The sequence below is a fragment of the Rutilus rutilus genome (genome assembly GCF_951802725.1).
Source record: "Rutilus rutilus genome assembly, chromosome: 21".
NCBI lineage: Eukaryota > Metazoa > Chordata > Actinopteri > Cypriniformes > Leuciscidae > Rutilus > Rutilus rutilus.
The window spans coordinates 1,150,022-1,222,110 of NC_140226.1; the positions used below are offsets into that span (position 1 = coordinate 1,150,022).

Genomic DNA, 72,089 nt, shown 5'->3' on the forward strand with positions numbered 1-72,089 from the left:
CATCATAATAGTTGCAGAACAAACTACATCCTCAAAAATGATCATATTACTGAATCACCTCAATACAATTTCATCAAAAACAACATTGTAACCTTCATTGCAGGATGAATTAAAAGTATACTGCATTAGTGTCCTCAAACTGAAAAGTGTCTGTTTACAGTCCTATTAAGAAGCTTCTCACCTAGTCCAAGTTTTCCCACTCAAACTCCATTAGGTGGCGAAGGAAGGATGACACTCTGTTATTGATTACTGTGGTCTTCCTCTTCACAGCTTCCCCTGTCTTCCGACTCACTCCGGTTTTGGCGGTGCATTTTGTTCCCTCCTCCAGGTTTATCCTCACAAAAAACCTTTAAGCAAGAGCAAATTAATGTAAGAAAAAAAACCCCATCACAATATATTTAAATATAATACAATTCTTAATTAATATAAATAAAATTTAAAGAAAAGGGAATTTTACTATACAATTGAAATACAAAAGAATCTTAAAACCAGGCGTGAATATGTTTAGAGTCTGTGTGCTGTATTTCTTTAGCCATGAGTGGAAAAGGGCATTTTAGATTTCTTTGCTTTAAATGTTTTTGGCAACACTTTAGGATAATAGTCCCTACTTAAAAGGATAGTTCTCCCAAAATGTTTTATTTCTGTCATCATTTATTTCGTTTTGGGGCACAATTCACTTCCATAGTTTTTCCCTCTACTATCGAAGTGAATGGTGCCTCAAAACTGTTTGGTTAAAAACATTATTAAAAATATATTATTTTGCATTCAGCAGAACAAAGAAATTGATACAGGTTTAGAACAACTTGAGGGCTAGTAAATGCTGACAGAATTGTCATTTTTATTGAGTGAACTGTGCCTTTTCTAGGTAACTATGCAGGAAGTACAGCAGGACTAATGAGTAGTTCTACACTACAGCTACTACCTATAACTACCATGGAAAGAATAACTAATCAGTATGTAATCGTAAATGTAGGACTGAGATATTTTTTATTAGATGATCAATAATTACTGACTGAGATTGGCCTCATTAAGAACTAATAATTCTGATAATTTTATGAAATACTTTTCTACTAAATGAATTACTAATCACAAAATTAACCTGTGTCTTACAATATGTGGAGAATCAAAGAGGTACTTACCGTTGTATGAGTTCCAGTGTTGCGCAGGCATTCTCCTGGTATTCGATGTTGAAAACGTAGAAGCAGCTGAAGAATACAGATAAGACATCTGCAAATCCCAGGTGCTCATCCAAAACATAGGCCATCTTTTCCTCAATGCTTACCATCCACTTTGTGGAAGAGAGAAATGTGTTCCCTAAAAAAAAAAAAAAAAAAAAAATAATTATATATATATATATATATATATATATATATATATTACAAGCTTTAAAAGGCAAACACCAAATGAAGTACACTACCATTCCTCAAAATCTTCTCTTACCGAGTCTTGGTGTGGCTGGAATGCTCAAGTCTTTCTCGATGGATGCCTTTGTTGCAGCTGTCTTTAAAACACAAAAATACCTATTATTACTACGTGTTTAAAATGCAGCTTAAAATAACATTTCATGTAATTCACAATACTATTATCCACTTACATCAGCCAAAATGAAGATGGAATCCTCTTTTTCAAGAAGTGCTTCATCAAAAGAAGCACTGTTGCTATGCTGGTCCGGCTATATGCTGCATGGTCACTGTGTTGCTCTCAATGTCCCGGAGAAGACACTGAATGTCTCTGTTCTGAGTCTGTCTTTGGAAGAAATCTATGATCCTCTTCCCCTTGGTTTGAAGAGCCTGTCCTACTCGATCACAGATATCAATATCTGTGAGAGTTTTGAAATGGGCACAGAGTCCTCTTTTTGTAAAGAGGAAAGGCCACTGTTCTTCAATCTCATGGGGGGGAGGGCAGCTGTTTATTTTATTTTATTTTATTTTTTTTAACCTTTATTTAACTAGGAAAGTCACATTGAGGTTAAAACCTCTTTTACAAGTGAGACCTAGTCAAGACAGGGTCAGATAGCAGGATTAAACAGATAACAAACCACAGACAAAACCAACATCATCAATAAATACAACCAAGAATACAGCAGCATAAACATTTAGGTATTACCTTATACCCTAAATAATACTGTTCACAGAAACAGCATTAATAAAATCATATTAATGATGAATTTAAGTGGAAGTAGAATTATCAAAACATCTGCACTTAGCAATGACCAATTTTTTTATTCTATGTTTAAAATCATTTAAAGAGATGAGGGATTGTAGTTTAAGTTTAGTCTGCACGTCATTCCAGGACCAGGGGCCATAATAGAACAGGCTTAGCTTTCCAGCCTCTGTTCTAATAGTCGGCACTTTAAACTGCAACCAGTTATGTGACCTGAGATTGTAGGAGCTTTGAAATGATAAAAATTTCCTATATAAATATTTTGGAAGTTTTCCTAAAATAACTTTATAAATTAAAATATACCAATGTTCAAGCCTGCGCATATGCAGAGATGACCATCCTACCAAACTGTAAAGTAAACAATGATGTGTCCTAAAACTAGAATTGGTAATATATCTGAGAGCAGAGTGATAAAGGGGGTCAAGTTTGGACAAGGTAGACAGAGAGGCAAATCTGTAAATAGTATCCCCATAATCAATCTGTGACAGAAAAAGGCTAACAACTAAACGTTTTCTTGAAACCAAGGAAAAACAGGACTTTAATCTATACAGAAAACCCAATGTGAATTTTAATTTCTTTGCAAGAAAATCAACATGATATTTAAAGTTTAGGTTTTTGTCCATCCAAAATCCCAGATATTTGTAATTATCTACAGACTGGATACAAATTCCATCTAGTGACTTGATGGAAAAGGATGGTAGCTTTGTTCGCCCAGTTTGAAAAACCATAACTTTAGTTTTATGTGGGTTTGACAACAGCTTTAAATCTAGTAGGGCATGTTGCAGGATATTGAAATCTGCCTGTAGATTTGAAAAAGCTAATTTCACTGTGGGGGCACATGAATACAGAATTGTATCATCTGCATAGAGGTGATATTTACAAAAATTTAAATTATCACAAATATTATTAATATAAACTAGGAAAAGCAAGGGACCCAAAACAGAACCCTGTGGAACACCCTTAGTTACAAGGACTGGATTTGACAGATCATTGCCATATTTGACCATTTGTGAACGATTGGTCAAATAGCTATGGAACCATTTGACCGTGTTACATCCAATGCCAGCTCTCCGCAGGGTATTAACCAATGATGGATGGTCCACAGTATCAAACGCCTTTGTGAGGTCTATGAACAGAGAAACACAGCTAAGTTTACTGTCCATAGCCTCTTTGATGTCATCCATGACTTTTAAAGTGGCGGATATTGTACTGTGCCCCGACCGGAACCCGGATTGCATTTCATTTAGGATATTATGTGAGTGCAAATATGATTTAAGTTGAGTAGCAACTAAAGATTCCAATATTTTAGAAAGAACAGAAAGATTAGAGATGGGTCTAAAATTATTCATGTCAAATCGATCACCAGATTTGAATAGGGGAGTAATGTAAGCTTGCTTCCAGATTGCTGGGATCTGATTAAAACTTAATGACATATTAAAAATATGAGTAATAGGCTCAGCTATAACCGGTGCAGCCACCTTTAACAAAAAGGGATCCAGACCATCAGGTCCAGGCGCCTTTTTAGGGTCAATAGAATTTAGTGATTTCATAACATCTTGGACTTGTAGGGCTTCAAAATCAAATGACAAATCAGAGATAGAAGATGTACTAGGTGGCAAAAAATGTGTTGAAGCATCCCTTGAAATTGATGGAAACTGCTGATCAAATAGATGACCTGCCCTCTCAAAGTGTACATTAAAGGCATTTAAAATGTCACTTTTATCTGTGATGTTTACATTTCCAATGATCAATTTCTGGGGAAAGTCTGAAACCTTTTTGTTCTGCAATACTTTAATTGTTTTCCAGAATTTAGAAGGATTGTTAAAGTTATCAGTAGTTGCATTAAGATAATAATTTGATTTAGAGGCCCGAATGGCTGAGGTACATTTATTTCTCAAAGTTCTAAAACGTTGCCAATCTACATTACTGCTGGACCTCCTTGCAAGGGACCACTGTTTATTTCTTAATTGAATTAACTGGGCTAGTTCTTGAGAAAACCAAGGATTATCCCTATTTTTTATTCTATGCTTTTTAAAAGGAGCATGTTTATTGGCAATCAATAGAAACTGTTGCTGAAAAAAATCAACAGCTTCATCAACAGTAGGAATCAATGCAACATGATTCCAGTTCAGTCTTGCCAAATCAGATAAAAATGCCTGCTCTGAAAAGTGTTTAAAATAGCGTCTAGAAACAGTGAGACCCTTAAGTTTAGGTATTTTGGTGTTTCTAACACATCCTATTGCACAATGGTCGCTTAGGTCGTTTACAAACACACCTATTGCTGTATACTTATGAGCCCTGTTAGTGAGAATGACATCTAACAGAGTGTCACTATTAGGCTTTGATGGGTTAAATCTGGTGGGGCTATCAATGAGTTGTACTAAATTTAGAGAATTACAAGCCAATTTAAAATTCTCTGATTTGTCGCTGAGCCAATCCCAATTTAAATCACCAAATAAAATTATTTCAGAATTATTTAACTTGGATAACACTTCAGTTAAAGTCGATAGGGTCTCGTTAACAGCAGAGGGGGGCCTATAGCACCCAATAAGAGTAAATGGAGCATTTGCAACCCCAATATTTAAAGCAATAAGTTCAAACTGTCTTGGGATTGACTGGGAAAGTAAAACAGACACAGGAATTTTTTTAGATACATAAATAGCTACGCCGCCTGCACGCCCTTTTCGATCTATTCTGTAAACATTATAACCACCAACACAAATAACATCATCAGGGACAGACGGTTTAAGCCAAGTTTCAGAGATCACAACAATATCTGGATTAGCAGACATAAACCACGTTTTCAATAAATCCAGTTTGGGTAGTAAACTTCTAGCATTGATATGTAGAAAACCAATTCCATGCCTATTAGCAAATTCAGTAGGCGTGGAGAGATGATGTAAATTTACTGAATTAGGCAGGGGACCCGGGTTTACATTAACATTACCAGAGACAAATAAAAGCAATAAAATCAATGTTCGTGAAAGAGACTTTTTAACATTAAAAGAAGATTTGTGATGGGAGAAAGTCCTTGGACAGCCATGAGAAATAACTGATTCAAACACCAGCAAGGCGTGTGGGAAGACAGTCCTTATATGATCAATTATTAGTACATTGAGAAATTGATCAGTGGTAAAGTTTGTCGCGAATTGCCGACTTGATGGAAGATCATAGAATTCCATAGAGAATGAACGTTGTATACAACCAAACTTGCATGACAGCGGCGTACACGCGAGACAAACAAATAAGATCAGCACACTCGTGAATTTTAAAGTCATTTTTAAGTGTCACATCCAGCGTCCAAAGAGACTAAAGAAAGAAATACCGGCAGCAGAAGGGGAGAAGGAGGCTAAACAGTCACCTGAGATTTAAATCCGAAGATAGGCATCCACCGCCTCGCGCCCGGCGTAAAAATTATTTGGCGCACAATTGCACAGCAACCTCGGATCAGAAGGCGTAGATGCTCTGACAGATCCTTTGAAACCCGAGATCGAAATCCAACGATGGGCCAGCTCGAATGCAAGGTAAAGCAGTCGGATGAAGGAATCCACCAACTCTTTTGCTGATCGCGTTCGCACCACCGGAGACGAGCCTCTGCGGTCACTGACAAAGAACCAGCATCAGAGCCGTTATACACGCAATTGCGCAGCCGGCTGACCCAGTCAGCACACGTTATCGCCCTGGCTGATCCTTCAGCTGGTGAAATTACTCCGTAAAGCGGCCCAACTGCTTGACATCAATAAAAACTATAATTCGCCATCTCTGTAGAAAACTCTCAGAACTTAGGAACATTTAAAAGCTGCTTAGCACTTGAGATAAAACCCAAGACAGGACTCCCAAAAAACAGAGACACACATGGAACTGCTATCGTGCCGCCATCTTGAAAAAGTGTTTATCATGTGACGCTGATAGATGTATGTCAGTCTCATTGAATTGTCAACATCTGGAGTGTCCACAACTCTGGGGCCAGCAGACTGAAATATGGTGACCATATTTTTCCTTCGTCTTCTAAGGAGTCAACTGACTCTCCTTCTGGGAGACATTTTGGCTGCTGATTTGTGCAGCCATAGCTGTCTACTTTGCACCGTACTGTTTTGGTGGTAGTGCCAAGTTCTGTCGTTGTTCTTGTTCTCCGTATTCTCTCAGTTACATTGTTGCGGATAACATGCTCAACTCTTGTTTTAAGTTGATTAACAAGAGAATAGTAACCTATCCCCAACTTTTCACCTTCCTCATTTCTGTCTGCAAAGGTCAAAGGATATTTTGACACAATCAGTTTCGCTATCTCCACGCAGGCAGCCCTATAGGCCCCTTTTGCGCCGACGTCACAATTACGTCACAGCGTTAGCTGGAGGCAAAACAAACGGACAACTGGAGGAGGCTAATACAAACCAGCACAGGGTCGGCTACACAAGGAGATTAAAATGTCATCTTGTTGTGTTGTTGGTTGCCAGAATCTACGGAGTACAGGCCATTTGAAATTTTATCGTATACCTGCTGCCACTGCCAGACAAAGAAAACGACGACAGCTGTGGTTAAACGCGATAAAACGAGCGGACTGGACAGAAACGATCATCAAAAATGCTCGCGTATGCAGCGCACACTTCATATCAGGTAAGTTAATGTAAATAAACTATTGTCTTTTCTTTGGTACGTTATGGATTATGGTTTGGTTAAGTAACGTTATCTACAGATTTCTCATAATGCTACATGACTTTTTTAGGTCATAGTTAGCGAACTTTGTTCGTAGCACAACTAGCAGTTAGCTAACTGCTAATGTTAGGTAACATAAACATACACTGTTGGTGTCGTCTCCCTTTCAAACGTTGCAGTGGATACAGTGAGAAGGCCCGTGTCATGTACAGATGTGTGTTCAAGTAGTTTTTAGCAACGATTTGCTAACGTTCATCACTGTTAGTAGCCAACCAAAAGGGTAACGTTAGCTAGCTAACTAACTACATTGTAAGGTAGGCTGACATTAGCTTTAATTACTTCTTATTATTTTGTAGGAGAGGCTTCTATGGATGAAGACAGCCCTGACTTCATCCCCTCTGTGTTTTCCTATAAACGGCAGAATGACAGACCTGTGGAAAAGCTGGAGAGGTAAGTGAAATTGAGTTTTCTAAATGTGGCTAGGTGAGTGTTACCTAGGCTGTACCTCGTGTGTGCAGTCTTCCTCACTGAAATCTCTGTTTCTGCTTTTCTAAGGCTGGAAAGGAAGAGGAAAAGGGAATGTTCGACAGTGGAGCAAGAGGCTCCTTGCCATGGTAAGAACATTCAAAATGTTTTATGCACAGTACAATGTTTTTGTCATACATACATTTATCAAACTGCTTTGTCACTTGTCTTTCACAAATGTCTTCCAGCTAATGATGATCCAATGACACCAGAGGAACTAGTGGAAGAAGCTGAGGCTATGGTCCCTGAAGCAGCATACAACAGTCTCGGTGAGAAGTATGATCAACTCAACACTGAATATGTCAACTTAAGAAAAGACTTCTACAAACTTAAAGAGGAGAATGAAAGACTGAAAGAGGAGCTTCAGAAATCACGCTTCTCATTCCAACACAATCTCATGAAAGTGTGTATCTATAGCACGAATTATATTTCTCGTATCATTTATACGCCAAAACGAGTTTTTGCGTTCAAATGATACGCACTGCAAACCCCTTGGGTAGGATTAGGGGTGAGGAGGGCGTGCGTATTACACGCCATAAAGTGCGTATCATATGCACGCGAAAACTGCGTACCATATTTACGCTAAAACTCGTTTTGGCGTATAAATGATACGAGATATTATCATTCGTGCTATAGATACGCACATTCTCCACGATCAAAAACAGTGCTGCCCACTTTCTGTTTCTCACTGGGCTAACGTCAGTCATCTTCAGATGGTTAAAGTCAAAAATTAAAGACAGTGTGCAGAAGCGAACTGAAAGTCTCATGCTGGAAGATCATCTATTAGTCGTCCTTATGAAACTGAGATTGGGGCTCAGTAACAGAGATATTGCATATAGGTTCAAAGTATCTGAAAGCACAGTGTCAAACATTCTAAGGTCCTGGTTGCCTGTAATGGCAGACATATTGAAATCTATTATTAAATGGCCAAGTAAAGGTGCTGTCCTTAAAAATATGCCCAAAAGTTTCAGGCGACATTTCAAGAGATGCAGGTGTATAATTGACGGTACAGAGATATTCATAGAGAGACCGACTAACTTGACTGCCAGAGCTCAAACCTGGTCCAATTACAAGCATCACAACACTGTTAAGTCCCTGGTGGGAATAACACCTGCTGGGGCAGTTTCATTTCTGTCCACGGGCTGGGGTGGGAGAGTGTCCGATAAGCAGATAACACTTGAATCAGGATTTTTGCACTTGTTAGAGCCAAAAGATGAAATCTTAGCAGACAGGGGGTTTTGATCAGGGATGAACTTGCTGCTTATGATGCCACTTTGCGTATACCAAATTTCACCAAAGGAAAGAGTCAGTTACCTGCTTGTGAAGTAGATTTATCCAGACAACTGTCGCGTGTGTGAATACATGTAGAGAGAGTTATAAGCAGATGGAAGAGTTTCAAAATTTTGCATTCTGTTATTCCAATTTCCCAAGTTAGCCTTTTGGTTGACATGGTGATTGGTGTGTGGTGCTCTATGAAATGTCTGTGTTGTTGTTGTGTGTCTGTGTGTACAACGATGTACTGACAATTTATATGCTTTTCACTCTACTGTGTGTTACTTTGAGAATTGAATAGTTTTTTCTAAACTATTGATTAACTGTGAATCATCTGTGATTGTTGTGATTAATTGTGACTGGATTTTTTAAGAACCTGGTAAGAAAGAATAATTAAATACAGAAAGTTTATAATTAATTTGCAGTGTTCAGAATTTGCATTGCTAACATTTAAAGGGGGGGTGAAATGCTATTTCATGCATACTGAGTTTTTTACACTGTTAAAGAGTTGGATTCCCATGCTAAACATGGACAAAGTTTCACAAATTAAGTTGTACATTTGATGGAGTATTTTTGTGCCAAAAATACTCCTTCCGGTTTGTCACAAGTTTCGGAAAGTTTTTTTCGAGTATGGGCCTGTGTGACGTCAGATGGGGCGGAATTAGCTTATACGGTCCTAAGGGCACTTCCCCCGGAAGGGCGCGCGCGCACCCGTAGACCAGAGCGAGAGAGCGAAAGCAGTACGCCCAGCAAAGCGCTGTGCTCGGCTTTAGGGAAGTCATCAACGGAGTTGTGCAAGTGTTCTTGGTTGTTCCCTGCATTTCGACGATAATTGTTTGATAAACAAGGCCCAGTTCGACGCCGGATTTGCTGATCGTCTAATGCGTAAGGATGGAGCAGACGGTGAATAAAACTGCTTCAAATGTCTGCGTGTTATTAGCTATCAGCGCGTAAGCACAGCAAGTAAACAACATGATCACGTATAGTTAATGTATCTATGAAGCATGCGATGTATGGTGTGTGTGTGTGTGTGTGATTCGCGCTCGTGATTCTTTAGCTCCACCCACACGGCACGCCTCCAGACACGGTCTTTTCCGGAAAGACTCGGTACAGCCTATCTTTCTTTTATAAATATAATAAAACTAAAGACTTTTTGGAGATATGAAGGATGCAATACTACTCTATAGGTACTCAAGATTAACATGAGATTGACTGAAACAGAGTGTTTCACCCCCCCTTTAACAATTTAACATGCTGTTTCATCTGTGCTCCAAAAATTCACCAGAATGAGGTCACATATCTGAAAGTTTTGCTCGAGGAATATGTATATTTACGGGAAAAGGGAATGTCAAAACCAAATGAAATGATCAACAATAAATACACCTGTATCAGTAATCTTGATTTAAAACAGTTACCAAAGACACAATACAGTCAGTCATTTAAATACTGCCACCTGCTGGTAGAAAGGGGGAACAGTTTGGTCCATTACGGTGGAAACCACATTAAATATTAATTTAATTATATAATATAGCGCTAACAGTAACAACTCTGCACACACAGTAAGTTCTTAGGTTAACCTATATTACCAACTGTATTGAACCAAACAATGCGCTCATTAAACGTGACTGGTGATGTGTACGTGGATAGGCACGATATTAAATCACTGTAATAAACTACTGTTGCTAACATATTTCTTTCGGCCCAGGTTTATATAAGCCTATTTATTGATTGTTTTTTTTTCTTCTAACGTTACTGTGGTATAACGTTAGTGCTGCAGATTATGACCGTTCTAAAAGCTTGGCTTTTATTTTTATAGGCTATATTATTTACTATTACTTCCGGGTCACATGGCCAACCTGTCTTTCTTTTAACCCTTGTGTTATGTTGCGGGTCAATTTGACCCGTTTAGATTTTCTAGTTGTTGGAAATACTGGTTAACCTATGTTTTTTTTCTTGATATTTTGTGACTTTTTCTCATTTATCATCATGAACATGCATGCAAAGTTTCAACATGCTGGTGTTTTTTGACATATACAAACAAAATTACTGTTCCTTTCGTGGTGTTCGCGGGTCAATTTGACCCGCATATTTTAATGCTCTAAGGCAACTGTACGGACCCAAAATAATAACATTTCTTGGTTATATTTTGTTATTTTATTTTTTTACTACCTTATGAAGCTAAAAAAAAAATAGTTTTACACACTTATTTCAATACAGAAAAATATTTTGTCAGCCACAGATGGTAAAAATTACCTATCATTTATTTTTTCAAGCTACCTGAAATAACATTAAACCTTTTTTTTTTTTCTTAATATTTTGTGACTTTTTCTCATTTATCATCATGAACATGCATGCAAAGTTTCAACATGCTGGTGTTTTTTGACATATACAAACAAAATAAATGTTCCTTTCGTGATGTTCGCGGGTCAATTTGACCCGCATATTTTAACACTCTAAGGCAACTGTATGGAACCAAAATAATAACATTTCTTGGTTATATTTTGTTATTTTATTTTTGATCATGAACATGCATGCAAAGTTTCAACATACTGGTGTTTTTTTTTTTGACAAATACAAACAAAATTACTATTACGTCTGTGATGTCCATCATAGGCAGCTATTCAAAAGCAACTGTACAGACACAAAATAAAAACATTTATTTTATGTATGGCAGGGCATCAACTCCAGTTCTAAAGTGTAAGTGTATCTAAAACTGCTCTAACCCAAACCATACACACTTGAAAAAGCTAAATCATGGTGTTCAGAATTAATTGCAAATTACAAATGAACATCTTTGACAGACACAGATAGTAAAATAAGCTCTCATTATATATTCAAGATATCTGAAATATCTTGAGACTTCGACATAGACAGCAGGAAAAATTTGCTCAGATTAATTGATTAATTGTTCAGTTATGATGTTCTAAGCAAAAAAAAAAAAAAAAAAAAGTTTAAAAAATGTATATGCAAATATATATAAATATAACGTATATTCAAATTTTAAATAGTTTTAAAAAATGGTTAAAAAACATTTTCATTAAATCATATCTTCAGATATGTATTTTTTGGAATATTTGACAAATGCTGATATTAAAAGTTTACAGTTTGAACCTGAATCTTTGTTGTTTTTCATAGTGTGATTTTTGAGGAATTGTATTGAATCCAATGCGGGTCAATTTGACCCGGACCATAAGGGGAGTGCACAGAATTCCAACATAACACGAGGGTTAATGTAGATCTTCAAACGGAGAAATGATTTTCAAAAATTTCAAATTTCAAAAAAACTAAATCGGACCGTTATTTTAATTTGGTTTAGTCGTTTTTCGTTTTTTTGGATTCAGAAACCAAAGAACGGCTCTTTTTTTTAACCGTTTCTTTGTTTTTGGTTTGAAATGACAAACAAAAAAAAGGTGTTTTCTGGTTATTTTGTTTTGTGGTTCAAACGAAAAAACAAACTATCAAAACGTACACGGACTAACAGTCGTGTGGAGTGATTCACTAAGCATATAAGCTGCAGCTTTTACGCAATTGGGGGGTGGACTTATTTAAAGTAATGTAATCGTCTGGTTTTAGCCAGGTTTCCGTCAAACACAGCATATCCAGTTCATGATCTGTGATCATATCATTTACAATAAGAGCTTCTGAAGAAAGGGGTCTAATTTTTAGCAATCCCAGCTTTATCACTTGTTCAATAAAACTTCTATTGTGAAAGTATTGTGTAAAATGCTATACAAATAGATGTGACTTTATTTTTTATTTTATTTATTTATTTGATAGGGACAATGCACATTAATGAACATCTGCATTGAAACAACAAAAACAGACGTAAACATGCCAGATTATAGCCACAGGGCTAATTTACATCCGTAGTCCCTAGACTACTTCACTTTGAACTTGAATTAACACTACTTGAATGAATGAATTTCAAGCATGGGGCATCTATTGAGGAGTGTAAGTGTATGGAGATGTCTGTGTGTTTGGTGAGCAGGGAGATCTGGGTGTTTATAAGAGCATGGACACAGTTCATGAAAATACAGTTGTTCTGTGACAGTGTCAGAGATTTAACAGTATACAAGCTTGTGTAAAAATTGCAAATGTATTATAGATTCATGGATGTTTATTTATTGATCTTTTTGTCTGTGCATACAAATCATCAGGAAAAAATACATTTTAAGCACCTGTTCATTTCAGAAGCACATGAGAGTCTTTTTTTTTTATGTTAAATAGTTTGCAGGTTAGTAAGAGCTCAAAGTACAATCTAAATCAAATTTGCCAAGTCTTGCTTTAGTCACAATCATTCTACATATTATAAATCAACAGTTCCAACAACAAGCTTTGCAACAGTAATCCCAGTGGCCTTCATAATCTGTGTAGCACCACGGGTAATCTGTACCATCATGGTAGCCACACTCGTGATTAGACCGGCAGGATTTGCCATTCACAGCAGAGAAGCAGTCATCAGAAGTACAGCATTTGTCATAAGTGCCTTCATCATCCGTATAGCACCAATTATATCCCGAACCATATTTGGCACACGCATGGTTGCTGCGGCAGTATCTCCCGTTTGCAGCTCTACTTCTCCACAGCGGAGGGCTACAGTAGCCCCAGCTGCCAGAGACGGTCTTACACCAGTAGTAGTCTTCACCATATGTGCCGCAGGGGTGATCATCCTTGCATCTCTCTCCTTCAGCCGTGATGAGTGAGTACCGGGGTGAGCACTCTATCAGCTTCTGGCCTGAGTAACACCTGTAGCCCTTGAGTTCGTCCTGGTAGAGGCAGGGAGAGGAGCAGCAGTCACTGAAGCTTGTGCAGGGCGATCCATCAGCTGTAGTCTTCTGCTTCTCTGGGACCAACAGGCACTGAACAGCATCGGACCCCTCGGATACCTCCCTTTTACTCCTTTCTAGTGATTTAACATGAGTTATAAGACAAGCACTTCCAGCAAAAATCTTCAGATCCTCTGCCACAGTAGAATAATCACTCATGCTGTCAAAGCCTAATTCTGCTGTCACCTTCCTCACCTTGACATTGGCATTAAATGATATGCCGTCAGTGCCGCTGGTCCTTTTCAGCGCGTCAAGCGTGTTCTGCACATCTGAGGGCATCTGGACTCCTTGGTTCACTGGTATATTAATTAATTTCTTAAACTCTTCCTGAACCATGTTCAATTTATTATTGTCACCAAAACAATCATCAGCAAAAATACGAACTGTTCCTGAGAAGCCACTATAGAGACTGCTGAGCCGATTGTTCAAGTTTGAGACACTCATCAGGCTTATGCCATGCTCTGCTGGCTGGTTTTTGCCCATATAGCCAAAGGAGAAAGACTTTATGTCATCCCAGTTGTGTTTATAACAGACAGCTGTCCAGATGTGAGAGGGCACCGTCACCCTTTCAGGGTCTTCAGAGATTCCCCTTTGTGGTATTCGTAGATTCGCATCAGGTACTGTACCTGTGACAATATAGGCTGTTGCCAAACCCAAATCACTGGCAAGTTTGCTTGATAATAAACTCCTCAGAGTGCTCTCCCAACTCTTCCAGTGGATACGGTTGAAACACGCGTCCATAGGTGCTGCATTGGTCAGTGTATTTGTTGCCGTACGGCCTTCACCGCATTGGAAGCTGTTGGGGTTCAGGTGTCCACGATCATATCCGGTGTCACGGTAGTCGCTGCTCACGGCTTGATTTCCTTTAAAAGTGTTTTGATTATTTTGATTCTCACGGACCATATAGTATTCAGTCGAGGATTGAGGTTGGGAAATCTACAGAAGAAATGATTGTGTAAGAACTTTCACTAAAGTACCATCTATCTAGCATACTTTATATATAGACAAACGATTATACAGAATGTAGACCAATAATTAACCTAACTGAACAGAACTGTGTAATTTATTATGAAATGCTGAGGTTCAACATATATTTACCTGTGGCTCTAAATGCCAGGTGTTTAGACTTCCACTGTCGCTCTTGCATAGAGGATCAATTCTGTAGGCGCTGTAGAGAGGAATCCTGTGATGAACCGAGTACAGCGTAGCGTAAAAGGGGCCTCTGCTTGCCGTATGCTGACAGATTCTCTTGGCATTCTGATCCATTCCGCCTGGTTCTGTGCCTTTGTAAAAAAACTCACTACACTCATCAAAGCTCGTGACCACCTTTGCCTGAGCACTGAATGCTCTCAGCACGATACAGGTGAGCAGACCCAGAGCAAGCATGGTTTGACTCTGGTCTCGTGTTATCGAGCAGAGACACCAGGAGCACAGCGGCTTTAAGTACACAGTCAGAGTCAGAGGTGTTGTTGTGGGTGTGACTGAAATAACAAATGAGAAGAAATGAGGAATATGATGGGACCTTCACTCATCATGATTATGGGATTAATTTTACCTCGGTCAAATGTTGCTCAGTAGTATTTAATGCAATGTCTGCAATTTTGACTTCTGTTTTCTGATACATGCTGTTTCACTTCTGCATCTGGTGAAAAGCCAGCTGAGGAAAGCTGTAAGCCCTGAAATGCTTACATTAGAGAAATCATACTCTGTTCTCAAATATGTGTTTCTTGGTGACACCAAGACCTCAATGATTTGGGATTACTTGTTGACTATATTTGTTGCTAGAAAAGACTTCACCCGAAACCGCATTCTTCCCTACTACACATTTGCAGAATTTGTACCTTCAGGGGTACAACGGCTTGTCACTGGGGCAGTACTCTCAAGGGTACACCCGTTGTACCCTTTCACATGGGTACATATCACTACCCTTGGAGTATGTACCTTTCAAAGACAAATATGTACCTCTGGTGACAAAAGTGTACCTTTTAAGGTGCAAATTTGTCCTTTTAAGGGTACTGCCCCAGTGACGAGCGTTTTGTACCTTATGATGGCAGATTTGTACTCCATACAGCACATTAAAAAGGCCAGAATGCTCTTTATCATATAAAACATTCAAATCTATTACATTCTCACATTTTTCACAGGATGAATATTTTAAGCACTATCACAATGTGTTATAACAGGATGCATATATTGAGCAATTTTACTTCAACTTTTTATACTCTTAAAAAAATAGTAAACAGTAAGAATATAGTAAGCTTAATATTAAGCTTTTTTTTTAAAATCAGTACAATACATTTCATTAGTCTTTTTTTTACCATGCAATAAAACATGTTAACATCAAGAATCACAAAGACATTTTTTTTTTTTTAAATCAGCACTAGATCTCATTTTAAGTACATTTTTCTACTTTTAAAACAGTTTTGAACATCAAGAATGACAAAGCAATCTTTTTCCAACAGTACACATTTCATTCATTGTAACTTTATACCCTTAAAACATTTGATCACGAACACACATTTCACCAAACACAGTACTACTGCACATCTAATTTGAACTTTTTAAACATTCTTGAGGATCACAAACAATTTATCATCAGCAGAGTGTGTGTCAAGGGCCTGAAAGTCCATCTCTTGCCCTGGTTTCATAATACTCCATTCAAAGTCAACTTTGACTGTGTACGCATGGAAGTGTAAATCATACAACACAAATTAACAACTTGCCACACAGAAACCATACAGTATTGACATTTAAAATGTACTTAATTTGGAAAAATAGAGGAATGTCTTCTGCATGGACATAGTCAACTATGAATACATCTTTTAAAGCATACTTCACACTGTCAACAGTCACTTCTGAAACACGCTGAATGTCTTTGCACAAATCTTCATTTCCATGCACATTTGTACGAATTTTCTGTAGGTCTAATGGTAGCGATGACAACGGAGTCTCTATACTCCTACCTACTACCATCTCAAATACATCAAGGATATTGGGAGTGGAAAATTCCCAGCATTGTTTCATCTGGTGCCTTTCGCTTAAAGTTTTGGCAATATTAATGAAACTTCTACAGCTACTTGCAACGGTTTTAAAATACTGATGCTTTGCCTCGAAACGCATGCACCAAAGTAAACGCAAAGGTCCATACATGCTTGTAAGCCTTCAGTAGTGAGTCAAATAATGACACTTGGGTGTTACAACATCCCCAAAAACATCACTTAGCTGTGTCAAAAACTCACAAACAAGTGTATCTAACATTGCTAGGTTTTCCCTTTTCACCTTTGGGGCAATTACAATGTCACAACATAACAGATAAACATTGCAGTGTTTGCTATTGGGATTAATACGGTGTGCCATTAAAAATGGCAAAATCCTAAACAGAAACCACTTTTGTGAAGCCAATCCAACAATTCCAGATCTGTGTAAAGTTCGCTCTGACAACTGTACTGTGTTTTACTTGTCATTTTGACCAATGGAAAGTTGCTGAAGTTCATTGTTTAACTCTTGAATAGTAATATGTTTTTCTTTGTGAGCCCATCTCAGAACTAGCTTCATTATAAGAGGAATGACTCCCTCTAATAAATCATGCATTATATCAGGCGGAAATGCCTTTGTCACATCAAAATAGTTTCAGTTCATTAAATGGTGAAGGATAGTTTACACCATACATTCTTTTATCGTCAGTGTTTTCAATACATGTTAGATGGCACTGCTGTAGGCCTACCTCTGGGGTTCTTAAAACAAAATCACTCTCTCTGAATTTCTCTTATTTCGTTGTGGGGTTGCCATGCAGTAGCGACAAATTCTAGCAGAGTTAAACGACATTGTAAACCCAGCTAGCATATGTGCTGAAAGACTGTCTGCTGAAAATGTTGCTGCGTGAATAGTCTGCTCAATCCCACCTACAGTTACCATGAACCCTTCACTTTCAAGTTTTTTAAGATCGTCTAACATCGGTTTTAAGACGGTCACTAAACCACAGCGTTTTACAAATGTTTGTCGTACTAATAAGGCCAGATGAATGTGCTTCAGTTTTGAGCGATGTTTAAGGTTGCCTACCGTATAATAAAAGGCGCAAAGCTTGTGCTTCGTTTCAAATTCGGCATGCGAATTAACTTTAAAGAATGGATGTTCCTTGAAATATGTACCATCCGAGTAGTCACTTAAATAATCTGGATCTCTGTCTAAATAGTTGTTTGCTTGAATTTCATCAAATATGTCCTCATGTGAGCAATAGTTACTTAAAACCATACGAATATGTGCCTATTTTGTGTCCATTAGGTGACCTCAAAATATGATGTACCGGTTCGACCAGCCCAAGCTTAGATTTACAATGTTCTTTCAACATGTATGGAGAGCTAACAATTTTGGAAGCTTCTTCAATAAAATCCCTGTAGGCTACCATTGCTCTTATTTCAGGACATTATAAAATGTTGAACCCATTTTTTTGAAGATGGTAAGTAATAAAAGAGTCGTAATTCTCTTTAACATAAAAGGAAATGTATGTCATTCACTATTTCCTGCTGGACAGTCTGTGGAATGTGATTTTTTTCTCTACATTTAAGAATGAAGACTTTCTTTAAAGTTTGTCTCATTCCTACACGGTGGATGCAGTTCGTCTGTCCTAGGCTGTAGCTCATTGGTATGCTCCAGATCATTGTGACAGTCCATTTCCTCAAAATCATTGTCATTTTCCATGTATTCAGTACAGCATCCATGTCATCATGAGGTAGAACAAGCTTCCTATGTTTTCGATAGACATGACGCCTGAAAGACTCGTATGTGGTAAAAGATGACTTGCAGTTATTAAGTCCACAAATGATGCTGAAATTGGGTTCATGGTTGTGAACCAGACCAACATGTTGAATTAGTTTCATTAAGGTGAAGGTTTTTCTTCTACACCTTGTGCATCAATATGGTTGTGGCATTTTCAGCACAGGATATTAATTATTCGGATGACAGTTATTGGAAGGGGCTTGCCACCCACCTCAGTAATCTGTGCTATGGCATGCTGCAGGAAGGTCAGTGTATTCTTCATGTAGGGTGGATAAGCCAAGTTGAAAACATAGTAAGCACTGAAGGCTGCAGTTGTCCCTTCTTCAACTCCTATTCCCCTGCACACCTCCACACCATCCACTTTGACAAGGACTTGAAGCCTCTTGGAGAAAGCCATTTTCCAGTCAGTTTCTACCAACTGTATGGTTGGGTATTGAGTGTCAGCATCAAACTGTGAGAAGAAAAGAAAATGTTAAAGGGGTCATATGATGGTTCTAAAAAATAACATTATTTTGTGTATTTGGTTTAATGCAATGTTTACGTGGTTTTAGGTAAAAAAAAGTCATTATTTTACACATACTGTACATTATTGTTGCTCCTCTATGCCCCTCCTTTCTGTTAATAATGTTAATGTATGGTTTACATATATTTCTCAGGTTTCTAGGCCTTACATGTTCAGTCATGTGCAATGTGAGCACTTTATACGCTGAAAAGCTCATTTTATTAATTCATTTATAAATAATAAGGCTGGGACGAAACGCCTATCTCCCGATTCGATACTATAATGATACTTAGGTGCCGATACAATATGTATTGCGATTTTTATTTATTTCTTTTTATTTCTTATAAGAATTGCGATTCTACAAGTATTGCGATTCGATATTGTTTTTTTTATTTTTTATTTTTTAACACTAGACCATGGGGAAAAGTTAAATCCTTCACTTATACAGACTGTACATTATGTATAAGCGGATTCATTTTTACATATGCGCAAAAGCTGATTTACTCTACTTTGATCGCTGACGTAGACATCAATGTGTATTTTGTCAAAGGTTTAATAGAGAGACGAAATGGAAGAAGATCGTGTGTGTGTTTGAATGGAGATCACAGTCTTTTAAAGATGAATCGTGCAGCTCTACTGCCTTCTCTCTCTCTCAGTATATGAGCAGCGCGAGGGCTTTCAGTGCGTTCAGTCTCACGTCTCTTCCACACGCACACTCGGGATATTACGCCACTCAACACTCATAGATAACTTCTGTCAACCCTCCTCTATAAGCAAGAACAAAAATAAAGCAATTTAATTTGATTCTGTAATAAAAAAATCAATTTTAAAATCGTAAAAAACAAAAACAAAAAAAAAACGCGATACCTAGTTGAATTGATTTTTTTCTTCTTCTCCCAGCCCTAATAAATAATATTTTATTATAGTTTTTGTTTATTTTTTTGGTTGCTGATAAATCAATAAATCAATCAATAAATAGAAATCAGGTCGACAGTATTATCACTGTCTGCCATCATGTGCAGTTTGCTAGCTGGCTAGTTCACCCCTACGACCCTAGCCTACTGTATGAATGAATGACTGAAAAAACGATCTAAAATCGTTTAGATATTAAACTCGATGGAGGAAATGTGGGAATTAGGTTAAACTGAAACAAGGAGTGTGGTGTATAATTGAGTGGAATGTATGATGAAAATTGGCTAGCAATTTCGCCAAGCAAATACAAAGAAATAGTTTGCAGCAGTTTGTCTTTCGACTACACTTGCAAAATCCGTGATGGGACTGAGCTCGAATAGCTTCAGCGACTTTTTATTGTACAAAATCGCTGTCAATCAAAATGAGTTGCAGTCTTTCGACAGACCCTCCAATCATCGCGCAGAAACCCGGAGTCCAGGCCAGCCCACCCCTCGTTCACCTCCAGAGACGCTGAGAGTCCGCGGGCGGGACATAATCGCAGCATTTATCCAATGACCGTCTAGTTTCGAAGCACAGAAAAAACTGTTCAAAGCAGCCCCATTGAAGTCAATGGACGCTGGGCTTCAACAGGGAAATAATGCAATAACAATGCAAGAATAAGAAAAAAAATACTTTATTTGAAAACAATGTGCAGGACATTATTTTTTTTTTGAATAAACAGTTGCTGGGGATTATGTGCGACGCTGACACGTTTGCTCCTGTCTCCTCAACTTTCAAATCCGTCAACAAGGCTTTCTGCAACAGTTACTGTATGGAATGGGAGGATGCCAGATGGAAGGGTAGTCTGAGATATATGCCGTAACCACCACAACTGTTAAATACAGACTAATTATTCACAATTTATTTGGTCATCTTTATTTCCTACAAATACAAAAGCAACAGTTATTATTTTTCCTGTTGGATTTTAATATTCTTCCAATACTTGGTATTGTGAGCATCTCCTCTTCATCTCACCATTTTACGAGCCTCTGCCTTCTTGCTGTTGGCTGAGTAGAAGTCAAATGTCAATTTCATTAGCCTAATTAAGAAATTACACAGGTTGGGTAGAGAACGTTTATGTGAAAAAAGCATTAGACTGAAAAAGCTGCTGCACATTGAAATAGACAATGAATGATATTTAATATGTCAAATGTGTCTGAATTCATGTAGCCTACAACAATTAACCTTTTATGCTTAAAGCTTTACCTGATTGAATTATGTTTTTATTATTTTCTGAGTTTTCACCTCAGATATTATAACAGTGATTAAGATTTAAACTTATATATTGAAGTATGCAGATGTCTTTATGTCAGGTGATGTTGCCATGGTGAATCGTAATTTCAGAGCTCCATTGATCGTGGCTTTTCATAGTCGTGGTGCACGCGCTTAACTCAGTCAACCTACTCAGAGTTGATTGAACTAACTCAATTCATCTGTTCTGAAACCGAAAACTCTCAGGGTAAGTCAACTCAAGGTCAAGTTTTAACTCAGAGTCGGTTGAACCCTCTTATTGACCTTAGTGGGCAGCTCCCCAGCCCAGTGACAAAGAACTTCTGTGGAACTCTAAGAAATGGTTAGGAAATATGTTTCACGGTAGTGAGAAACACCCATTTTTGTTTCAGTTCTGCATCTGATCCAAGTTTGATCCTAAAAGGGCAAGAACTACTTGATCTCACAGCATTTCCCAATTTTGTACTTGTTTTAAATGTCTTTTGTTTGCATTTCATTTTAGGGTTGCTAGATATTAACATATTCCCTGAGCTGCAGCTTTGGACAGATGTGTGAGGAAGTGCACTTACCTTAATTATGTACTCGGCAATCCAGTGTAGTGCTTCCCAGCCCCAGTCCGGGAGTCCCTTTAACACTGCCCATTACATATGTGCAGGATGTAATCAAACACACTGATTCTGATTCTACTCATCTGCCTGTTAGTACAGACTATAGAGGCAAGGCAAGTTTATTTATATAGCACATTTAATACACAATGGTAATTCAAAGTGCTTTTCATAGAAGAAATTAAAATAATTAAAAGAAATAAGAATAATTAAAAGTTCAATAGTTCAATAGTCAATTTAACAGTTTAGAATAAAAAATAAAATAAAATAAAACACAGTACAATTAGTTGGACGGACAGCGGCACAGTGCTCATTCAGTAAATGCACAGCTAAACAGAAGTGTTTTGAGTCTGGATGTGAATGTAGGAGCACGTCTGATCCTCCTCTGCTCTCCTCCTATTTCTGATGTGATCCTAATGATCTGAGTGATCTGTTGGGTTTATATTTTCCATGAGCATATCTGCAATGTATTGAGGTCCTAGGCCATTAAATTGATTGATATACCAGTAATAATACTTTAAAATCAATCCTAAATGTGACCAGTCACGGAAAGTAGGGACACAAGTCGGTTCTGGGGCATTTTGAGTTATTCATATATTCTGAAAGTGTAGTATTCAAGCTTTCCAACGATGTGTAACACATGGAAATCTGATAATATTTGGAGAAGTTGTGGCCATTTGAAGGTAGGCACTCAAAAAAACTGAAATGGTAGAAATCTGCTTCTAAAGATTGGCAAGTTCTCACCCTTCTGGGAATGACAATAGGGCTCATTTACATCTCATTTAGATAAGTCATACCCCCTGTAAAGCTCCCCCGTCTCCCCCTCCCCCCTGAATGTACCAATTCTACAAATTCTCTAAATAAAACATCTCCAGTTAACTGGCAGAGCATTCATTTTGTTCGTTTTTTAAATAAGATACTAGCGCTGAAATGTGTTTTTTTTAATCAAGTGATCAAAGTGCTCGTTGCCGCTGCGATCAGTGGCGCAGATACAGTGTTTACTCGTGTGGCTCGCGCACACACTGCATTGTCTTCACTCGACGCGCGCTTCAATCCGTTGCGTTGCGATACTCTCTATTCGTTCTGTTGAAATAACAAAATAATTCAAACGTTTGTGTGTCCCTGCTTGATATACAACCACTGATGAACATCATCGTTTTGATGAGAGAAAAAAAACTATACGAGAAAAAAAAAAAAAACCTATACAAGGGCGGATTCAAACTCTCAACCTCTGACACGGCTGGCCAAAGCTCTACCACTGTACCATTCATATACACATTAATTCCATAGGCAGATCTATGTATTGGCACTGACAACATGTATTAGGCTACATCTCATTAAAAGACAAATTAAACCCCATGTAACCTACTATTTAAATTGATTGCTGGACATCGTAATGTTATTGGCGTCCATCTTCATTCAATTTTGAAATCAGATAGAGCCGGCCAGAGCGCTGCATAATAAGTAGCCACGCCGGCTTATTCAGTATGGAAATACACACCGACAATGACACGCCCCTACTGCGTGCTAGAATCTCCGAAAAACAAGCCGATTTCAACATCAAAATGTACGCTTTTAAATATACCAATACTGCTATCTCAAACATGGAGAGGCTTCTTCGTGATCTCAACTAACAGATTCTGCAAAAAAACGAAAATCACCAATTTTGAAAACAAAACGCTACTTTCTCATTTTGCTCGAAAGTTGTGCTGCCGACTTGTGTCCCTGGTTTCCGTGACGGGTCACAAATGTAACTGGGAGCCAGTGTAAAGACCTGAGGACTGGTGTGATGTGTTCATATGTTCTGGTTCTGCTCAGCGTTCTGTATGAGCTGCAACTGTCTTATGGTCTTTTTGGGAAGGCCAGTGAGGAGTCCATTACAATAATCCACCCTGCTGGTGATGAAAGCATGCACAAGTTTCTCTAAGTCTTGTCTGGAAACAAAGCAAACATCCGTCCTTCGGATGAGACGTAAAACCGAGGTCCTGACTCTCTGTGGTCATTAAAAATCCCAGGATGTCTTTCGAAAGAGTAGGGGTGTAACCCCGGCATCCTGGCCAAATTTGCCCCTTGGCCTCTGTCCATCATGGCCTCCTAATCATCCCCATATACTGATTGGCTTCATCACTGTCTCCTCTCCACCAGTAAGCTGGTGTGTGGTGAGCGTTCTGGCGCAATATGGCTGCCGTCGCATCATCCAAGTGGATGCTGCACATTGGTGGTGGTTGAGGAGATCCCCCCTTCTATGTAAAGCGCTTTGAGTGCTGAGAAAAGCGCTATATAAATGTAATGAATTATTATTATTATTATTATAAAGCATCTAATTCTTGCAATATTTTTCAGATGATAGTATGCTGATTTAGTTATTGCTTTGACATGACTACTGAAACTAAGGTCTGACTCTAGAGTCACACCAAGATTCCTGACTTGATTTTTAGTTGTTTGACCCCTAGAGTGAAGGTATGCGTTCACTTTTGGCTCGTTTCCACTGAGTGGTAAGGTACGGTACGGTACGGTACGGTTCAGGTCGGTAAACCATGAATCGGCTAGCGTTTCCACTGCCAACAGTACCCTTACTTGATAGGCGTGGTGTAGCCTATGCCAGAAAGAAGCAATCAACGTCATTTTCGTGCGAAGAAGAAAACGACATAAACAATAATGGATGACATACAGCAGATCTGGTTCTTGCTTCTCGGCATGTTTGTCACAAGAAGCCAAGCGCCGCCGCTGTCATTAGGCGTTTCTCAATAGCAAGTACGCAAAGTTCGGACTTGCCAAGTCCTGCTCAGGAGAATGACTCCCGAGGACGCGAGTCCGGTAATTCTGCTGATGGAACAGCGCATTCTTCAAAGCGTCAGTCAACTCGCTCTGCTACCGTTACTCCGGATATATATATATAAAACACAACCCTGCCTCTTTTCGTTTAAATTTTAAAAATATTAAACTTCAAGGCAATATGTGCATTTGTACTGTGATCATCTTCAATGTAATAAAATAAAAAATGACAAAACTAAACCCTGTCTCTTTTTGTTAACTTTCAGTTTTATCAATAATAGCCATTATAAAAGTATAAGTAAAAAGTACAAGAAGCTATGCAATAAGAAATAAAGCAAACAATTCAGTCAAATATATACAAAGTCAGCGCTCTAGTCTAACGATACAATGGTAAAGTTAAATAGCCTAAATATAAAGTTATGAAATTTCACTTAGCCCTCAGTTCGGCCAGGGAACAAATTATAGATTCAAAAGACCAAAGATCGCCGGTTAGGTCTACACAAGGCGAATTATATCTCGTTTAACCACTACAAACGTCAGAAGGACCAGCCGAGGAAAGGCTGCTCCAGGCGGGGTACATGAGCGCCGAGCGCCCGGTGATTGCATGGATCTCAAATTTTCATAAATCTTTATAAATAAACCACAGATTTGAGCTTTAAACAACTACATTCTCGCCTGAAAAACTCTTAAAATTACATTTCGTGACACAGTAACAGTAGTATTATATTAAACTGTATATTAAAAAATGGCGCTTCTTATGTTGTCATTCCACTTGTAGCACGCGCAAGTGACGATTCTCTGTCAACCAATCAACGTCCTGCAGTGAGTCTAGCTCCACCTTTCAGTACCGTACCACTGTGCTAGGTTCCACAACGGAAGGGTACCCAAAAAGTGGTACGGTACGGTACGGCATTTTGGTACCATTCACAACTTTTGATAGTGGAAACGCAAATAAATGCGTACCGTTCCGTACCGTACCGTACCGTACCGTACCGTACCGCTCAGTGGAAACGAGCCATAACTTTGAGAAATTCATCTTTGTTTCCAAACGCAATGACTTCAGTTTTGTCTTTGTTTAACTGAAGAAAGTTTTGACACATCCAACTGTTAACTTCATCAATGCATTGGCACAGGGAGTCAATGGGGCTGTAATCGTTAGGCGATAGGGCTAAGTAGAGCTGTGTGTCGTCTGCATAGCTGTGGTAAGAGATTTGGTTCTTTCTCATTATTTGGCTCATTGGGAGCATATACAGGTTGAACAGGAGTGGTGCAAGAATTGAGCCTTGAGGGACTCCGCATGTCATGGATGTCCACTCAGACTTATGGTCTCCTATACTCACATAATAACCTCTCCCATCTAAGTATGACCTGAACCATTTTAGGACTATCCCAGAAAGCCCCACCCAGTTTTCCAGCCTGTCCAGAAGTATGTCATGATCGACAGTGTCAAATGCAGCACTGAGGTCGAGTAGTACCAGCACTGATCATTTGCCTGAATCAGTATTTAAGCGAATATCGTTTATTATCTTTATGAGCGCTGTCTCTGTGCTGTGGTGCGGTCGGAAACCAGATTGAAAATGGTCAAAGTATCCATTCGAGCATAAGAATTTGTTCAGCTGATTGAAGACAACTTTTTCAATGATCTTGCCTATGAAAGGAAGATTTGAGATCGGCCTATAGTTGCTTAATATGGTCTTATCCAGATTGCTCTTTTTCAGGAGGGGCTTGACAACTGCAGCTTTTAGGGAGTTTGGAAAACTCCCAGAGAGAAGTGAAGCTTTTACCACTTCTAGAAGATCTGCTTCTAAACTGTTTAACACACTTTTGAAAAAAGATGTGGGAAGTGTGTCAAGAGCGCAGGTTGATGTTTTAAGGTGCTGTACGGTTTCTTCCAAAATTTTGCCATCAATTTCTTTGAAATCAGACATAATAACTACTTTCTCAGGTGGTCTGATCTGTCTGACCCCAGCGCAACTCAAGGATGTGCTGATCACCTTTCTGATATTATTGATTTTCTCAGAGAAGAAAGAAGCAAACTCACTGCACTTGTTGTCTAAGAGCATTTCACTGGGAATCTGGCTTGGGGGGTTTGTCAGTCTCTCTACAGTTGCAAAAAGACTGCGTGTGTTGTTTAAATTGCTGTTTATAATATTTGAGAAGAAAGTCTGTCTAGCTTTGCCCAGTTCCATATTGAAAGCATGGATGCTTTCTTTGTAGATGTTATAATGGACTACAAGTTTTGTCTTCCGCCACATGCGCTCTGCTTTTCTGCATTGTCTTTTCATAATTTGCACTGCTGTTGAGTTTCTCCAAGGTGCCTTTTGTCTGCCACTCTTCTTCCTGACTTTCACAGGAGCAATATCATCATCATCATTGTTGATAACAGTTCTGTAAAGTCCTCAGCAAAGGCTGGAGAGTATTTTGGAGGCCTATAAATAATGAAAAGTAAAATGCGTGGAGCACCTTTTAACACAATACCCAGATATTCGAAAGAAGGGTAATTCCCAAATGATATTTGCTTACATTGATAGATATCTTTAAAAAGAGCAGCTAGACCTCCACCTCTCTTAACAGCTCTGCAGACACTCATAAAAGTAAAGTTAGGAGGGGCTGCTTCATTGAGGACTGTTGCACTGCAGCTGTCTTCTAGCCAGGTTTCATTTAGAAGCATAAAATCCAGGTTGTTTGTGGTTATTAAGTCGTTGACTAGAAGTGATTTATTTTTAAGTGAGCGAATGTTTAAGTATGCTTCATAAAATGAACTATCCGTAAGGGATATCAGTCATGTGATCATCATGGCCCAATCACAGCCACCGTACTGATATTCAGATCAACAGCACTCTTACTCATGAGATATGGATTTAATATTGGAAACATGATGAAAGCAGGAAGATCCAGATCTACAGGAGTGACGTTTACTGAATATTGACCGGTAAGATCCTCAGAGAGCCAGAAAAAACACAACAGAAGAATGGAAAGAGTGTGTGAGTGAAGGTGGTTGTGAATGTGTGTAGATGTGTGTTAGTTACAGGATCAGAGAACGACACCGTTCCTCTGTCATAGTCCAGATTCACTCTCACACGATCAAGCTTCTGTTTAACACGAAAACCTGAACCTGGAGTCCATCCAGTCCTTCTGTACGTCACGCTCCAGACATCAGTGTTTAAGAAAACACTTCCCTTCCTCTGGTTTGATGCTGTAGTTACTCCAAGAGTCCAGCATTCACTCTCTTTAACCTCCACATCCCAGCAGTGTGTTCCTGAGTTAAAACCCTCTAAACCCAGAACACACTCATACCAGTTAAATCTCTCAGGATTATCAGGAACAGATTGATAGATCTCGCTGTATCTCACACTGGTCAGATCATCAGACACGACGAGATATGGATTTGCAGTGTTTGGATCCAGAATCACAGGAGCTGATGAGACACAATTAATCAACAGATGCTTTTATTCTGATCTTCATATAATGATCGACAGTGAACCCAACACAGATTATTATGAATTATGACACTCGTCCTGTTGATCAAACACATTTTCCTCTGATCACTGTCAGTGCTGTTATTAGTTCCACACTCATTTTATCATTCAGTGTTTAACGGCATCAACTACAAACATTAAATATGAGATTCAGACATTTGTGTCCATCAAGAGAAACTGATACTTTGGGAAAGTTAAAATAATAAATCAATGAGATGTGTTGAGATTTCTGCTGTAGATGAAGAGCTGTAAGTGTGTGTGTGATCTTCAGCAGCATCTGATCATCTTCATTTTATTGGCTCTTATAGTCTGTGTATCAGTTTAAAACAGTTTATTCTGACAGTCTGTTGTGTTTGACTGACTAATTATGTTGGATTGAAACTGTTCCTCCAAAAATTCCTAAAAAAGTTCCTAAAAATTGAGTGAAAAAGTCCCATAGACAGGCAGCGTTTGTCATAGACCCATGAATGAGGCGTCAAATCATGTGGATTATTGAGGAATGGAGCGCTTTATCTTTTATTAGCGATCGGGGGTATGATGTAAAATTGGGCGAAAAATCCCTTAGATTTAACATTGGGACAACTTTGACGAGTCGTAGCTCTGAGAGAGGATTTCGCAGAAACGTGTGACATTGCCACATTTGAAGAGGCTGGCAGGCTCTGTAAGAACATACCTCACAATGGGGTAAAAGTTGCACCCCTGGGGGGCAGGAGCTGCTCAAAGTTGCCCCATAGACACACTATGGCGAAGGACGGCCCATGAAAATGCATGTGTTTCTCCTACTATGGTAAATTGCAGAGGGATTTTGTATTGAACATAACTCTGGATCACAGTGTCATAGAGACAAGGGGGCGGGGCTCATATTACTCAGACGACCAATCAGTCTCTCAGGATCATTGTGAAGCTATAAAATCACGCCCTGGCAACCATTTAGAGCACCATAGCAACACGTTCCATAGACTTCCATTGAAAGCGATCAAAGGGATTTATTTGAGTAGAGGTTTCATAGAAACATGAGGGTGGGTGCGTTTGATTCAGGGCAGCAAACAGCCAATCATAAATCACCTTCAACACTTCCTAGCCACGCCCTAGCAACCACTGTCGAGCACCCTGGCAACCCAATTCAAAGAGGGATATCTTTACATCTGAATGTCAGGAGTTGCGGTTGGTTTATACCATTAACACTGCCAAGCACTCTTTGCTGTATCATCATTGGCAGTTACCAAGCCACTGCCTAGCAACGAAACAGAGTAGCCTAGCGACTTTTCAACAAGACGATTGGCGATTAGCTCTTTCGACTAATGCTAGAAAACAGGACATCCATAATGTTACACATGCTAGCAGTGAATAGCTACATGCTAATAGTGATTAGCTAAGTGTTAAAACATGTAGAAAATGCTAACTTAAGTGCAGTAGCAGCATGCTAATTATGTTAGCACCAATGCTAACAACATGTTAATCATGCTAACATCATGATAATCATGTTAGCATATTATTAAACATGCAAGGAACATGGTGATTGTGTTAGCACCATGCTAGCAACATTCTTATGTTAGCATCTTGTATGGCATCATGCTAATCGTGTTAACATCTTGCTAAGAACATGCCAGCAGTGTAGGGGACAGTGTAGTTTCGCACGGCAAGCACCACTCATTTCCTTAAGAAAATGTACATTCTAGTTATTATTCTGAGACTAAATTTTCTATTTGTAACTCCTCCTAAAAACCTCCAAACTCGGCTCAGACCTTCAGACTGTTCTGACTCCGGCTTTATCTTTTATAACTGATCAGACTGATCAGTTTTTCTTAAAATGAGGATGAAAATCTCATAGGCTGTCATTGATGGAATCTTTAAATAAGCCAACTATCTATCTATCTATCTATCTATCTATCTATCTATCTATCTATCTATCTATCTATCTATCTATCTATCTATCTATCTATCTATCTATCTATCTATCTATCTATCTATCAGTGTGTGTCATGAAGAACCTTTAACTCTCCAGCTCAGATCTTCTGCAGTCAGACTCACTGTTTTGGACGATGTCCTGCATCTTCTTCCAGACTCTGAACGGCAGGTTGCCCAAGTATCGTGGCACATGAATCAAAGCTCCAGAAGCCTTCTGTGGATCCGGCTGTGAGCTCTGGACTCTGGAAGAACATTCAGGAGTCAGAACTGCAGTGGCTTTGGATCAGAACCAGAGAGACCAGAGACAGGAGCAGATCACTCACCTTTCCATTGAGACTGGAAACTCCTGCAGAACAAACACACCATTTATCATCAAGAACTCAATCAATCAACCAATGATCAACCAATGATCTGAAATCAGACCTTCAGAAAGCAGACGTCATTGGCTCTCATCATCTCCTCCATGTCTTTGATTGTGTGTGAAAGAGCTGAGATGTGTGTGTTCATCTCCTCCAGCTTCTCCTTCATCATCTGCTTCTTCTGCTCCTCTTCCTCCCTCAGTGCAGTGACTGTAGCTTCTTCTTCATCTCTGAGAAACTGATGAAGCTTCTCAAACTGCTGTTTAATCTGACACTCTGTGTACTCAGCTTGAGACTGAAATCACATCACATTCACTTCAATCATCTCAGTCGACACACATCAACACTTCACATCATTCATATCAGGGATAAACTCAGATACCCGACATATAACGGATCCAGAAGCAGATTGATGCTCGTCATTTACAGAAATAATAAACTATAATCCATTATATTAAATCATAACTGTTTACTGTGATACTATACATGACTCTTGATTCTGTTTCCTCACCTTGATGTGTTGAACTGTTTTCTCAAACTCTCCTTTAATGTTTTCTCTGTGTTTAAGTTTATCTTGTAAGGACTTCAGTGCTGTATTGAGCTCCTCCTAGAATTGAACAAAAATACAGAGAAGAAGAGACAATACAGTGATATGATGATATAATGCTGTGAAGTGCTTCCCTCATCCTCATTTCTTCTATTTTTGTGCACATCTCAAACTAAATTGATAGTAAAAAGGTTAAAACCCTATTATGGTTTTTCGAACTTTAATGTGTGTAATACGGCTGTTTGTGAATGTAAATGTTCTGCAAAGTTGTAAAGTGGAAAGTGCACGATAAATGAAGTTATTGTCTCCCAAAAGAAAGAATCGAGTCAGAACCGCCTAAACGAGTCGTCAGTAACTCCAGTCTCACTTCTGTGACCGGCATACGTAACAGTGTAACACATTTGCATAATTACCGCCTATGGTCTTCATTGGCTGCCGGCGAACAACGTCTACTTTACCCCGCCCTCAAAAGCTGCAACTGTTCATGTCGAGAAGACCCTGTTTTCTGCGCTGCAACAGCAAACTCTCTTTGTAAACACTTCCAAAGGATGAGGATTAAAACTAAATCAGTGGTTAAAATGACCACAGCGATACAACAGCAGTATAACCTTCTGACGACTGCTTCTCAAATCTCTGTGAGGTCTAAATGAAATTTACAAAACGCTTATCCATTAAAGATGGGTCAGTACCCACTTTATTTGGACCAACTCCTCAGAATCACAACCTGCAAGTATGATTAATTATTGATGTATATATTTTCTACTGGGTGTTCAGAATACATAGCTTTGTGTTTAATATTGTGTAAATTTCCGGCTAACCGGCTAACTCGCGTTATTACAGTCTTACTGAAATACTTCTGCTAATCAGCTGTGGGCCACTATTACCTAAAACTGTGCATCTATTAATGCAGATTGTCTGTCGTTCTTACTACTTTGAGTAAAAATAAAGGATGGAGCAAGATTTGTTTTACAAACTTTAATGTTACATCAGTCATTCAAGTTAGTGATTAGACCAGAGCAGAGTAGACCAATCACAACAGACTGGGCCATCTGACCAATCAGAGCAGAGTAGACCAATCACAACAGACTGGGCCATCTGACCAATCAGAGCAGAGTAGACCAGAGCTGACCTAAACAAAATTAGGAACCTTTAAAATAGCATAATAAGGGCACTTTAAACAGTAACACATTGAGCCCTATCTTGCACCCAGCGCAATTGACTTTGTACACCGACGCATGTATCATTCCTATTTTGCACCACAGCGGACTTTTCCCTCCACAGACGCACGTCGTTAAACTAGGAAATGCATTTGCGCTCCCGGGGGCGGTTCAGTGAAAAGAGGAGGCGTGTTCCGTCGCAAACGTTCCCTGGTGCTATTTTGCAGGTTTAGAAAACAATTCCACGTTGCGTATGTTATTCATATGCTATTTTAATGGCGCATGCTTGGTCATAATCAATGTAGCGTGTGCACAACGTGCATACACTTTGCTTAACGTAGTGTTTTTGCGCAGCAAATGGTCATGTGTGTGACGCGCTGCGCAAAAACACTACGTGAACTTACTCGAGGCCCAGAGAGAAGGAAATGAATAATGGAATAAAGTACAAAAAGTACTTTCGCACAAAAAGTATTCTCGTCGCTTGATAAACTTAAGATTAAGCCACTGGAGTCACTTGGACTATATTAACGATCTCTTTAGAAAACTTTTCTGGGCCAGCAAGTTTCAGTCCCTTAGAAGTCTATGGAGGAGTGAGACAGCTCTCAGATTTAATAAAAAATATCTTAATTTGTGTTCCGAAGATGAACGAAGGTCTTACGGGGTTGGAACAACATGAGGGTGAGTAATTACTGACAGAATTTTCATTTTTGGGTGAACTAACCCTTTAATGTTACAAAAGCTTTAGATTTCAGATAAATGCTGTTCTTTTGAACTTTCTATTCATCATAGCATCATGAAATAAAAATGTAAATAACTGTTTTCAACATTGATAATAATCATAAATGTTTCTTGAGCATCAAATCATCATATTAGAATGATTTCTGAAGGATCATGTGACACAAGAATGGAACATATTTACCTGCTCACCCACAGGTACGGGGTTGGAACAACATGAGGGTGAGTAATTACTGACAGAATTTTCATTTTTGGGTGAACTATCCCTTTAAGGAACTTTTCTTCACATTGAGTCTCAACCCCAAGCACCTCAGATGACGCAAAACAACATCTCGATGTTGAATGGCCAGTTCTTCCGACTGAGCCAGAATGAGCCAGTCATCTATATAATTTAAGATACGGACCCCCTGAAGTCTCAGTGGAGCAAGGGCCGCGTCCATACATTTAGTGAAGGTGCGAGGGGATAAGGCTAGGCCAAAAGGAAGAACCCTATATTGATAAGCTTTTCCCCCAAAAGCGAATCTAAGGAACCTCCTATGATGTGGGATGATGGAAATATGAAAATATGCATCCTTAAGATCTATCGTTACAAACCAGTCCTCGGATCTGATTTGTTGAACGATCATAGGTATAGTTAGCATTTTGAACTTGAATCTCCTCAAAGATTTGTTCAATACCCTAAGATCTATAATGGGACGCAGCCCACCATCCTTTTTTGGAACTATGAAGTAACGGCTGTAGATCCCGGACTCCCTCTGGTGGGGGGGGCACATATTCTATGGCCCCCTTAGCTAAGAAGGTCTGGACTTCATGTTCCATCACCTGATCCTGGTCAGGAGATACCAGCGTGTGAGTAACACCACTAAATCTAGGTGGTCTATACTGGAACTGGATTCTATATCCTTTCTCAACTGTATTCAGGACCCACTGAGAAATATTTTGAAGACCCTTCCAGGTGTCTAAATAATCAGTCTCTCAGGGCTGATCTCAGGTGTTGTATTTATTTCTTCGGTGACCTGAAGCAATTTTCTGGCAGGAACTAATCGAATAATTTTTTCTACAGGCCTTGTGAGAGGTAGCGAATGTGTCAGGGCCATAGATGTTAGAGGAACACTGTGTGCAATACATTCGCTGGAAGTCGATGCGTCCCGAGGCGCACTTGACGGCGGGAAGCAACATCGATTTCCTGAGGGCTCCGTGGAGCGAAGTTTTATAATACCCACGCGGAGGGGGACGCCCTCAGAGGCCTGCGCATCATGTGAAGGCCTCTTTGCTAAAGCCTTCCTCGCCTGAATAACAGTCCTCAGATCTGTTTTCGGCTTAGAAGGCTTCGACTGAGGGTGTTGCCTCTGGCTCCAGGCTCTTTGTGGGGGGAGCACGAGAGGCAACACTCTCCTTCTGCCTCAGCAGGTGTGAGGAGCTGGCGGCTGCCTCATGGGACTGCCCCCTGGCAGCAGACCCACGAGACCTGGAACGATGGCGGGGGATGAGCTCTTTAAATGCGGCTGACTGTCATTTCGCCTCCTGAAACCTATCGATGACGTTATTGACTCCGTCGCCGAAAAGGCCAGAAGGTGAAACTGGGGCATCGAGGAGACAAGCCCTGTCCTTGTCCCCGATGCCCGACAGGTTCAGCCACAGGTGTCTCTCCGTGGCTACCAGTGCTGCCATGGAGCGGCCGATGGCACGGGCCGTCTCCTTGGTAGCACGGAGAGACAAGTCAACCACTCAACGTATCTCGCGGATGTCGTCAAAGGCAACCTCCCCGCTATCGTCCACCTCTTTGAGGAGGTCGGCCTGGTATGCCTGCAACAGCCCCATCGTATGCAGACAGCTACCAGCCTGACCTGCCGCCATATATGCCTTCCCAACCAAGGCCGATGTTGTTCGGCAGGGCTTGGTGGTAAGCGCCGGAGCCCGCAGGGATGATGCAGTGTCAGGGGAGAGATGTGAAGTGAATGACTCTTCAACCCTGGGCATCATCCCATAGCCCTCCTCCCTGGCGCCCATTATATTAGAATATAAATGTACATTGGGGCCAGATATTCTCGAGGAGAAGGGCTTATTCCACGATCTCGACACCTCGGTGTGGAGATCAGGAAAAAATGGCAGACTCCGGCGTAGAGGCTGTGACCGAGTCTGCAGGAAGCGCTCATCAAGCTTACTTTTCTTTGTCGCTTCCTGCATTTCTGGTGGCCAATCGATTTTTTATTTGGCCACGGCTCTAGTCACTACCTCTAGCAGCTCCTCAAAGGCAGGGGAATGGGGTGGCGAATTTTCACCGGATTTCACCGGACACCGCTCCTCGGAACCGGATAATCGGTTCCGTTTCAATAATTCGTTACATTTATATAGCGCTTTTTCTGAGACCTCAAAGCGCTTTACAGCATCCACTTGGATGATGCGACAGCAGCCATATTGCGCCAGAACGCCCACCACACACCAGCTTACTGGTGGAGAGGAGACAGTGATGAAGCCAATCAGTGTATGGGGATGATTAGGGGGCCATGATGGACAGAGGCCAAGGGGCAAATTTGGCCAGGATGCCGGGGTTACACCCCTACTCTTTTTCGAAGGACATCCTGGGATTTTTAATGACCACAGAGAGTCAGGACCTCGGTTTTACGTCTCATCTGAAGGACGGTGCTCTTTTGGCAGTATAGTGTCCCCGTCACTATACTGGGGCATTAGGACCCACACAGACCACAGGGTGAGCACCCCCTGCTGGCCTCGCTAACACCTCTTCCAGCAGCAACCTAGTTTTCCCAGGAGGTCTCCCATCCAGGTACTAACCAGGCTCAGCCCTGCTTAGCTTCAGTGGGCAACCAGTCTTGGGCTACAGGGTGATATGGCTGCTGTATGAATGGCAGAAGAAGCCGCTACGCGGGCTTCCGCACCCTGAACAGAACCTCATGGAGCTAGCTTCAGAATGTTGAGAAAAGGCCGAAGCCATCTCCACATCATCTGCTAGCTCCCTATGCGATCCCCATGAATGCAGACGACCTGATCCACGGGGAGCGCGAGCCTGACCAGTCTCATCCAACATGGCCCGGCGGGAGCGGAGCATTCTTAGGGGTATTTGTTCAAAGCGTCAAGTATCGATGCAGCGGGAGTTCCCTTACTCAAGGGAACAGTATGTGTGTGTGTTCACAACTCACTGAATGTTTGTGCACTAATTCTGAGTATGGGTTTCCTTCACATGTCACTTTCACTTACATGTGAAACAAGAGACATTTGTCTTACCTTATTTGATGAAACCACTTCACTGATGGGTCTGACTGTGTGATTCACGTGTTTCTGTGAAGTAAAGCACTCTATACACACAGGCTGTTTGTCTTCCAGACAGAAGAGTTTGAGTTTCTCACTGTGTAAACTGCAGATCTCCTCAGATCCTGATGAACACGTCTCATTTCTGTCCTTCAGGATTGACTCACACAAGTTTTTTAATGCCAGATTAAAAGGAGGTTGTTCTTTTGAGGATCTTCTCCTACAGACAGGACACTCCTGAGTTTTTTTGGTTCTCCAGAACTGTTGAAGACACTCTTTACAGAAACTGTGACTACATGATAAAACAACAGGAGCCCTGAAGATTTCAAAGCACACGGGACAAGAAAGCTCTTCAGCAGAGACATTTAGTGAAGCCATTTTCACTGTTTGAGCTCCAGCAACATAAACTTTACTTTCACTTTCTGAACGATGGTTTAAAAGTGAATCTCCTTTTCATCACAACGATCTGCTGTCTGTTCAGAAACAAATGTCTCAAAAATCCTTCTTGAAAGTATTTCTCTTCATCCTCCACTGATCGCTGCTTCTTTATTGCTTTTGTCGAGAGAGAAGAGAGTCAGCATGACAGAAAAGAGAAATAATAAGTCAGTCTCTTCCTGGTAAGTGTTGAAAAAGGGTAAAGTTTATGATCACCTTTGGTTCAAAGACCAACATCAGGATTTCTTCAGGTTAAATTTTAACAAAACTTGCACTGAAACCTTCTCAGGTATAATGCTACAAAACCTTGAATCAAACACTAAAGAACAGGAAAAAACACAAATATTAACAATAAATAAATACTCAAAGACACTTTATTTCTGTTTTATTTATTGCTCTTTATTTGTACATAGTTTATGTATTCAAGTATCCAATGACTTATCTGAGTTATGTTTGTTTAATAAATCCTTTTGTTATTTAATCCGTTTTGTAACTCTTCATCATCATCATCATTGGACTAAACTGTTACATGTCAATTCACAGCTGTTCTTGTTTCACTTTTTTTTACTGTTATACTGTGTTTTTACAGTGCAATTGTAGTTGATTTACAGTACTCTTTAATTTACAGGCTTGCTGGCAACCATAATTTAAAAATGCAGTACATTTTAAAGCATTTATTTTTCCACTTTATCCACTCAAACAAGTGGATAAAGTGAAATTTTAGAACGATTAGTATAACAAACATCTCGGTTATGTATGTAACCCTCGTTCCCTGAAGGAGTGAACAGAGACGCCACATCGGACTTACCGACGAATTGTAATCTCGCTAGAGAGGCCAATCTACTTCGAGTGTAACTAAAACGAGCCAATGCACATTGGCATGCGATAATTGCATCAGCTGCGCTGCATCACTGTACGCGCATATAATGAGCAGCAGGTGCACCGCATCTTCAGGTTTTCGCTGAGGAGCTGAGCCGGTGACCTGCGGGAGTTAGCAGATGTGATGACGGGACGTTCCCTCCGTCAGGGAATGAGGGTTACATACGTAACCGATACATTCCCTTTCAGTCTGAATGAATAGGAATCCCTACCAAAAGCACCACATCTGCTGATCCCATCTAGCGCCCTGTGTATACCTCATATTCCCTCTTACCTGATGGGACAGGGCTTACACAGAGAGGTCCATCATGGGTGTTCCGACTCAGTGAGACTATTGGATAACACTGGGAAAGCGTGCCCTTTCCATTGGAAAAGGAATGCTGCGGAAGCCATATCCTTTCCTGAAGGAGTCATGTGGAGATAACATATGGACTAACCTCGTGGGGTTGTTTGCATATGGAATTACTTGGGTGACACCAATCTGCTAAGAAGATGGGTTCTCCCAAGGGAAAGACACAGGCTTCTGTTTAGGAGCAACGGTGGAAAAAAGCAACATATATGGGATCCCCGCAGGATTGCACATATGGCACCAGCCTAGACCCGGTTCTCAGGGATTCAGTGCTAGACACTCCGCTACATTCAGCTGCCAAAGGGTGACGGATCAGATGGTGGACCTGCGCGTAGACATGATCACAATGCATTTCTGAAGTGTACATTTAGTCAAGCACATCTTTGTCCTAAAGCGGCCTTTTTAGATGGCTCAGAGCAAGACGTACTGCAAGAAACTTGAGGCAGTTGATGTGCCAATGCAGGTGGGGTCCTGTCCAAACCCCAGCAACTGCATGCCCGTTGCACGTGGCCCCCCAGCCGGTGGCAGAGGCATCTGGGAAAACCACAGCATGCCTGGACACTCAGACACTCCTGCTATCAGAGACCATGCAATCGTGACCAAAAGGACTGTAGGCGTTCCTGCAGTGGGGCAGCGAGGTGGAACGCAGGGACCCGGCTGGGAAAGGCTTTCTCTTTGAGGCGGCCCACAGCAGGTTCTGAGAGTGCCGTGCAACACTTAACTGATTCCACGGTTGGGCAGAGGGTGTGTGAGAAGGCTTGGTGGCGTCCTCGAACCGCCCGCTGGCAATAGAAGAGCTGGATGAGAGTGGTAAGGTTTTTGGCTTTCCATTGCACTCTGAGACCTCTTGGGACCCAGAGATAGAGAAAAACAGCTCTTTTATTGAGAATTTGGGTGCCACTGATTGCGGGGCCAGCAGCGGAACAAAAACAAAATGGAACACAAGATTCTCCACCTGGCGGTGCTGCGGCCGGGTGGAAGCAGCAGTGGACCGCCGGGGCAGGATGTGGGAAATGGCATCAGTCTGCTTCTTCTCAACCGCATCGCCGAAGAGGCCAGACTCGGACAAGGTGGGCATTAAGAAACCTGACCTTGTCGGTTTCCCTCATGTCGGCCAGAAACAGCCAGAGATGGCATTCCTGGACCACTAATGTGGACATTGCATGATACAGTGACCGCACCGTAACCTTTGTAGCACGAAATGCGAATTTAGAAGAACTTCTTGGTCATGACTACCCTCGTACAGGTCATTCAGTGCCTAGTGAGCTCCTCATGCACCTTCAGAAAGAAAGGTACCGGGCTGGGACACTGAGAACAATCGCAAGGCCACCCGAGAAACCAATTGTCCAGCCTCGAGGGCTCGGGACACGGTTGTGGGTTCCACACAAGACCCTCTCAGCGGCCCGGGAAAGCATAGCCATCATCTCCGGATCTTACTGAAATCTGACTTTGGTTCCCAAAGGAGGCAACATAGCTGAATCGTCATCTCCACATTGAGTCTGGCTCACCCTCCGATGCAGCGAGTGAGGGTTCTTATACACAACACTTTAACCTTCTATAAAATAATCATTCATATAGTTTGAAAAGGTTGAAGCGAATTACAAGAGTGTTTGCAGTGGGCTGTTTACATTAATCTCGCGTCATAAAAACCTTTCTGTCAGCATAAGTCAAGTATACTCAAGTGAAATTTTAGGTTTATTTCTGAGAAGTATATAAAAAGTTGACAAAGTATACTTTCTTATTTTTAGTTTAAAAGAAATATACTAATAGCACACTTAAATAAACGTATTTTTCGTAAGGGTCTGCGTCACATTACTACACACTACTGTGACAGTATGTTGGAGATGTATATGATTTTGTAACGGTGGTGGGCCCCAATAAGACAATTTCAACCATTCAATGCCAATTTCATGTTTTAACTCATTGTTCGGGCACCAGACAGGAGTAGGCCTGTCAAAAATAAACCCAGGATAGCATTTATCAACCACCGGTTACATTTAACAATAAAATTTTTTACATAGTCTGGGGTTTTCTTCCCATCAATTCTAAAATTCTAAAACTAAAACGTTTAAACAATACAATTTCCAGTGTCAAAAGTTAATGAGCAATTAAATTATAAAACAACAACAAAAAAAAAAAACAACAACATCAACTCCAAATATGTAGATGGAGAGAAAAAAAAAACAATAATAAACAAAAACAACAATATTAGACCACAGTACTTCTTTTTGGTACTTTTTTTCACACATACATGGAAATATACAAGCTGCAAACCCGTGCAGATACGTCACATCTAACAGCCTTTTCGCAACAGTAGATTCACAGGTCCATATTAATTCCCAAATTTGTCCATGCACAAAAAACACAATAAATCAGCAGTTAGTAAATATATATCAGTCAAATAGACACATCAAAAGTGCGTGTTTGAATAGTCAGTGCGTGCGTGTAATTGCGTATGACGTGCGTCTCTGAGAGAGCGTGTGTTGGAATGTTTTTTTGGGAAGAATGGCTTTGCGGCACTGACCCAAATGTAGCAGAACGCAAAGTCTCTGAAGAGTGTCTGGGGACTGCCGTGGACTCTGAGATGATCCTTTATCCGACCGCGCTCTCCTATTCGGACAGCTGAATGAAGATGGTACGTGAAGGTGTGTTGCGCCAGTTCACGGACTCAATGAAGACAGTATGTCTGGAAGCGTCAAGCGACAGGAACACGAGCCCCGCTCCACACGGCAACTCAAACTGTTTTACTCCTCTCTGACAACCCTCTAACGAGAACTGCATATACTTGTGATGTCTCTCCCCAGGTGTGTGAGACTCGCCCTTATATTTGCTTCTCTTGTTAATTGATGCACGCCTCCCTTTACGTCATGGAATTGACAAAGTGAAAGTAACATTTTATGCGGCATATGTAGTTTTCCACTCTGCCACTCTCTCCCCCCCTTGAAAAGACAACGCATAGTTAAGAGAAAAAACACTCTAAAAACCGAGGAACTCATCTGAGGTCTGAGGTCTCATGGAAAATTTCCTGGAGTTTCTCCTGAGTACGATCCTCTACTTCTTTTGTAGTAGGAAAACACGGTTTCATATTGCACACATGCACATTGCACACATCCTCTCCTGTGCTTTCCAGTGCAACTTGATAGTTCAGAGGACCTAACTGTTGAATTATGTGATATGGTCCCTTCCACTTTGGTGCCAGCTTAGCAGTAAAATTGCGTTGTGAACTGAATTGAGGGAAGTTTCTGATCCATATACGATCCTTCTCCCAGAAGGTGACATCCCTTCTGTTCTTGTTATAACATCTCAATTGTCTCATTTGGGCTTTTTTGCAGTTTTCCATTCCTTTCTCTGTCATTGAGACAACTGATGAACGACATCATATGAAGGACCAGAGGGTGAAAGGTTTTGTCCATGTAACAATTTGTCCAACGGACTGTGAAGTTTTCTGCCCAGGTGGAGCTCAGCGGGTGACATTCCAATAGTCTCCTGAACTGCGGGATTAAGTGCAAAACGAAACTCGGGAAGGTAGTGGTCCCAACTTTCATGATTATCTTCCACAAAGGAAGCCATCATGCACTTAAGAGTACAGTTGACTCTTTCCGTCATATTTGTCTGCGGGTGGTAAGCAGTGGTTAGCTTGTGTGTCACACTCCACTTCACACACAATTCAGTGAATAATGCAGATATAAATTGTGTTCCTCTGTCGGACAGGATGTAATCAGGCACACCTCATCGAGTCAACACTTCTCTTCGCAAGATTTCAGCAATATTCTGAGCAGTGGTTTGGGCCATTGAGAAAAATAGTCCACAAAGATGAATAAATACTCATGTTGTTTTGTGCTTTTTGGCAGGGGGCCCATTACATCCACTCCTAGCCTTTCATTGGGTCGTGATGTAGTAATAGGTTGAAGTTTTCCTGCTGGTTTTTTGTTGTCACTTTTGAGAGTTTGACATTTTACACACCTTTTGACGTTTCTTGATGTCTGTCCACATGCCCGGCCAGTAGGCAACGTCTTGAATTCTTTTATATGTCTTGAAAATTCCAAGATGTCCACTCATGGGACTGGAATGGTAGTATTGGAGAATTTTGGGCACAAGGCTGCTGGGCATGACAACACGATAGTGGACTTGACTGTCGGTCAGGTGAGTGGTATGATACAATTTGTCTTCCAATACTATATATTGTTCCTTCTCTGTGAGTTCGGTCTTTGCAAGTACCTGAAATATTTATATAAAATCATGATGTTGTTCATCCCAGATGTTTTCAGGGGTGATTAGAAACTCAGACTCCTCTTTTTGACTGGTGTACACACTACATCCAGGAATGTGGTACATTCGTGAAAGAGCATCAGGCGCTACATTTAACTTTCCTTTCCTGTACTCCATCACAAAGTCAAACCTTGTGGTCGTAGAGACCATCTCATGAGTCGGCTGGTTGTCTTTGTGGACCTCATCACCCACTGCAATGAGGAATGGTCCGTGATTACTGTGAACAGTCGGGGTTCTAAGTAATGCTGCCATTTGTCCAGTGCCCACACCACTGCAAGACATTCCTTTTCTGTGGTGGAATAGTTAATCTCAGCTTTACTTATTTTTTGTGCCTATTAAAGAATTGATGGGAAGAAAACCCCAGACTATGTCAATATTTTATTGTTATATGTAACCAGTGGTTGATATATGCTATCCCAGGTTTATTTTTGACAGGCCTACTCCTGTCTGGTGCCCGAACAATGAGTTAAAACATGACATGGCATTGAATGGTTGATTTAAATTGTCTTTGGGGCCCACCACCGTTACAGAGTGGCGCCCGAAAAGGGACTCAATTGCGCCAGTTCACGGACTCAATAAAGACAGTATGTCTGGAAGCGTCAAGCGTCATAAATACTGAAATGATTTATATGTTTTGATTGAACAAGTTTACCATCTTGTTTTCTTAATTCAAACAGTGGCATCATACATTATATGTGTGGCAACACTTCACACTCACAGTGAGGTTTTGTTTAACAAGAGTAGGAACCTATACATGTTTTTCCTACACCCATGATGCTTTCCATGAATTCCATTAAACCATAAACAATCAGCGAAGGTTTATTCTCTAAGTGAAGAGAAATGATTTTTGAAATATAGTGTGAGCAGCGATGACGGCCCAAGCACACACCGCCTCCTGCTGGCTCTGGGAAACACTGCAGCTGGACACACACATTTATAAGAGGACTATATGAAAGTCACAGTAAAAGGTGCCCAATTTGCCAAGTTATATTGAGATTCATGCCAGTGCTTGTGGAGAAAGGTTTGTACTGGAGCACAAAGAGTCCAGCATTATTGATTAGTGTTATTTTTAGAGTGGCTATATTTATGCTGGTATATATTCTGCATTTGATATTTATTCATTTATATATTTATTGTGTTATTGGGCAGTTGTGGCCTAATGGTTAGAGAGTCAGACTTGTAACCCGAAGGTCGCAGATTTGAGTCTCAGTACTGCAGGAAATGTAGGTGTAGGAGTGAATGAACAGCGCTCTCTTCCACTCTCATTACCCACGACTGAAGTGCCCTTGAGCAAGACACCAAACCTCAATCGCTCCCCGGGCCAGGTGTGTGTTCACGGTGTGTGTGTTCAATACTCACTGCTGTGTGTGTGCACTTGATGGGTGAAATGCAGAGCACAAATTCCAGATGTGGGACACCATATTTGTGTACACGTCTCATCATGCAGCGTCCTTCAGGAGGAGTCACAGAGGTCAGGGTATATTCTGGCAAACCGTTTGCCAATCACGTCTAGCAATCGGCAAAGCAAACTGTGGTACACGCCATTCACCAACAAGCGATGGGTAACTCGCAAAGCACAATGTTCCTTCCCGTTTTCCCAGCACGATACCATAGAACCAGTTAAAACATGTCAAAGTTAAAGTTCCCGCAAACAGGTATTAATTGACAAGTTTTAGTCACATATTGATGGTTTATTGCTGAATCCAGTGTTAAAGTAGAACGCAAATAATCTGCCGGTTATATTTGGAACATTATTAATCTAATGTGTACGTACGGTCACTTCTGCGTATTCGTCCGGGGGCTAAAGAACACGGTGGAAGCTATTGATCTAGAGAAGATGAGTTTTTATACTCGCTGCTTACATGAACTCCTCCGGATTACAATAAATGATGTTTGTCACATTGTTGAGGGTGTCAGCTGACACACCGCTTCAAACTATATGTTGAAGATATTTGGACAACTGGGACAGCAAATGCAACACATAAGGCTGGATTCCACTGTATTTCATCTTTTAATAGAGTTTAACTTCAAACTGCATTCAGCTCAACACATCTCTACAGACAGCAATAAGAGCTCCGTTAGTTTACATCCGTCTTGTTGCCCTGATATGCAGGTTTTAAACGATTTTCTTAAACATTCAAATTGTATTTGAGGTTTTTTGATTGTCATGTAACATATTCCACCTTTAGTTCTAGCTGTGACAAGGCATATTTAACTTTCAGTGTTTTATTTATATATCTTGAGAAGTTTTTGCTTGCCTAGTTGTTATGTAACAGACGTGTATTTTCTCCATTTCCAGTAAGGATCAGATGACAGAAGGTCATTGTGAGGACGATATTTCTGAATTATGATGAAGTCAGCGAAGCGAAAAGTTTAAAAGCAGGATCCAAAGGATAGCTGGGACCTAAAGCTTTTATTGTTCACATTTTATATAGCCCAGATTTTTAAGAGATCACATGCATAGTTATGTACAATAAAAAGTACAGTACAATAAAACACGATAATAAGAAAAATCAGAGAAGGTCCTTTGAAATATCGCTGAGCACTTGTGTTGGTATGGTGGTCATTTTAAATAGACCATTAATTATTAATGCATGTAAAATAGTTTTAAAAGCAACAATGTATAAAAAAGGCATTGGTTGACATACTTTAAATATATATATATATATATATATATATATATATTACCTGACAATTACTGTATCAGTTACATATATTACACAGTTTCATTATACTGTATTTATAGAATAGAAAACCTTTATTGCACAGCTGTACTCTGAAGCTCTATAGTATCAGTACACACATAGCCTACAAACAGGTCGAGTGCACATGTAAACACATATGTACAGAATTATGTGAAGTGAAATATTTACATTATTTCAGTTACATTGCAATCTGTAAAAATAAAACAAATAAATATATATATATATCTTGTGCTATTTCATTGGGTCGTGATGTAGTAATAGGTTGAAGTTTTCCTGCTGGTTTTTTGTTGTCACTTTTGAGAGTTTGACATTTTACACACCTTTTGACATGTTTCTTGATGTCTGTCCACATGCCCGGCCAGTAGGCAACGTCTTGTGTTCTTTTATATGTCTTGAAAATTCCAAGATGTCCACTCATGGGACTGGAATGGTAGTATTGGAGAATTTTGGGCACAAGGCTGCCGGGCATGACAACACGATAGTGGACTTGACTGTCGGTCAGGTGAGTGGTATGATACAATTTGTCTTCCAATACTATATATTGTTCCTTCTCTGTGAGTTCGGTCTTTGCAAGTGTCTGAAATATTTTACTGATTTCAGGATCATGATGTTGTTCATCCCAGATGTTTTCAGGGGTGATTAGAAACTCAGACTCCTCTTTTTGACTGGTGTACACACTACATCCAGGAATGTGGTACATTCGTGAAAGAGCATCAGGCGCTACATTTAACTTTCCTTTCCTGTACTCCATCACAAAGTCAAACCTTGTGGTCGTAGAGACCATCTCATGAGTCGGCTGGTTGTCTTTGTGGACCTTATCACCCACTGCAATGAGGAATGGTCGGGGTTCTAAGTAATGCTGCCATTTGTCCAGTGCCCACACCCACATAAATTATTTATTTATTTATATATTTATTGTGTTATTGAGCAATTATGGCCTAATGGTTAGAGAGTCAGACTTGTAACCCGAAGGTCGCAGGTTCGAGTCTCAGTACTGCAGGAAATGTAGGTGTGGGAGTGAATGAACAGTGCTCTCTTCCACTCTCATTACCCACGACTGAAGTGCCCTTGAGCGAGGCATAAGCGAACTAAGCGGCTGCTTAGGGCCCCCTGGCCCCCAATCGAGTTTTTTTTTTTTTTTTTTTTTCAGATTTTTTTTTTTTTTTTTTACATATTAATTAACTTAAACAAGTGAAGTGACATGAATGAATTAATGACTAATTCAAGACAAGAAAATTCTGATTTCATGATCAATATACCTGCCTACAACTGCTGCTGTGTCTGCCAGTGTTTGAGTAATGCGCATAACCTCGCGTGCATAGACAATTTGTGCGCAAAGTCACGGTAATGTTAAGCCATGTCACAAAATTTTTATTTGATCAATGATTGATGATTGACATTTAAATCAATGATTTATCCTTAAAATTTTATAATATTCAGAACAGAACAAGAATAAAAAAATAACTATAAACAAGCCAAAACGAAATAATTTAAAACGAAAGTGAAAGTAAGCGGTGTTGGGCTCACGTATCTCTCTCATTAGAATCAAAATGTTTCAACATTCACAATATATTTGGATGGTAAACTATTCTTTATTATAGCCTTTGGATCGCAGTGGAGCGGAGCTTACGCTGAATGGTACAAATTGTATTAGCCTACTGACTATTTAAACAGAGCAGCGTAATTTGTATATGTTAGGTTGACTATTTTATTATTATATTTTATTACGGCTATAATGAACAGGCTGCGATGTCAAGATTACAATGCTGGGATATGTTGTGTGTGTGTGTGTGTGTGTGAGGTGCGGGCGCGATCGAACAATGGAAACATAAAAACATACTCCGTCATGTTCATACAAGACATCATTCAAACTGCAAAGTGTTGCAAAACGTTGGAGGATATTTTGCAAATAATTTATTTAATGTGTTTTGTGACAGTTTGTTTTCAGAAGTTTCAAAGAGTTAGTAAAAGAGTAAAGAAAAAGTTAAAACTTTTTATTTAAGTAGCCTATCTATTTTTATTAAGTATTTATTTTGTATTAATACATAACCTCATTGTATTAATTTATAATGTAACATTATAGCGTGACATTTGTGTCAATAATCGTCAAACAGGTGAAATCCGCGTGGTGGGAGGGGGCCCCCAAATCAAATTCTGCTTAGGGCCCTGCTTAGGGCCCCCAAAAGGCTCGGGCCGGCACTGGCAAGACACCAAACCCCAATCGCTCCCCGGGCCAGGTGTGTGTGTGTTCAATACTCACTGCTGTGTGTGTGCACTTGATGGGTGAAATGCAGAGCACAAATTCCAGATGTGGGACACCATATTTGTATACACGTCTCATCATGCAGCGTCCTTCAGGATATATTCAGGGTATATTCTGGCAAACCGTTTGCCAATCACGTCTAGCAATCGGCAAAGCAAACTGTGGTACATGCAATTTACCAACAAGCGATGGGTAACTCGCAAAGCACAATGTTCCTTCCCGTTTTCCCAGCACGATACCACAGAACGGCATAAAGTAAGAGGGTTGAGAAGTAAGAGGCGGGCACCAGTTAACACTCCACCGTTTTTTGAAATAGGGCTTATTCACATTCTTTCATACATTTAGATAGGTGGGTAAATGCATTTTTGTCTCAGTGCATGCATTGTTTTAATTTGACAGGGTCGGCGCTAGCTTAGCTTAGCACAATGAATGGAATCCTTTGTTGCCAGCTAGCATGTCCTGAGTAAAAGTGATAAAAAACAATAAAAAAAAACACGTAATTACTTCTTGTGGCCTGCGTATTCACAACGAGTACAAATAGCGATGCAGATTAACACTAGGTGATTTCTTAGGCAGATATTGACTTGGGACTATATTATGGGGAAGCACAGGCGAAGCACGGCTACTTAGGCGAAGCACTGCTACTTGGGCGCAGAGATATCATGCAACACATGAAATCCCACGACTTCTGTCAACATACCGGTGTGCAACGAGTCAAAACACAGAAGAACAACACGCGTGACCTGCACCGAGTGTCTTCGCTTTTGGATTGTTTTTTTTACATTTACATTGTCTGTTTTAAGTGGAATGCCCCAACTCACAGTGTAATTTACTGGACCCATTCTTTTTATTACTTCAGCTGGACCCTCCCACTTGGGCGCTAGCTTGGCAGAAAATCTACTGGAGGCAGACAGGAGAGGGTGAGTCTTAATCCAGACTAGATCTCCCGGCTTGAATTGCGCATCCTTCTGTTGGGCATTATAATACCTAGCTTGTCTGGTTTGTTGTACCCCTACTCTGAGTTTTACCTCCTCTGCCATGTTGTTTTGGTGTTCGACTAGAGTATATGAAGCTTGGTCAGGCGTGGGGGGTCTAAGGATCAACCTCTCCAGAGGTTCATGAAGCTGACGACCCAGCATTAACTCAGCCGGAGCTCTACCGGTGGTCTCTTGGTGAGCTGTATTGATGGCGAACTTAGCTCCGACACCAGGTATTTTGGCACTCCCCATCTGGTGAAGATTTCCTCTCTAAGAATTTGAGCTATTTTCTTTGTCTTACTATCTCGCAAGGGGAACAGCTCTATCCACTTTGTGAAAAAGTCGACAATCACCAGAACGTATGTGTTTTGTTTTTTACTCAGCGGAAACGGTCCCATGAAATCCATCCCTAAAGTGTGTCCCAGTTCATGATCTTGGGTATGCCATTGACATATTGCCATACGTCTTTACGGACAGATGACCACCATGCTACTTCCAATAGCCGCAACAAGGTTTTTAGTTGGCCCAGATGTCCTCCTAACGGGTTATCATGGAAGTAATGCAAAAAACCTGGTATCATCTCCTGAGGCACTACCAACTGGAATCTCTCTCCGGTATTCTTGACAGGTATCCGCCAATATACCACCCCCTGGTGTTCTTCGAAGGTGATCCGTTGATCTTGAGCCTTACGGGTTTGGTGGGATCCCCGCAGGAAAGCAATGGCATTGTCTCGACTTTGGGCCTGCGAGATTTCTCCTAGAGTGTGAGGTATGTCTGAAGCACATTTGGGTGTGGTTATGGTCATACAGGGCACACTGTCTCTCTCCAACGTCTCGCAAGCTCTAGACAAGGCATCTGGACCTAGATTGAGACATCCTCTACGATGATGTACCTGGAAAGTGAACTGTTGCAGTCTCAACGTCCACCGGGTTAACCGTGAAGAGGTTTTGGGGCAATTGAAAGCCCACGTTAACGCAGAATGATCACTATAAATGTCAAAAGGCCTTACTTCCAGACAATGTCTCCATTTTTCCACTGCCCAGACCACTGCTAGACACTCTTTTTCAGATGTAGAATAGTTTAACTCTGGTCCTCCCAAGGATCTGGACGCATAGGCTATTACCCTTTCCCCCTCTGGTGTAAGTTGGGAGATAATTGCCCTTAGTCCAACATCACTGGCATTGGTGTGTACCTGAAAGGGTTGACTGAGGTCCGGTTGCATTAAGACGGGTGGATCTTGCAATCTCAGCTTGATAGTCTCCAGACTGATTTGGCACTCAGGAGTCCATTCCCATTTTACCCCTTTCTTCTTTAGCTTTAAGATCTTTAGGAGGAGGATAATCGGCCGCCGCCTGGGTCTTTTCTGGATCCACTTCTACTTCTCTCTCCGACACCATGTGTCCCAGGAATTTTAGTTGACGTTTAAAGAAGTGACACTTCTTCATGTTGAGAGTGAAGCCTGGTTGAGTCTGTGAATAATGGTGTTCAGGTGTTGTACATGTTCTTTTAATGTCCGTTAATAAATTATAATGTCATCAATATATATACAAAGCAAATCTTCCCCCTCAATTCCGCTAGGATCTTCTCCATCAGCCTCTGGAAAGTGGCTGCGGCATTCCTGAGACCATACGGCATAGAGTGGAATTGGTAGACCCCTGGGTAGTGATAAAGGCAGTTTTACTCTTACTAGCCTCCTCCATTTCCACTTGCCAATATCCTGACCGCAAGTCCAATGTACTGAACCAGGAGGCGCCTTCCATGGATTCAAGTATGTCATGGATTAGTGGCATTGGATATGCGTCAGGTAAGGTTTTACCATTAACACTAGAAGTGCCAGAATTCCATAACTACTTGAACTGCCGCAAGCGGTCATTTTGACCGCTAGATTCCAAACTCTATATCTTTAATGATAAATACCCAATTGAGAGATGAATGCATTTATTGTATTAGGATATCTTTTAAAAACAAAACAACACCAAACTGTACATTTAAACAAGTTTAATTATACATTTATAAATAAATAATATCCGTAGATGTCCTGAACAAAATGACAGAGTAGCCTATGTTTTCATGTTTCCACTGTTCGATCGCGCCCGCTCCTTACACACACACACACACACCATATTCTAGCATTGCAATCTTGACATTGCAGCCTGTTCATTATAGCCATAATAAAATATTATAATAAAATAGTCAACCTAACATATACAAATTCCACTGCTCTGTTTATATAGTCAGTAGTACAATTCATACCATTTTGCGCATGTGAAGAGGATGATTTTTCCCATCGATATTGGAACGTGAGTGAAGTACAAAGCCTATAATAAAGAATAGTTTACCATCCAAATACATCGCAAATGTTGAAACATTTTGATTCTAATTAGAGAGTTACGTGAGCACAACGCCACTTACTTTCACTTTCGCTTTAAAGTATTTCATTTTGGCTTGTTTATAGTTATTTTTTCATTCTTGTTCTGTTCTGAATATCATTACATTTAAATGATTTGTTGTGGAATATGTTTTGTGTATTTTTCACCACATTTTATTGTTGTGTATATTGGTATATGTATAATAATACCGCGAAATTCAGTGCGGTCAATATGACCGTCTATGGCCGAAATAGGTAAATATGTTCATTTTTTTTCTTTTTTCTTATGTGTAATTTATATGAAAAACATTTTAAATGAAAATACAGACACTTTTAGGAAAAGTCAGGTACCAGCAGGATTTTATTTATTTTTTCAACAAAGTTATTGCAGATATAAAATTCAAAACGGTCAAAATGACCGTCATGGCACTTCTAGTGTTAAGCTTCCTATAGTCAACGCAGAACCTGTAAATCCCATTCATTTTGGGGACCAGGACTACGGGTGATGCCCATGGAGAGAAAGAGGGTTCGATGATGTTGTTACTTAACATTTGTTCGACTTGCTCGTCTATTATTTTTTTCTTGAATGGAGAAACTCTGTAAGCCCTAGATTTCACAGGCATTTCATCACATAAGAGGATCTTGTGTTGTTCTACAGATGTTTTCCCGAGCAGCTTGGAAGTGGTATGAGGCCAGGTCTCGATCAGCTTCCGTAACTCCTCCTGGTTGTCGGAGTCCCAGTTGGAAGTAATTTCAGCAACCGGCAAAGCGAGAGATGGCTGTCATGTTGAAGGTAAGGCGTAATAAAGACTCACTGTAGCGGAAGTGTGTCCTCTTTCTCCTACCGGAATCGTAGCCACTCCTGGATTTATGGTAGCCGTTATAAAAGAGTGATACATATAACCTTTGCCCACTTTCAGCCCATATCTACCTTGGCCTACATCCACGATAAACACTAAACATTTTCTTGACCGACCACCGAGCCTCATTAGCCGGTTGAAACCGGTTAACCGATTAGTTTAAAATATGCTACGCTATTTGGACAGCCATTTCGAGCCGCGCCTGCAATTTCGCAACTCTGTCGCATCTCTCTGCCGCTCTGCCTCCCGCACACACACACACTGCCGCCCTTCCACTCACGTCACTTTTTTTAAATCCCCTACAGCGCGAAACATGAGTTCCGCAAACGCGGCGCCGAGGAGCTTGTATGTAATCGGAGGACAAATTGCTCCTTAGTTTCGAAATGGTTTGGGTACAAGGTGATCACGTTGAAAATAAAGGCGTTTGTCTAGCGTTAGAAGCTCATTTGAAACATTGCCGCGGCTCATTTAAGAAAATGACAGCTCCGAAGAGACGCCGCTGTCCCACACACTACTTTTCTTTGCACGCTTCATCCTGTCATCTGCCCTGGCTCTATCCTCGAGTGTTTTAGCCTGTAGCCTTTACTTTTCGCAAACCTTGTGAGCGCGCGAACCCAAGCGCTGTGACCTCGCGCCAAATGTTTTTATTGGTTTATTAAGTACAAACAGGCGAGTTATGAAAAATTGAGTGTGAGGGATTTGGTCACTTCACACAAAAAGATCTTGGAATAAGATGGCTAACTGTAGTAGCATTTAGTCCACTGTCTATAATAGCCTAATTTAGAGATCACTTTTTTTTTCTTTTTTTTACCGACTACCGACAACTTTGATCGGTTAACGTTGATACGGTCAACCATCGGTCAAACGGTCATCGGTTAACATCCTTAGTGTACGTGCTCCCTGTATCCAGTACAGCCTTCACCTCTTGGCCCCTTATCGTTACCGGCACTACCAGAAGGGAACTTATAAGATGCGGTTGTGCGATCAATAAGCCAGCCAGATTTTTAGAGGTATTACATTAATTTGGTCTCTTATGGGTCTTTTCTCTCCCATTCTGACTGTCCACCTTCTGCTAGTAATCCTTAGCTCCCATGCAGTCTTTTTCCACCATTGAACCCACTTTTACCAGTTGTTCCACTGTTTTCACTGTTCCCCACAAACAGCCTGCAACCCTGGGGTTGGTGTTGTTGAGGATGCGGCTCACCATCTCATATCAGGCTTCCACTTAAGACAGAGGACTCGGTAATCATAGGCAAAATCTCTTAGGCGTTGACGTGGCTGCTGAACCAGAGACCTTAGCTTATCTTCCACTTCGGCAAGATAATCATCTGGTAAAAATGCATCCATAAACGCCTCTTTGAAAGATTGCCAATCTGTTACCTTACTCCTCTCTGCTTTCCACCAGCTCAGCGCGGGTCCTTTCAGAACCGTGCTCAGGGTGCCGACCAGTTCCACACTGGGAAGGGGCCTGATGTCGAGATAGTTATCGCACTGTTCGATGAAGTTGAGCACATCCGCAGTCTCACAGGACTCACCAAAAGAAGGAAACTCCAACCGAATCGGAGGCCGACCGTAGAAGGATGAGATATTGGGAACAACTGGAGGGGTAGGCACAATAGTTGGAACAGACCTAACAGGAGTTATATCAAACGTAGCATTGCTTGTCTTAGAAGGAGGAAATTAGACTCTAGATGCCGACATGGAAGTTCTATAATCATGAACAGATGTTATGGAGGTAGCTGGAGTGTAGGGCTGTAATCTAGAAAGAGAAGGGCTACTGGTGAATCGCAGTTTTTTCATTTGAGTCTCCCATCTTGCATCTCTTCTCAGGAAACAATCAGCAACCGCTCTCTCCAACTTTTCTATTGATCGGTGGAAATTATGTTCTAAATCTGCCAAACCAGCGTCCACTGCCTCACGGAAACTTGTCTCATGATTAAGTGCACTTTCAAATGACTGTTTAAAATCATGTTCATTTGTCTGTACTTTAGCACTAAGGGCCAATAAATCCACTTTGAGTTTGTCAATCTCAGTTTGCATTGTTTGAACAACATTTCCATTCAACACACAGCTTTCATCATCATCATCATCATCCGATTTTCCCTCATCATCGGAAATATACAACGAACTGAGCATAGATGTTATTTCTCCGGTAGGATTACGTCTAGTTACGAATGGACCTGCAGTGAAATCTGCAACTTGTGTCTCATTCAAACCCCTTCTCGATACCGGTACATTATAATCAGGGTTATCTGTATTTACAGTCTGAGTATGGGTGTCATCATCATTTACATTCTGAATAATTCTCTCATCATTCACATTTGTATCTCCCTCCATAATTATGGACATACAAGAAAACATACAGTACGTCCCCGTATGGGCCACCACTATGTAACACTCCGCTGCTATTTAAACAACTGAGTGCCCACTATAAATTGGAACGCCTGTTCCCATTGTCTAGTCCACATACATTCACAAGAGATCACAAATATCACAAAGAGATTAGTTTAGCAAACAACCTCAGTGTATTAACAACTTCCCAGAACATAATTAACAAACCCATATACCACATAGATAATACAGACAGCTTTGATTACGTGTGTGTGTGTGTGTGTGTGTGTTCTCGAACTGTCTTATATTCCAGCGTGTATATACAAAGTTAGGTTCAGCCTCACCGGTAACAATGTCAAGTCCGATGAAGTGGAAAACTGTCCTAAGTCCTCCGAACAAAGTAATCCTGGCAGCGAGCCCACTGAAATACTCCCAGGAGGAGTGGTGACCCGGCGCTTCCAACACAGTCAACCACGGGATAATCCACATACACACCGTCAGGTGTGTGAATGAGAAGACGCTTCTCCCGAAGACCGGCATAATATATGGCAAAACTCCATAAACTCCATAAACTCCATATGTCATTTCCCATTTACTGGGCAAAACCCACGTGATGAGAAATGCGCAGATCTCGCGTGAACAATAATGAGGTTCCCAATACACAATAGTAGAGGCATATACAGCGTACAGAGGAAAGCCGACAAGGTAATACATAAAGTGACACAACATACTTAGTTATGTGGCACTAACCTTATTTAAAAACGTCCCTTTATGTGGCCACGCTACAAAATATTGATGGTTTATTGCTGAATCCAGTGTTAAAGCAGAACGCAAATAATCTGCCGGTTATATTTGGAACATTATTAATCTAATGTGTTATTCGGTCACTTCTGCGTATTCGTCCGGGGGCTAAAGAACACGGTGGAAGCTATTGATCTAGAGAAGATGAGTTTTTATACTCGCTGCTTACATGAACTCCTCCGGATTACAATAAATTATGTTTGTCACATTGTTGAGGGTGTCAGCTGACACACCGTCAAGTAAAAAAGAAGCGCTTCAAACTATATGTTGAAGATATTTCCACAACTTGGACAGCAAATGCAACACATAAGGCTGGATTCCACTGTATTTCATCTTTTAATAGAGTTTAACTTCAAACTGCATTCAGCTCAACACATCTCTACAGACAGCAATAAGAGCTCTGTTAGTTTACATCCGTCTTGTTGCCCTGATATGCAGGTTTTAAACGATTTTCTTAAACATTCAAATTGTATTTGAGGTTTTTTGATTGTCATGTAACATATTCCACCTTTAGTTCTAGCTGTGACAAGGCATATTTAACTTTCAGTGTTTTATTTATATATCTTGAGAAGTTTTTGCTTGCCTAGTTGTTATGTAACAGACGTGTATGTTCTCCGTTTCCAGTAAGGATCAGATGACAGAAGGTCATTGTGAGGACGATATTTCTGAATTATGATGAAGTCAGCGAAGCGAAAAGTTTAAAAGCAGGATCCAAAGGATAGCTGGGACCTAAAGCTTTTATTGTTCACATTTTATATAGCCCAGATTTTTAGAGATCACATGCATAGTTATGTACAATAAAAAGTACAGTACAATAAAACACGATAATAAGAAAAATCAGAGAAGGTCCTTTGAAATATCGCTGAGCACTTGTGTTGGTATGGTGGTCATTTTAAATAGACCATTAATTATTAATGCATGTAAAACAGTTTTAAAAGCAACAATGTATAAAAAAGGCATTGGTTGACATACTGTAAAAAAATATATTTTACCTGACAATTACTGTATCAGTTACATATATTACACAGTTTCATTATACTGTATTTATAGAATAGAAAACCTTTATTGCACAGCTGTACTCTGAAGCTCTATAGTATCAGTACACACATAGCCTACAAACAGGTCGAGTGCACATGTAAACACATATGTACAGAATTATGTGAAGTGAAATATTTACATTATTTCAGTTACATTGCAATCTGTACAAATAAAACAAATAAATATATATGTTGTGCTTTATCTAATCCTTAGCATCAGCTAATCCACTGCTTTGACCAATGTGCCTTTCTTCAGTAGCTGATGTGCTGCTCGGTCACTGATGACAGTATATAGGCTAGGCTACTGTAGTATCAGGGTTGAAGTTCAAATCCCTGTGTGTTGTAGGCTACTGTAATCCATGTGTGTGAACCATCAGAACACAGTAAAATCCCTAAGAAGCTTCAATGCCTGCAGGAACCATTGCTTCACGTCGGAGGTAGCCGATTTTAATGCTGAAGAAGTTCTCATAGCTAATTAGGCTTCGTTTTGTATTAAGGCACTGTTGCATGTTTAATATTGGCTATTATAACAATAAAATGTATAATACCAATATTTCTTGCTAATTCCCAAAAGATGACCGCTGGTAAAGCACATTTGCTCCAACTGAACTGAAGCCGCTGTTCTGAAATATTCGGTGTCTGAGAGTTTCTGTGACTCTGGGCGGAGCTTACATTCACGAGTTTGCAGTTTCGTGTTAAAGCGACACTGAGAATATTAGATTAGCTCCTCGGCTTACATAAGCGTAATTAGCCCATGTTTCAGCGTTAAACGAAGTTAAGCTCATATTCTAACTGTTATCTCTGCACTATAGTTTATATGTATATTGTGTTATGTCGTGTCGTTTGTTAGCTATGTTTGATATTCTGCAGCCAATGATTTGCCAAACAAGCCAATAGCGTTCAAGTAGCCTTTTTTATTATGTTTCTGTTTTACCTTGAGGGTCTTTAAAGTGCATCAAGTTTGCCGAAATGTATGGTAGCATAATAATATTAATAAACTCCTGTGGTGAAGCCAGCAGTAACATTTCATAGTTAGCAGAAGCACTTCTAATCTGGGTAGACTTGAATTTCTTGTGTTAGCCCATGTTTCCAAAATTGCACACAAGCATGAAAACATATTAATGTACTTTAAATATCTGTATTATCTTAATGGGCCATGATGAAGCATGTGATTAACAAATATAGGCCTGGTTTCACAGACAGGGCTTAGATTAAGCCAGGATTAGGTCATAGTTCAATTAGGCGTTTAAGTAATTTTTATAAACATGCCTTAGAAAAAGGCATTACTGGTGTGCATCTTAAGACAAAACAAATGCACTGACATGTTTTAAGATCAGCCAGTGCAAGTTTCTTTCAGTTGAAATAGCTCAGATTTACATTTTAGTCTGGGACTAGACTTAAGCCTTGTCTGTGAAACCGGGGGATAATGTATAATATAACCTTGATTATTTTCCAAGCAAGATTGTGCCAATAAATATCCCTGGACACCAGACAAAGCAGACACTTTTATTTTTCACTTTGTTTTGAACATGACAGTGTATTTACATATGTAATAATACAGGTTTGTTGTAAATGTCATTTTATTATATATTTTTTATTTGAATATTTGATTGAATGTGTCAGATGCAGGGGCTGGTCTCACTGGGATTGCATGAGCAGACCAAACCTTTGTGAAGTGTGTTAATGTGTGTGTTTAAATAAATGTGTTTTTGCTAATTATATGTCATATATGTCATTACTTCTGTCACGGGGTGACTAAAAGCCGGAACTTTTCTTTTGTTGTTCCCCCTTGAAGTTACACTGAACGTTCTGAATGTTTCCTCTCTTCATGCTGTTGCATTGATATTTATATGCTGAGCCACCGTCCAAAGCGCTGTCTTCTATGCTGAGCCACCACAGCTGAACGCCCATTGTGAGTACTCTCTCTTGAAGCTGCACTGAACGTTCTGAATGTTTCCTCTCTTCGTGCTGTCGCATTGATGTCTATATGCTGAGCCACCGTTTAAAGCGCTGTCCTCTATGCTGAGCCACCACAGCTGAATGCCCATTGTGAGTACTCTCTTTTGAAGTTACACTGAACGTTCTGAATGTTTCCTCTCTTCATGCTGTTGCATTGATACCTATATGCTGAGACACCGTTTAAAGCGCCGTCTTCTATGCTGAGCCACCACAGTCTAAAGCGCTGTCTTCTATGCTGAGCCACCACAGCTGAACGCCCATTGTGAGTTCTCTCTCTTGAAGTTACACTGAACGTTCAGAATGTCTCCTCTCCTTATGCTGTTGTATTGATGCCTACATGCTGAGCCACCACAGTCTACAGCGCTGTCTTCTATGCTGAGCCACCACAGTCTAAAGAGCTGTCTTCTATGCTGAGTCATCACAGCTGAATGCCCATTGTGAGTATTCTCTCTTGAAGTTATACTGAACGTTCTGAATGTCTCCTCTCTTTATGCTGTTGCATGGATGCCTATAAGCGGAGTCATCACAGTCTAAAGCGCTGCCTTCTATCCTGAGCCATCACAGCTGAACGCCCCTTGTGAGTACTCTCTCCTGAAGTTATACCGAGAAGCCTGAAGGTCCTTCCTCGTAAGCTGTATGCTTTGGAGCCGCAGTCTCGCGCCACTACCTCCAAGAGCCTTGTCCCCTATGTTGAAGCACCACCATTGACGGCTTGACCTGACTACCCGAACTACGATCTCTGCCTACCTGGAGCGGTGACCCGAGTTCGATTCAGAAGCCAGAGTGGTGGCTCCACGCAGCCTTCGAAGAGGTGTACAACCCGAGTTTAGAGTCCGAGGCCGTTCCGGTGGCGCATTGATCCTGAAACGCAAAAGCCGAAGAATAGAGGATATAGCTACTTACCCACATTGACGTCGTCCCGAACCTCCTGTAGTGCCGTTTCTGTCCAAGCCGACGATCCTTCCCGGCCGTGGTCCAGGCTGACCCTGTGGAATAGATGCTCAACGTTAGGGCATTTACTCTCAGTCAACTGCTGCTGTGGAACTAGTGCTGCCACTTTCCTGTCCTTCCCTTTCTGGTTCTGGCCCGTCTTCGGAAGAGTTCCCACCTCCTGTAGTGGTGCCTCGCTTGGCCAGCCGAATCCCGATCCTGTGAGGTAGAAAACAACGATAAAGAGTACCACCATCGAGTCCCCTGTGCCCACCCCTTTGTAAGAGACAGAACGGCCACAAGGAGTGAGGATCTGCACCCCCGTGTTCGAGAGTCTTTCCTCCAGTGCCATATTCGCCCGCCAACGGGCCTGACCTTAGTGTCCAGATACTTACCCCCCGTCCACATACAGAGCAGCCTCCAGTTTTAGAATCATTTAAATAATAAAGTCTTTTAAATTGTTACTCTGTTGTCTGTCGTCTCTGGGCTGTGGGGTAGCTCCTCGGAAGGGCACTGCCAGGGGGTTAACGGGGAGGTCGGTCGGCGTGGTGCCACCGTATCCCCGACCTGTGACACTTCTCCTTGTTTGTGAATAAAACTTCAACACAGAATCACTTGCTCCTTTTTTATTATTATTAAAAGTTACTCTCATGATTTACTTTTATCTTTGATATTTACAGTAAATGTGCAAATTACTACATGGTCTATTTTTTTAGCCACTAAATAAATGTCAATAAAATGTGAACATCTTAATTGTTATGGAAAGCCTGTAGAATAGAACTAAAACATGTCCTTGTGAATGTACTGCAGGTTTGCTCATTTCACAACTTGACCAGTTTAATATCTCCATATCTCCACTGTGTTAAACTGAATCCCGATTCACCGTGCAAAAGAATTTTGAATTTTCATGTTTTGTCATTTTCTAAACTAAATGCATCGTTTTTGGAGGAAAAAAACTTGGGAATGTTTTTTGATACTATGAATAAAATAATAACACTTCACTTTAGGATTTAATAAAGACACCTTTGTTCACCAACTGAGCAAGCAAAGTAAAAATAACAGAACAATCACATCAGTGTATGTGTCAAATCTCCATATTATTAACAATAATCCTCATACTTCTGCCAATTATGTAGATATGTCCATATAGACATTTGTAATTAAACCCCTCATGAGTAATTTTTAGCTTTGTGGTTGATCAGTTTAACCATTTATAATTATTTTAACATAATTGTTGTGTAAGCTTTGAACTAAAACCTTATGAAAGTGCTGAAGGGTTGCTAACTTCTCCATCTCACCATGACTCTAACCATATACAGGGCATGGCCGCCAGTTCGAGAACCACTATTAGGTTAAAATATATGTTAATGGACTTTACAATTATATTACACAATGGAGGTGTGAACTTAATTAGAAATGCAATATTGTATTAAGATATTACATAAGAATGGGGTTGTCATGCCACTATCTTATATCGTTGGATTCTTTATATATTGGATTAATAGGCTATATTCTAATGTTCCAAATATAATTGCGTTCTACTAATTCAGCAATAAACAATCAATATTTGACTAAAACTTGTCTATTAATACCTGTTTGTGTGAACTTTAAAGGCACACTATGCACTTTTCCGGTTTTGTCAAACAGCGCCCCCTAGAGTCGCTGTGGAGTACTTGTATTTAACGTTACTCACGCAGAGCCGTCTCTGCACTCACGGCCTGACCCCCCCCCCCCTGTATACCGGTATCTGTTCAGTAGGATGGAAGCGTCAGACATCGAACAGGCACAGATAGCCTCCGAAGATGTCTACTGACTAGGTAATGTTTCACGATTTCATACAAATATGCCAGCTAAAGTTTGCATAAGCACAGTACACATGCCATACGAAACCTGAACCAGACAAAGGACTACGTGATAAATACACATCACAACACCTGAGTTCAGCTGGTAAACTTGCTTGTGAGGCAAGTTGGGCAATAAAACATAACGCGAAAAACACATTCGAGAAACAAGTGTTTGTTATCAAGTCTGCTAACAGCTCTGCTAATCGATAGCTAGCTAGACATATGTGGAAATTAGTGGACTGGTCTTATCAACATTGGATGAATGAACAACTTCTTTGACATACAACAAGCAAGCGCAACAACATACAACATAGAAGGCAAGCAAGTTTACATATAAGAGATTCATTTACTAGTCCATCAACAAGAACGCCAGGTCAGCATCGCTGTTGCATCCTTTGCTGCTTTTTAGCTCTCGCCAACGAGTGAAAGCCTGACCGAGTGTCTCACTTTCTCGTTTTCTTTTCCTTGATTCTTCCGACCGCGTTTTCTTCGTCGACTCTGCCATGATTCACGTCTGAAATGCGTGCTAGTGTCTTCCATAGAGGCTGCTTCATATGTTGTTGATGTATGTGACGTTGTGCCGTAAAGCAAGTCGTGATTTGTCGGGACGTCACCTCTCAAACTTGCATTGCTGGTTTTGCTGAGGAACAGCCCTGTGTGCTGGCGGCCAATATATGCAGGAAAGTGAATCCTCGATGGTGGCTATCGTTGCCTGAGTTAACCATCTGCCTCATCACCTCATACAGAAATATATCTTGGGAATGGCCACGGACTCAGCCGCTCTGGTTGAGTTGGGCAGATCATTCCACCAGCAGGGAACAGACCAGAACAAGGTCGGAGAAAGAGATGTTGTGCCTCTTTGAGACGGCAGCACAAGACGGCGTTCACTTGCAGAGCGCAAGTTTCTGGATGGCACGTAAGTCTGAAGTAATGAGTTTAGGTAGGATGATCAGAACCAGTGGTTGTTCTGTGGGCAAAAGTTGTTATTTATTAACCCTCCCTTAGGATAGGAGGAACTTGTGACTTCATTAAAACAATCCCACAGTGACAACTAGTGGCCATAGTGACATTGCCGTTCCCTTTCAGTCGCTCACGTTCGATGTAACGTCGACGTGACAACGTAATTGGGATCACTTCAGGGAGCCCTATCAACTTCGAGTGTCTACAGAACGAGCCAACGCACGAGTTGGCGTGCGTGAATCGCGTCACGCTCCCCACCCCGCCCAGCAGCGCGGGAATAAATAGGAAGCGGGCGCACGCACACATTGTCTTTCACTTCGGAGCTGAGCTTATGTTTTGACTCCTGAAACTACAAGACTGCCTTTGAGAACGAGAAGACTCTCATTCTTTTTGGTGTGACGGCGCAATCAGCGGTGGCCGCGAGCATTGCAGCTCACAACTGCTGTTTTCACAGCACTACTGTTCTGTGTATTGTGTGTGTGTCGGTTCGGTGGGCGTTTCCCCCTGTGTGTTATTCACACTGCGGCTACCCCTGGGTGCCTCAACACTGAGAGAGTATTCTATTTCTATTTTATGTGTTCACTCACAAGAGCAACACAAGCGTGACCCTGCGTCTTATTCAAGATGTCATTCCGCTTGTGCGTTTCTGGATGCCGTCGTTCCCTGGCGCCAGCAGATGGCCACAGCAGTTGCCTCTCGTGTTTGTGCATTTAACACGCTGAGGCAGCTTTTGTGGATAGTTCATGTTCCCATTGCGGGAATATGACTATCTCAGCGCTAAGATCGAGACTTGCCTACCTGAAGGGAGGTGCAGTCCCCTCGCCTATGCCCCGATCTAGTGTTTATTCTGCCCCGCAGAATAGACCTACTTCTGTGCATGACCAGGGTGATCTGAAGATTACCGTGAGGGCTTCCCCGTCGAGTAAACCTCCGCGGGCCCCTCACACCTCACAAGCTGCCATTGGAGCCCCTTAGTGAACGTCTTGGTCCTTCTCCTGAACGACCAACCGTTTCCTTTGGGGCTCCAGCTGACGATCATATGTCGATCGCAGCATCGGAGGGGGAGCCTCAGTCCTCTGGAGATGACGACTCGGCTGCGTTACCCCCCTCGGGGCGTGTGGCGTTGCCCGAGACCGATCCAGAATGGACGCCTATGCTTTTACGGGCCACCGAGAAGGTTGGGCTTGCGTGGAACCCTCCACCATGTCCCGAACCTTTTCGATTGGACGATTGGTTTCTCGGGGCGGGCTGTACTGGTTCTCAGTGCGCCGCTCCGGTACCTTTCTTTCCGGAGGTGCATGAGGAGCTTTCTAGGACGTGGACGGCACCGTATAGTGCCAGAAGTCGTCCTAGTGGCTCCTCTCCCCTCGCCACCCTCGACGGCGGGGCAGCTAAGGGGTATGTGGATATCCCCCCAGTGGAGCGGGTTATAGCGATGCAACTGTGTCCGGTGTCCGCCTCCTCTTGGTGGGGTAATCCACGCCTCCCGTCCAAGGCCTGTAAGTTTTCGTCCTACGGCGAAGGCTTACAAGGCCTGTGGACAGGCTGCTTCCGCCCTCCATGCCATGGAGCTCTTGCAGGTCCACCAGGCCCAGGCGCTCATGGACATGAAAGAGGGTGGTTCTGACCCAGAGCTCCTCCGGGAGCTCCGTGTGGCAACCGACCTCGCCCTGCGGGCGACGAAGGAAACCGCATGTTCAGTCGGTCAGGCAATGTCCACCTTGGTGGTCCAGGAGCGCCACCTTTGGCTCAACCTGGCGGATATGAGGGACACCAATAAATATCGGTTCCTTGATGCCCCTCTTTCCCAGGTTGGGTTGTTCGGCGACGCGGTCGAGGGCTTTGCCTAACAGTTCTCGGCCGCACAGAAGCAGACGGAGGCCATCCGGCACATCCTGCCCCGGCGGACCGCTGCTGCTCCCACCCGTCCGCCGGCCGCAGACCCTCCGTCTACTCGTCACCGAGGTTGGCCTTCTGCGGCGTCCTCCGCTCCTGCTAAGCCTCAGCAGCAGCAACCACCTAGGCCTCAGCGCGGAGCAAGCTGCAGGAAGCCGACCCCGCCTGTCCAGGCCGCTGCCAAACCAGGAGGCAAGCGACGGTGCAAACGACCCTGAGATGGGCGGCCCAGAGGCGCCAACGTTCATTGGCTCGTTCTGTAGACACTCGAAGTTGATAGGGCTCCCTGAAGTGATCCCAATTACGTCGTCACGTCGACGTTACGTCTCCCGTTCCCTCCTTCAGGGAACGTCTCGGTTACATATGGTAACCCTCGTTCCCTGAGGGAGGGAACGGAGACGTACGTCGTGGTGAACGACGAATAGGAATCTCGCTAGAGAGGCCAATCTACTTCGAGTGAAACTAAACGAGCCAATGCATATTGGCATGCAATCATTTGCATCAGCTGTGCAGCCTCGCAGCGCGGGTATTTAACGAGCAGCTGGTGCGATTGCACTTCAGTTTTTTGCTGAGGAGCCGAGCCGGTGAGCTGGCTGCCCCGGCGGGTCGCAGCAGATGTGGCGACGGGACGTACGTCTCCGTTCCCTCCCTCAGGGAACGAGGGTTACCATATGTAACCGAGACGTTCCCTATCGTCCGGTCACTACGACGTACGTCGTGGTGAACGACGAATAGGAATCCCTACCAAAGCGCCACAGCTGCTGCACCCCATCCAGCGCCCTGAGCAAGCCTCTACACCTTCTTGCCTGGAAGGACGATAGGAGAGGGCTTACACCGAGAGTATCCGTCACTGTTGTTCCGTGATAACCCATACAGTGAGATTATTGGATAACACTGGGAAAGCGTGCCCGATCTGAGGGAGGGGAACGCTGTGGGAGCCACATTCTTAAGAAGAGTTATGTGGGAATACACATATGAACTAACCCGAGGGTTGTACTGCATATGAATAGTGGGTGACTTAGCCCAAGGGAAAGACACAGGCTTCCGTTTAGGAGCAGCCGTGGAAGATATACACATATGGGATCCCCGTAGGGTCACACATATGGGACCCAGCCTAGACCCGGTTCTCAAGGATTCAGCGGATAAAGGCCTGGCACCGGATGCTCCGCCACGTCCGGGCCGAGGGTGTTTGGAGGACTCGACAGGTTTTGACTCTGGAGCAATAAGGGTGCACAGTAGGGTGCAGCAAGCCGACAGAGCCGGTACTCACAGTGCTTCTACCCGTTTAGGGCGAGAACACGGGAGGACACCGGCTCTACACGTAGGCTATAGTATCTAGCGAACGTGTTAGGTGTCGCCCAGCCCGCAGCTCTACAGATATCTGTTAGCGAGGAGCCACGTGCCAGCGCCCAAGAGGATGCAACGCCTCTCGTGGAGTGTGCATGCAACCTGAGCGGGCAGGGCACGCCTTGAGCTTGATAAGCCAAGGCAATGGCATCCACTATCCAGTGGACCATCCTCTGCTTGGAGACAGCCTTCCCTTCTGCTGGCCTCCGTAACAGACAAGAGCTGGTCTGAGGTCCTGACGCTTTGAATTCTGTCCACGTACATACGCAGAGCGCGAACGGGACAGAGCAAAGCCAGGGCTGGGTCTGCCTCCTCCAGGGGCAGCGCTTGCAGGTTCACTACCTGATCTCTAAAGGGAGTGGTAGGAACCTTGGGCACATAGCCAGGCCGGGGTCTCAGTACAACATGGTTGTCACCCGGCCCGAACTCTAGGCACGATTCGTCGACCGAAAATGCTTGCAGGTCCCCTACCCTCTTGATCGAGGCCAGTGCAATCAGCAGCAAAGTCTTCAAGGAGAGAAGCTTTAAGTCTGCTGACTGCAAAGGCTCAAAGGGAGCATCCTGAAGTGCTCGGAGCACCAGGGAAAGGTCCCAAGAGGGTATGGAGGGGGGACGAGGAGGATTTAATCGTCTCGCCCCCCTAAGGAACCTGACGACCAGGTCGTGCTTTCCAACTGTTTTGCCATCTATGTGGTCATGATAAGCTGAAATAGCGGCAGCCTGTACTTTGAGGGTGGAGGGAGACAGCCTTCGCTCCAACCCTTGCTGCAAGAAGGAAAGCACTGACCCTATCGAACATCTTCGGGGGTCCTCTCTGTGAGAGGAACACCACTCGACAAACAGGTTCCACTTCAAGGCGTACGCACGTCTCGTAGACGGCGCTCGCGCAGAAGTGATGGTGTTAACCCTCTGGGGTCTGAGCTGTTTTCTGGGCCCTGGAGGTGTTCTGACATGCTCTGACATTTGTGCTTATTTCTGTTACTTGTGACATTTTCATGGCTAAAGTCTTATTACACTGTATTCAGCACAAACTCTGCTACAATAATATATCAACAGCATGTGTGTAAAAGTTTGTAGTTTTGAGATAATGACATTTATGCGTGGTTTGTGAAAATACAAAAAAAAATTCTCACTGAAATAAGGTCATGAAACCCATACTGATTATTTCTTCACAAGACTTTTGAAAATTGTATGACGTAGCCTAGAATATTTGCTCTAAAACTACGTGAAAATCACCTTGACTGCTCATTCAGAGAAGACAATATATTGATTTAAAATTTTTACGACGTGTTTTGTGTGAAAAAGCAATATGCGAAGGGGCGGATCATCTCATTAATATGCAAGCTTTCCACACCTGAGAAAGACAAAGACACGCCCTAATGGCCCTATTAGGAGCTTATCAGGGCCCATCATTCTGACCAACCTTGCACAAAGAATGACGAGATTAAAAAAAGAATGGCTTTTAAAATTGTTTGGATTTATTTACAACATAATCCAAAAATACACAACAAAAAAACACTTATTGATAACAATGATCCAAAGAAAGAGACCTTTGTGCCATTCCTAAAAACATTGTACATACCTTTCATTTCCAAGGTGTTTGATTTTCACTTTACCATGTTCATGTACAGAGACATGTACTGTGAATGTTGAAGTCAGCAGGACTCAGTGGCATCTGGGCCCTGAAAAAAATAAAAAATAAAAAAAGTGAACATACTGATATCAAGAGAAAGGCCTGCACGATTTGGGGAATACATTTTAGATTTTTCTGGTTAAAATTGCTTTTTAAAATTCACAGAATACACACACACACTCACACAAATGTTTCCAACAATATATTATATAATGAACACCAGGTTTGTTGTGCCTTGTAGGTATAGGCTATGCGCAGTGCTGCATAAAATAATAACAATATAGCAGCCTATATACATTTTCAAAAAGATTTCAGTAACAACTAAGCTAGAGAAAAATATATTGATTATCATGTTACTTCAAATGTTTCCATTCGTTATGATGATATGAAACTAGATAACAGTAAAAACATGAAGCCGTTGGGAGCGTTTTGCTTTTCCAAAATATGATGCATTCAAACACGATCGCGATCAAAGATATGATACATTCAAACGCGATCGCGCTCAAATATAAAACATTATGGTTAGGCCTACCATATACATATCTACGTTTGAGCAGATATCCACAAACACAGTAACAGTAAACACGGGTTTAAATATTATAATATTCACCTTATATCTAGCAACAGTTCAACTGCAATGTGAAATTTATGCAACAATACAAACTAATATGTAAGAATTTCTTACCTTATCTTTCTTGTCTTCAAATCGCGTTCTTCTTCTGGGGTAAATCCAATGTAAACTCACGTCTTTCAAACTCGACGAAAAGCAGAGACTGATGAAGTGTTTTGTTTCTGAGGTAATGAGCGCGTTCGCGTTCCATGTGGAGATTTGCATGTGAATATCTTTTGCGCGAGTGGGCGTGGCCAAATTAACTGTAATGAGCAAGCGTTTGAGAAGCTGGACATCTTGTTGGTTTTATACAAATTACTTAAACAGAAAATATTTGTTTTCAGTTTGAATCCGATCATTTAAAAGTACACACTTAAATGTTTATAAAGGTATATGGCTCATAAATGTGTGACAAGTATTCGCTGAGTTTTGTTTCAGTTTATAGACGTGCTCAAGAAAAAAAAGTTCACGCGACGGAGAGGCAGAACGCACACCCTGTTTATTTTCTTTATTTTTCAAAAGCACAATGTTTTGATTTGATTGTAAGTGGACACATACAAAAGTAGAAATATCACAGATTATTTTTTTATATTTATTTTTTCTGTATGACCATAAATGACGGAGTAATTTAAGTTTAAATTGCTACAATGTAAAAAAAGTCCAGCAAAACGCGGGGGCGCGTTTTTCGACCTCAGAGGGTTAAGTACCTCTGAGGGTAAGTCACCTAGAACCTCCGCGTCCCACCAGGGACCAGACATGGAGTTTCCAGAGGTCCGGACGCGGGTGCCATAGGGTGCCCCGTCTCTGAGTCAGAAGATCCCTCCTAAGAGGAATGGGCCAGGGAGGGACTGTCACGAGCAGCATGAGTTCTGGGAACCAAGTCCGGGTGGGCCAATAGGAAGCCACCAGAAGGACCTGCTCCTCGTCCTCCCTGACTTTGCACGGATTCTGTGCAAGTAGGCTCACTGGGGAAAACGCATTTTTGCAAAGGCCCCGGGGCCAGCTGTGAGCCAGTGCGTCCGTGCCGAGTGTTCCCTCGGTCAGGGAGTAAAACAGCTGGCAGTGGGAGGTCTCTGAGGAGGCAAACAGGTCTACCTGAGCCTCCCCGAACTCTCTCCAAATCAGCTGAACCACCTGGGGGTGGAGTCGCCATTCTCCCGAAGCACAGCTCGTGATAGCTCGTCGGCCACACGGTTGAGCACACCGGGGACATACATGGCTCGAAGCGACCTCAGATGCTTCTGACTCCAGAGGAGGAGATGGCGGGCGAGTTGCGAAATGAGACGGGAGCGTAGACAACCTTGTCGGTTGATGTACGCAACGGTCGCAGTGTTGTCCGTACGGACCAGCACATCTCTGCCCTGAAGCGGCTTTTTTAAGCGGCTCAGAGTGAGACTCAAGGCAGTTGATGTGCCAATGCAGTTGGGGGTCCGTCCACACCCCTGACACTGCATGCCCGTTGTACGTGGCACCCCAGCCGGTGGGAGAGGCATCTGTGAAACCACAGCATGCCTGGACACCTGTTCCAAGGGGACTCCTGCCCGAAGGAGTGATTGTCACCCTGTGAGTGCCGTGATGCCACGCCCATCTCGGGACTCGGCCGAAAGCCAGTGCTGAAGCGGTCTCATATGGAGCAGTCCAAGCGGGGTTACCGCTGCTGCCATATGCTCCAGGAGCCTCTGAAAGAATTTCAGTGGGACCGCCGTCCTGCCTTTGAACGTGTTCAAGCAGTTCAACACCAACTGAGCGCGCTGCTCTGTGAGGCACTCTGTCTGAGCGACCGAATCCAACTCCATACCGAGAAAAGAGATCCTCTGCACGGGGGCGAGTTTGCTCTTTTCCCAGTTGACCTGAAGGCCCAGCTGGCTGAGGTGCCTGAGCACGAGGTCCCTGTGTTCGCATAACTGATCTCGAGAGTGTGCCAGTATGAGCCAGTCGTCGAGACAGTTGAGGATGCGAACGCCCTGTTCTCTCATGGGAACAAGGGCCCCCTCTGTGACTTTCGTGAAGACACGGGTAGACAGGGACAGGCCGAAGGGCAGGACCTTGTACTGATATGCTCGACCCTCGAACGCAAGCACAGAATGGCCTGTGTCGAGGAAGAATCGAGACATGAAAGTACGCGTCCATCAGGTCGATCGCTGCAAACCAATCTCGGGGACGGACGCATTCGAAAATGCGTTTCTGCGTGAGCATTTTGAACGGTAGCTAGTGAAGGCTCCGATTCAAAACTCGCAGGTCCAAGATTGGTCGTAACCCATCACCTTTCTTGGGTACAATGAAGTAGGGACTGTAGTGCCCTGACCTCATATCGGCTGGAGGGACCGGCTCTATCACGTCCTTCGCCAGTAGGACTGCGATCTCCGCACACAAGACATGGGCATCGGCTGCTCTCACTGTAGTGGAGTGGATGGCCCGAAACTTGCGGGGACGCCTGGCAAACTGAATCACATAGCCGAGCCTGATGGTCCGAATGAGCCAGCGAGACGGACTGGGGAGCACTAGCCAGGCTCGCAGAGACCGTACAAGCAGGACCAAAGGGACCGTAGGCGTACCCGGAGTGGGGCAGCGAGGTGGAACACAGGGGCTCGGCTCGGGAGGCTCTCTCTGGGAGGCGGCCCACAGCGGAGTCTGAGTGTGCTGTGCAACACTTACCCGGTTCCACGAGGCAGGAGGTGCAGGAGGCGGCTTGGTTGCGTTCTCGAACCGCACACTGTTGCCTGCTGGCGATAGAAGAGGCGGATGAGAGTGGTGAGGATTCTCTCCTCCCACTGCTCTCCTGGCCCTCTTCAGACCCAGGGATAGAAGAACTGCTCTTTTTTTTTTGAGAGAGAGAATTTAGGTACCACTGTGACTCCAGTGGTGGAACACTCAAAATATTTGTTCCCCGGCCCTCACCGGGTGAGAGCAGCTCCACCCATCTCCGGGTCACCCATCTCAGGGGTGATTGCTTCACCGACCACTTAAACAGTGGCTGAGACGGGCGGTGTCATCCTCCTGCAGCGGACAGTGTAGAGCAGGCTGTGCCGGAGTGTTTTCTCTTTTTTTTTTTTTTTTTTGCAGGGGATGACACCCTTGGCGACGAGTAGACTGAGGGGTGGCCCACAAGGCACTCTGGTGGTGCGTCGGGGAGCGTCGGGGAAAGCGCTTCAGTCTGCTGCTAACTGCGGAGAACTGCTGGGCCAATTCTCAACAGTGTCGCCGAAAAGGCCACCTTGTGAGATGGGAGCATCGAGAAAGCGTACTTTGACGACGTCTCGCACCTCTGAAAGGACAGCCAGGGGTGTTTCTGGACCACCAAGGTGGACATCGTCTGGCCGAGGGCCTGCGCTGTGACTTAAACACGGTCAGTCGACAAGTGCAGCTCAACTCCGGCTCAGAACTACCCTCGTGCAATAAGAGTGCCTTGGCCTCGCATGCAGGGCAGAGGTGGCTCGCCAGAGGCACAGCCACCCCACCATCGAGGGTAGCGAGAGAGGTGAAAACTTATGCAGAATTTGGCACTTTTGGCGTTCCATATTTTGGCACCAATATAGCTCCATACTCCTAAGTTTTCAATGCACATCAGAGAAAGACCCGGGAAAGCATGGCTGTCAGTTCTGAATCTGATTCAGCATAAGCACACACACTATTACAGTGGGAACAGCATACTTCCTCATTTCCAGAACAAAACAGGCCCTCTCTCCGATGCAGCAATCGACATCTGCCCTCAGCTGGAGCCCTGAATGAAACGCTAGGTTCCTCCAATTTTGAAGGACCAGCAATCCCATCCAGAAGCTGCACAACTTGTGATGCGCTAGAGAGGGAGGGGCCCTAGGGGGTTGGTTCCCCGAAGGAGAAGCCCTCAGCTCTCAGATCACCCAAGCCATTCTACTGAAGTAGACCTCTCCTGGTGGCCACCAGGGAGGGCGCTACAACGGAGAATAGACAAGGAGACCGCACACCTAGAGCGCCGAGCGAGCGCTGGGTTGCCGTGACAACCCGCGCTGCAGCTCGACGGCACACGACACGCTGAGGAGCGAGAGATCCGTCGGCTTTTCCCCGCGGAAGCTCTCGCCGATCTCCACGGTCCCCCAGAGTGTCGAGCAGACCTGCATCTGTGTTTTTACACACAAGCAGCGGCTGGCCAACAACAGAGGGGACTCAAACTTTCCGGAGAAAGAAGAGTTGACCGGCGTGCCGACGTGGTCATGTTCCCGTGCGAGAACATGAACCACCCACGAACACAGTCTCACATGTTTCCCAGGCATGTGAGACAGTGATCGTGGCCATCAGTGAGGACAGGAAACGACTGCAACCAGAAACACACGGGTGGAATGTCATCTTTAGAAAGACGCAACTCACACCCATGTAAGCTCTTTCAGGGAAATACTCTCCTTGGTACTGAAGCACGCAGGGGAACGGTCGCAGCGGACACAGACAGGAATATGCAACCTGTTGTGCGCTGTCTCTCTTCACGGCGGTCTTACCAGCCATAAGAACGGCTATTCAGCGCTCTTGGCGCACCGTTACCAGCTGTGAAAACAGCTTTTTTGTTTTGCTCAGTAACACAAAAACAAAGAGAGAAAAAGAAAGTCGACCCCGCTGCTGCGCTGTATCGCCCGCACCAGACACGAGAGATCATCTTGAAGAGCTTGCTCGTTGTTTGATCACTCAGTAGATTAAACAGCATCGAAACGCTCGGCTCCGAAGCAAAAAGCTGAAGTGCAATCGCACCAGCTGCTCGTTAAATACCCGCGCTGCGAGGCTGCACAGCTGATGCAAATGATTGCACGCCAATATGCATTGGCTCGTTTAGTTTCACTCGAAGTAGATTGGCCTCTCTAGCGAGATTCCTATTCGTCGTTCACCACGACGTACGTTAGTAACATTAGTAACCGAGACGTTTTAATTAATTGTCCTTGAGTTGCAGTAGTGAGTGTTGCATCAGAAGAAACTCGACAGAACCCTGTATTTCCCTGCCATGCAGTTTCATGTTACAAAGGCTTTGAAAACATATGTCTGTGAGTATTTAGTTAAGTATTTTTGATTGTTAATATAGTAAAATACAAGTATAATTATATTTCTAAAGAAGATAAGATTGCAGAGCTGATTTGTTTGGCCATCTGTATAGAAATATACACCTTCATTATGTTATATTCTGAATGGTAACAATTGAATTATGATGTAAAGACACATAATTTGACATTTTCTTTATTGTATGTTCAGTTTTACAGTGCTTCCTTCCAGTAGATCACACTCAAACGAAGTCTGGCATCTGAGTCTTTCTTGGAGGAACCTGTTAGCGATCTGCCAAGCTAGTCAGGCTCGAGCACTTCTGCAATCATCCTAACAGCGGCAGAATAGTCTTCATGTATATTCCAATGTTGAGAGCAGTCAGTGAGAGAACATTTATCTGCAATGTCTACATCCTCTACTGTGTTGATTAACTGTGATGTTGCTGGACCCAGTAGAGCCAGAGACTCCTGGTCTTCCAGTCCCAGTGCTGTGAGGAAGGATAAGCAGAGACGGGAGGAGTGTGGGAGAGGGAGGGAAAACACAGACACACACACGTGCTTTGGGTTTGTAATTAACTCTACAGTAGAGGAGAACACATATGACAATAACCCTAATGATGTCTACATGTAGATACATTTGAACTTAACTGTACATTAGGTCATAATTATTCATAATTATTAATTAGGTCCACTATAATTGTTTCATAAGCGCATATATTTATTCAACACCAGAATGAGGCAAAGCCTAGCGCAAGCAGTGATCCAGATAATGATGACACTCATACGGGACTGCTCATATTATTCCACTATCTGTACACACATGTAAGTAGTGAGTGTGTGTGTGTGTGTGTGTGTGTGTGTGTGTGTGTGTGTGTGTGTGTGTGTGTGTGGTGATGTGGGCTGGTGTGG

The 72,089-nt window shown here is 42.2% G+C and overlaps 2 protein-coding genes across 2 annotated transcripts; both read right to left on the bottom strand.

Annotated features, from left to right (window-relative positions):
• Window positions 1-12,712: 12,712 nt before the first annotated feature.
• On the bottom strand, window positions 12,713-14,908 carry LOC311281001 (uncharacterized protein). Its single transcript, XM_084393621.1, has 2 exons — window positions 14,538-14,908; window positions 12,713-14,375 (listed from the first exon to the last, which is right to left on the bottom strand). The coding sequence occupies exons 1-2, from the start codon at window positions 14,823-14,825 to the stop codon at window positions 12,927-12,929; spliced, it is 1,737 nt and encodes a 578-aa protein (XP_084249747.1). The 5' UTR covers window positions 14,826-14,908; the 3' UTR covers window positions 12,713-12,926.
• A 12,103-nt stretch (window positions 14,909-27,011) lies between these two features.
• LOC311280689 (nuclear factor 7, ovary-like) lies at window positions 27,012-36,354 on the bottom strand. The gene is made up of 6 exons (XM_084393065.1): window positions 35,707-36,354; window positions 30,536-30,631; window positions 30,089-30,319; window positions 29,989-30,011; window positions 29,789-29,907; window positions 27,012-27,696 (listed from the first exon to the last, which is right to left on the bottom strand). Exons 1-6 carry the CDS (start codon window positions 36,106-36,108, stop codon window positions 27,194-27,196), a joined length of 1,374 nt encoding a protein of 457 aa, XP_084249191.1. The 5' UTR covers window positions 36,109-36,354; the 3' UTR covers window positions 27,012-27,193.
• Between the last annotated feature and the right edge of the window lie 35,735 nt (window positions 36,355-72,089).

Coding starts and splice junctions, on each gene's coding strand:
- LOC311280689 (XM_084393065.1), bottom strand. CDS start 36,108: ATGGCTTCACTAAATGTCTCTGCTGAAGAGCTTTCTTGTCCCGTGTGC. Junction 30,320..30,535: donor AAACAGTTCAACACATCAAG/GTGAGGAAACAG, acceptor ATGTGATTTCAG/TCTCAAGCTGAGTACACAGA. Junction 27,697..29,788: donor GCAGGACATCGTCCAAAACA/GTGAGTCTGACT, acceptor GTGTCTCATCAG/CTCCTGTGATTCTGGATCCA.
- LOC311281001 (XM_084393621.1), bottom strand. CDS start 14,825: ATGCTTGCTCTGGGTCTGCTCACCTGTATCGTGCTGAGAGCATTCAGT. Junction 14,376..14,537: donor CCTGGCATTTAGAGCCACAG/GTAAATATATGT, acceptor TTTCTTCTGTAG/ATTTCCCAACCTCAATCCTC.